At 39.9% G+C, this 71,929-nt stretch overlaps 3 protein-coding genes across 5 annotated transcripts; 1 reads left to right on the top strand and 2 right to left on the bottom strand.

Annotated features, from left to right (window-relative positions):
• Positions 1–16,780: 16,780 nt before the first annotated feature.
• On the bottom strand, positions 16,781–51,044 carry MTRR (5-methyltetrahydrofolate-homocysteine methyltransferase reductase). 2 transcript variants are annotated; one of them, XM_075744781.1, is made up of 17 exons: positions 50,812–51,044; positions 49,748–49,883; positions 48,472–48,568; positions 46,880–47,058; positions 39,364–39,517; positions 37,219–37,336; positions 35,801–36,167; positions 32,088–32,210; positions 30,309–30,462; positions 26,494–26,582; positions 24,663–24,843; positions 23,306–23,348; positions 22,667–22,853; positions 20,242–20,360; positions 18,551–18,643; positions 18,283–18,462; positions 16,781–17,329 (listed from the first exon to the last, which is right to left on the bottom strand). In XM_075744781.1, exons 4-17 carry the CDS (start codon positions 47,021–47,023, stop codon positions 17,185–17,187), a joined length of 2,097 nt encoding a protein of 698 aa, XP_075600896.1. In that variant the 5' UTR covers positions 47,024–47,058; positions 48,472–48,568; positions 49,748–49,883; positions 50,812–51,044; the 3' UTR covers positions 16,781–17,184. The 2 variants fall into 2 exon arrangements, with proteins under 2 accessions (XP_075600896.1, XP_075600897.1); XM_075744782.1 differs by lacking the exon at positions 48,472–48,568.
• FASTKD3 (FAST kinase domains 3) lies at positions 51,020–60,858 on the top strand. 2 transcript variants are annotated; one of them, XM_075744783.1, is made up of 7 exons: positions 51,020–51,058; positions 51,744–53,207; positions 56,429–56,514; positions 57,099–57,261; positions 58,284–58,353; positions 59,669–59,783; positions 60,573–60,858. In XM_075744783.1, exons 2-7 carry the CDS (start codon positions 51,773–51,775, stop codon positions 60,669–60,671), a joined length of 1,968 nt encoding a protein of 655 aa, XP_075600898.1. In that variant the 5' UTR covers positions 51,020–51,058; positions 51,744–51,772; the 3' UTR covers positions 60,672–60,858. The 2 variants fall into 2 exon arrangements, with proteins under 2 accessions (XP_075600898.1, XP_075600899.1); XM_075744784.1 differs by having other exon boundaries at positions 51,042–51,171.
• A 3,073-nt stretch (positions 60,859–63,931) lies between these two features.
• Positions 63,932–71,711, bottom strand: CFAP90 (cilia and flagella associated protein 90). Its single transcript, XM_075747117.1, has 3 exons — positions 71,511–71,711; positions 67,845–67,961; positions 63,932–64,231 (listed from the first exon to the last, which is right to left on the bottom strand). Exons 1-3 carry the CDS (start codon positions 71,709–71,711, stop codon positions 64,052–64,054), a joined length of 498 nt encoding a protein of 165 aa, XP_075603232.1. The 3' UTR covers positions 63,932–64,051.
• Between the last annotated feature and the right edge of the window lie 218 nt (positions 71,712–71,929).

The following is a 71,929-nucleotide window of genomic DNA, read 5'->3' as shown; positions in this document are numbered from 1 at the left end:
CCCAACCAGATAAGGAATTCCCATCATCAGGAAACCTGTCTAGTTCAGTTTTTCTCTCAACAGAAGAAAAAAGATGAGGTCAAATAAAATACAGAATGTCTTGTATCTCACTGTTGGTATTTTCCTGTTTCCCTAGTGAAATGGTTCAAATTCTCAAGTTCAAGGGTAGTAATAAAATCTACAGGTTTTTCGCTTTTGGAGATAAAGATGTCCCCAAGGGAGAATCTGAGGACACTTTACTTCAAAACCAAGATGAATATTCAGGTTGTCATTTCATTGTCACACCTGTGACGTGGAGACCTGACCCCATGTGATGACCAGCCTTGCCTGCATCACTGACTATTGCAATGGCAGCACCCCAGAGCTATTTGCCTTCACACAAACATAAATAGAAGGTCAGGAAAGAATCACAAAGTATTAGTCATTTATTCAATTTCCTACCTTTTTTTTTCCTTAGATTTCTGTTTCCCAAAAATTAAAACAAAAAGATCAAAAAATCACGCAAGTGGACTTCTTCATTTAAAGAAAGTTACATTATAGTACTTTAACAATTTACTAGATAGTTTTTACCTAACCTGCTATGCATCCTTACTGACTGGATTCAAAAAATCAAAGCAACACAAACACACATACAAAATCCCTTTTATTGTCTCTCACAAAAAAAAAGAAAAAGCAATAAATGTAGAGAAATAGACTTAAGGCTGAATGTTCAATTGCTTTTGTGTAGTGGGTACACATGTTTTATTTATACTAACAACTGGTATCGTGCCTGGTTGTTTCGCTTCCATGCAATCCTGCAAAAATACATCAAATATGATACAGATGATAGTCTGTAGCCATCTAATGGCACTCAGGAGGTATCCGAAAATTGTATCAAAGCTGTTTAGTCCTGCTATTTGGAAATCCCTATGTATGGTATTCTGGGAAGAAACAATGCTTGGCTTAGCTCGTAGCACATCCACACTCTTCAACAAACTGTTTTCTGCACAATGAAAGAAAAATCTTATCTAATTCCATCCCATTAATATCCTGATAGGGATCCAAAGTAACCTCCATCATGCTGTATTTTTCTCACATTACATTTCATTACCAACTATCACTAGAGGCATATTTATTAATGCATCCCAACTCATACATCGTCATAGGAAACAGGCATACACATACATGCACATATATTATGATAAAACAATTCTCTCCTATTTAAAGATAGCATCAACTTTCTAAATGCATCCAAAACAATTAGAAGTGTAAAAAATCAAGCCCACTTGAAAAATCCTGCCAAGTTCTGATCTGCGTCTATCTTTGGGAGAGCAGAAGCGCCAATGTTTCCCTAACTAAAGCCCAGCCAGGCCCAGAATTCCAGCTCCCCAACTCTCTCACTACCTGACTTCTTAGTCGCTGCAGTTGCCTAAAACTTAAACACTACAGTTAAGCCATACTTAAGAAGCATAAATCCAAGCTTGGAACAAAATCACCAGTTTTGAAAAACAAGTTGCTGCTTTAAAAACATTTTCCAAACTCATTGGTGGGGTTTTTTTGGTTTTTTTTTAGTCTTATTAACAGCAGTTTCACTACAAAAGATCATATCTCTTAAAAAGAAAATTAAACAGGGCATCAAGACTTATGAATCTTTTGTAAGATGTCACTTTGTGGCCACACTAGGAATTTGCTTTACCTTCTGTTGGACATCAATCCTCCCATAGGTCAATACAAAAGATTTCTGCTACAAGGGTTTTAAGAGGCTATTTCAGGCCTCAGCCAACATATATCATAAATCAAGAAGTCTATCTGTCATTGCTTTTGAAATGAAGCTAATTCTACCAGCCAAAAATGATAAATAGAAGTGCTTGAGGTTAAATTTGTTAAACAGTCTCTAGACTTTGCAATCATTTTCAGCTCTTCTAAAATTGTTCAGAACTTAAATCAATGGACAGCCTCATTGTGCTTTCTCTCCTACTGTTTTCTTTTAAAGTTATGTCCTATTTTCTTCTGAACATTGTTATGATGCTTTCAACTCTCCTGACGAAGGTCATCACAACGGATACCTCTTTATGTTTGTTCTCTGTGGTTGTATGATACTGATGCTACTAAGGCATGTCCACCTGAGCAGGAATACTACAGATACAGCCACAAAAAAATGAAAAGAGTAAAACTAGCTATAGCTCTTGTATTCTTTCTCTGATCCAATAGGTAATAATTAAAACTGCAGGAAGAGAGTAGAGGAATATATAGGTAATGGCAGGTAAGTGCAACAGACTGAACGTAAAAATTTGCAAAGATGGGATGTCAGGCATTAGCTAGATTAGAACAAAAACAACAGATGACAATGGATCATAGCAATAATCATTCATTGTGACAAAATGAGGATGGGACACTACAAATAATATGTTTGATCATCTGAAATAAAGACAAAATGGATTTCTTTTATGCTTCACCTTTAACATTATGATGTTTTCACTGATGATTTCACGAAGGACTTGGGTTAGAAAGGTTGTGTCATCCACCCACAATCTCTAATTTATGATGTCAGAACTCCATACTAATGCCCAAGAACAGATTTCTGCTGATTGACAGTATTATTTGCTCAGAAGTTCCATTCCTGTTCAATTCTGATATAACGCCGTATTTCGCCTTCTTTTAATCAGAGCAACAATTTCCTCTAAAGCAGTTCAACCTTTTTTTCCTAGTAAATCTGTGCTATCCTTAGTCTTTTCTTTCTACAACATAATGTCAGACAGCTTCTTTTAACATTACCCAGACATTTCCAAAAGCATTTTGCCCTTTTCATCCTTTCTCACCTTAAGAAAGAGAGGTACTATAAACGCCATCAAAATGCACTCTCTGGCACTGCAGCTGCCCAAGGCCCTGGCAAGGAGCGATCAGTGATGAAGGTTTCATGTAATAGGGCAAGGGTGTTTGAGGAGCACAGGACGCTACCATCGATGTGCTCAGTAGCATGCAACATGGGAACACACTGTGGGGGACACGCACTCTCCTGGAGAGGCCGAAGAATTCACTGAAGGCAGATGCACACGCCGCTCTCCAACAAAACACTAGCTCACCGGGAACATAAATTGGCCAGCAAGCACTCATCCTCCAAAGCAGGTGATTGACTGTGTTAGTTCAGCACATTTCCCATATTGCTGACTTTGGTGGAATTTTTTATCTAACTTCAACTGCAAATTGAAGCTGACTGCAAGACAGCAGAGTCTGCAGCAGCTGACAGCAGCACAAGCATCCCCCGCCTCCTCAGGAAGCAAGTCCACCCATGGCAGAACTGCCTTTATTCTATTCCTCTACTACAGTTTGCTAGATGAGATACACTGGGCAGTCTGTCTCAGGAAAGCCGCTGTGTTTACTCTGAGTGATGCAAGCAACGAATCACAGGTGCCCTGTCAAGAAATCTCTCAATGCCAGCACACAGCAAGGAGACAAAAATCTGAGAATGAAACCCAAGTATACTGAAAAGTAATGCTCCTGACTCTGCAGGTACATTTTTCTCCTTTTCCTTCTTTCTTAAAAAAAAGCTCTGGCATACGTCATGGGGAGATTTACAGCAACAGAAATCTCCGTATGCTATATTGATCATTGATTGCTTATCTGCTGGTTTGCCAGGGGCTGATTTCACACACACACATAGACACACATGAACACACACATGCACGCACACACAGACCACCTGAGTGATGCTGAGAGCAGGAAAAAGAGGATGCACACTCTTTTTCGGTCATCTTACAAATGGACAGTGTTGGAGGTATGTACATTGTGCGTGTATAATTTTTGTTTCCCTTGAGAGGAGTTGTTTTAACCTGGAATTAAATAAACACACCAGGAGCTCACCAGTATCAGTGACAGAGAAAACAATAATTTTTCCAACTCTTTCTCTATTTTGAATGGTCTGTCAGAGAAAAAGAAGGGCATATCCTCTGCAGAAGACGAGCCAGAATCTGTGGAAATTCCCTGGTATGAGTTCAGAGACATAGATTCAATTCATTAATAGACAAATAAAGCACTGTCCTATAAAAAGGGGGGATTTTTATGTCAATCATTTCTGAAATACACAGCAAGAGGTAGGAAAAAGTTCTTCCATTGCCGACTCCTGGCCTTAAGCCATTTCTATATGCTTCTTTACACTTTATTGCAACAGAAGTCCCAGATCTCTACAAGAAAAAAGGAATTCCAGCCTAGATGCTGCCATTGGAACTACTGCTATGAAACACAAAAATGCACGGAAAACATGAGATTCCTTCAGGAGGGCAGAATCACCTTTGGCAGTAGATATGTTCAAATGCAAATATACAAACTGCCAGCAGGATATCTTCTAGCCTGAGAAACACAGCCACAAGTATGTGCAGGGGAGAGAGGAGAGGTCAGAGGAATACGTGTCTCTGCAAAAGAAGATATGACAGAAGTGTATACGTGAAGGTTCAAGGACAATGAAGCAAGAGAGAAAATAAGAAAGAGAAATTAGCTAAACCTTTTCAAAGATTCCACATGGCTACATTATAGAAAAAGACCTCTTTAATCCAGCTTTTCCATGCAATTAACAGTGGGAGGGGATGCTAATGTATTGTACAAGAATTAAGAGGCAAGGAGATGGTTTGTGCAATCTGGCGATGGAGGATTGCACCACATGAGATAAATTGTTAAATTAAAATGTGCATAATACGATAAGACATTTGAAACACCTTGATTTACAAGGTTCACATTTATACTCAGAGTTGCACAGAATCTGAAAACTGGTTATTTAACAACAATTATGTATTTTTTGATATTTTATGGATTTTAATGAGAAAATTATTTAAAGCAACTCTGTTGCCACATGTAACCATAAGTCATCAGTGAGGGGAGTAAGAATTTCACATGGATCTTTGGCACAATGAACCAGAAGTCCTAGCAGTAATTTATTTTCTATGTTATCACATATGATAAAACATGGATTGGTGTGCTGCACATACAAGGTGATGACAAATAACCTGTGAAACAGTTCACTTTACTATTCAGCCATCACCAGGTCATAAATACAAGAATTTACAGAGTCCTTCATTGACAGGAGAATGCATTCAAAATCTGGGAATCCCTTATTTCAGAGCATTGTAGGTTATCCCTTGTAGGCTTAGGGACCTATTAACATGCATTTTCTACTTGAAACCTTCAGAGATGTTGTCTGCCTTGCACATCAACATTACAAGTAAGCATTCACCATCCCCTTCAAATACATTAGAAATTTAATTATAAGAGATCATCTGAAATTCACAGTTACCTGGATCTCTCTAGATCAAAGCTAGATCAGTGCTGCAGAGCCTGAAAACATGACTCAAAAAATAGCAACATAATCATTCTATGCACAAGCCCAAGAGCAAAAATAGAAAACAAAATTTGCTTTATTAGGCTAGCTGGCATGTATACTTTGTCTTTCTGAAGCCTGTATGCACCCTTTTTTGTAGCCTGACTCACAGTTAGTCAACCAGTTTGGTTTTAATTTAGCTCTGTTGAGGATGAACTTGCCCAGATGTACTCAGTTGCAGAAGTTCATACCGTGTCTTGCCTATTTTCTTTTAAGAGATTAATCTGGCTTTGGCCCAAAACAAAGCAGGAACACAAAACAAATGTAGTCACGTACCAGCACTCAAGCTGCTGCTGGAAATCTTATAACAGAAAAATACTGTTAAACGTCAACATAAAGTTTTATTAGGAAACAAAATGTGATCATTTCTGATGCAAACATCAGGCAAAGGGAAATGTCTCTACCAGACAGACTGCAGCAGTGGTCCATGAAATCCCTCCCCCTGCCCACCCCTTCCAAATATGTGTAATATTGAACATTTCAGAAAGCATCAAGTGTCAGGTCAACAAAATGTAGACCACAGACCACCACACGGTGCTGGAGAGGAATCAAAGAACACGTCAAACCCCCTGTTGTACAAGCTTTGAGTAACCTCTACAGGACTCCCTCCTCATCTGCAGGTTTCCTCAGGGAATATCTTTTCATTGTCTGGAGCTCAAGTCAGAAGCTTTTCTATCTGGAGGAAACTACACTCCATATAAGAGAGCTGTCAGCACTCAAGCTGAAGACGAGCACTTACAAAAGTCACCTGCAAGTGAGATTCCCGTTGGCTCTGTGCTCCAGCCTGTCAGGGTCCCTCTGAAAGGCAGCACATCCACCTTGTCTATCAGCCACTACTGCATCACTCCACGTTCTGCATCATCTGCCAGCTTGCTGAGTATGCACTCTGCCCCATCATCCAGGTCATTAATGAAGGTGTTAAACAGGACTGGATCCAGTATTGTCTCCCTGGGGCACACCACTAGTCACTGGCAACTGGCTGAGCTAATCACAACCACTGGGGACCAGTAGTTCGGCCAGTTTTCAATCCACCTCACTGTTCACTTCTTTAGTCCATATTTCATCAGTTGGTGTTGAAAGCCTCGCTACAATTGAGATCAAACACCATTCACTGCTCTTCCCTCATCCAGAAAGCCAGTCGTCTTATTTTAGAAGGCTCCCACATTGGCCAGCCCTCTCTGTCCACGGTGACTAATCCCAGTCACCATTTTGCCTTTAGAAATGGTATCCGGGAGGATTTGTTCCATCATCTTCCCAGGAATCAAAGTGAAGCTGACCAGCCTGTAGTTATCCGTATCTTCCGTCTTGTCCATCTTGAAGATAGAAGTGACATTTGCTTTCCTCCAGCCCCCAGGAACCTCTCCTAGTAATCATGACCTTTCAAAGATAATCTAGAGTGGACTCGCAATCTACACGTCGAATACATAAATAGAAATATTGTATAATAACCTATTTACAAAATACACAGATTCTCGCATCTTCCTATATTTTGACAGCAATGACAGTTGGTAATACGCAACTCTACAAAAGCCTTCACAGGTAGTGAGATTAATATGGACTAGATCAGCTGTGTTTCTTCACGGTTGAAAGCCCCTAGCATGCTGAAGGCACCATAAGAAACAATGAATGAGGGAAGTAAATTTTTTCTACCACATCTGTACAGAAGTTTACAGATTTATGCCCTCCTTGTTATTTACCATTTATGCATTCATAAGGTTCTTTCTCTCTGCAGAATGAAAAAGTAGGGAAAATCCTATATTTTTCCAATAGTACTCAATGAATAGAGGGAACTACCTAGCTGCTATTTTTTTCTTGGAAATGTTTATTTGACACTTTCTGAATAGAGGTCTACACATATTTTAATGGTAAAGTACAGGTGCGTAAACTGAAGGACACAGTTATCCAGACAGATATTTCAAAATATGTTTAACCTGTAAAGTAAGGACAAAAACTAAATTGAGGTCTTGCTAATACATATATATATATGTGCATATGTATGAAGAAAACAAAGATGTTTTACATAGCCCATTAAAAAAGAAAAAGTGAAACAACTGCAAACTGCTGAAAGAATTATTATCCCCATTTCCTATGAGTTCTGAATTGACTTTTGCAGGAAGTTTTTCCAACATGAAAAATGGTTCCATTTACCTTAAAACGCAAAACTCTTCTTGTGCAAAGCTGTAAAAGCCTTAACAAACTTGCCCATTGGTAAAGAAATATAACCATTTCTACTTAGGTATTAGCTTTTTGTTTGTGAATTTTATAAAAATAACTTAAAAATATCAGTGGGTTCTGCTTCTCATAGCAACAGATGTTTTAAACACCAACTTGCGTGAAATTTTTGGACATCTAATCATCTATTTAAAAAATGTTACAGGATCCCTTTCTCCCCCTCCTATCCGTGTTTGTTTCAGCTGTTCTTAGGCAAGGAAAACCTAAACATTTACTACCATCATGCTCTGCCTCTGAGGCTTCCGCTGGCATCAATGCCACCCCCTCCCAACATGTTTAGGAACTGCAAAAAGAAAAAGGGAACGAGATTCTGCCTTGAAAACAGTGTCTTCCAGGAGCCACAAGCTGTCCATCTGACCGCAGTTTCAGTAGCTCATATACTGCTCCTTTCTCATCTTTACAGAAAAAAAAAAAAAGTCCTGGTGACATAAAAAGTGGTTTATTCTATAGGAATCTGTTCCCACCAAAAGAAAAAGAGTGCAGGATTATCTTAGTCTCAAGTAGTAGCGGTCTGTAAGAATCACAAGCAGGGAACTGGTGTTTAATTGGAAGATGGAGCAATTTATAGAAACACAGGGAAAGAGATACGTGCACCCCCAAGTGCCTATTTCAACATCTGGCGCTGCCCACAAATGCAGAGCCGTAATAGCCCCATAATTCTGCTTCGGTTGGTGATGTTCATAAATTGAGGGCAACTGACAAAGTTTTCTCACACCACCTGAAAAACAATTTAAAAATGTCATTGTACTGGAAGCAGCCCTGCTGATCTTCTAGCAAGTTACAATAAAATGTATTTTTTAAAAAAAAAGTTAAAACCAATCGATCATCTAAGCAATGGAGTTAAAAGCAGAGTAGAAATTAATATGCCTGACTGATGGAGCCTTACAAAACTGTTGTTTTCAAACCAACTCTAGAACCTTCTTTTTAATAAGTACAATTGGCTTTGAGTGCTTTGTAAACCTGACAAACCTTTTCCACCAGAAGTGGAGCATTTATTCAAATGCTAATGAAAGTGAATGTAATTTGTAATGGTGCTGAATCAACTTTTCAGGACTGCAATTTGCATTTGAATACAACTACAATTTTTTCAATATGAAACATATTTGAATAGGGTTCTGAGACTAAACAAATTGATATATTGCTTTTGCCATCAACTTAAAAATATTTTGATTTCTTTATGATAGGCAACTCTAATAATACTGAGCAGATTTTTACACTTTTTCTTCAACTGGAAAGCAGACTCTCAAGATTCATTAAAATAGTCTATACCTCTTATATTAAACTGTTGTATCAGCTAGCTCAGTTTTCAGACCCAAATCGATTGCTCGTACCGTTCTGCCAATGTAGATTCATCTCTCAATTCACCATAACTGACCAGGGCTCGTAGACTGTAATTTTTAGTGGTCATATTCTTCCTATAATCACCAGAAGCCATGCAGTGATTCTCCCATTTTCATTCCTCCACAATGCCTCAAAACCCAGAACAGACTAGAAAATAATACTGAAAATATTCTGGTTTTATTTATTATATAATCACTGTCTGAAATTGGACAACTGGATACAGTTTTGGTCTTCTCAATTCAGATAATGAATAACTGGAGTGAAATGGATCCAGAGATGGAGGCATAAAGTTTCCACTTGAAGAGCAGGAAAAAATCTGAAGCTGTCAGGTTGAGATACAGGAAGACAGAGCTACTCAAAAAAAAAAAAAAAAAAAAAAAGTCCCTTTTATATTAGAGAGACATCAAGTGAAACTGAGACACTAATAAATTGCTTGTGCAAGGCCATCAACATACCAAACTGCTAAATACATAAAGACAGAATCATAGAATGGTTTGGGTTGGAAGGGACCTCAAAGATCATCTAGTTCCAATCCCCCTGCCATGGGCAGGGACACCCTCCACTAGACCACGTTGCCCAAAGCCCCATCCAACCTGGCCTTGAACACTGCCAGGGAGGGGGCAGCCACAGCTTCTCTGGGCAACCTGTTCCAGTGCCTTACCACACTCACGGTGAAGAATTTCTTCCTAATATCTAATCTAAATCTGCTTTCCTTCAGCTTAAACCCATTACCCCTTGTCCTGTCACTCCATGCCCTTGTAAACAGTCCCTCTCCAGCTTTATTTTAGGCCCTTTCAGGTACTCGAAGGCTGCTAGAAGGTCTCCCTGGAGTCTTCTCTTCTCCAGACTGAACAACCCCAACTCTCTCAGCCTGTCCTCATAGGAGAGGTGCTCCAGATCTCTGATCATCTTTGTGGCCCTCCTCTGGACTTGCTCCAACATGTCCATGTCCTTCTTATGTTGGAGGTCCCAGAGATGGATGCCGTACTCCAGGTGGGGTCTCACAAGAGCAGAGTAGAGGGGCAGGATCACCTCCCTCCACCTGCTGGTCACACTTCTTTTGATGCAGCCCAGGACACGGTTGGCTTTCTGGGCTGCAAGTGCACATTGCTAGCTCATGTTGAGCTTCTTGTCCACCAACACCCCAACTTCTTCTCCTCAGGGCTGCTTTCAATCCATTCCTCGCCCAGCCTGCAGTTGTGCTTGGGATTGCGCCGACCCACGTGCAGGACCTTGCACTTGGCCTTGTTGAACTTCATGCGGTTTGCACGGGCCCACCTCTCCAGCCTGTCAAGGTCCCTCTGGATGGCATCCCTTCCCTCCAGCATGCCAACTGCACCACACAGCTTGGTGTTGTCAGCAATCTTGCTCAGAGTGCACTTGATCCCTCTGTCCATGTTGCTGTCAAAGATGCCAAACAGTGCCGGTCCCAATACCGACCTCTGAGGAACGCCACTCGTCACCGTTCTCCACTTGGATACTGAGCCATTGACCACAACTCTTTGAGTGCGACCATCCAGACAATTCCTTATCCACCGAGTGGTCCATCCATCAAATCCATGTCTCTCCAATTTAGAGATGTCATGCAGGACAGAGTCAAATGCTTTGCACAAGTCCAGGCAGATGACATCAGTTGCTCCTCCCTTATCCATTAATGCTGCAACTACATTGTATGCAATGAGAATATCTCTATTTATATTATAGAAAATTACAAGCATACAACTTCATGGAAGAGTCCACATGAAACATGCACAGATGCTAGTATCTTGGGTATTCCATGCATCTCCCGCTCCATGCAACAATATGAATGACCACAAAGAACACGCAGGAAATTGGCTACATCTAACAAGCAGAAATGGAATATTTTTTTCATTGAATATATTGGAATAGTAACACTTTCACTGTCTTGATTGTATCTAACCAGCTGAATAAAAACTGAACAATACAACCTGCCTGGTAAATGCTCTTAAAAGCCTTTAACAGAAATTAATTATCACTGCTGGGCTCTATTAAAAAAAATAATCTGAAAGCATATGAAAAATAAATTAAAATCATTACACAAGAATGAAGGGTCAAATGAGGAAGACACTTCAACCAGAAGAAATATCCTGCTGCACAGATATTTCTGTTGGGCAAGGAAAAGAAAAATCCTTCTGTCCCGTAAGTCTTCCCAAGAGCAGGACATATCTGAAGCTAACATGTAACAGTGGATACAGCCAACGGGAACAATACAAAATACCCCTTTCAAAAAACCAAGCAAACAAACAAACAAACAAAACCCCATGATGTTCCTGAGTACAAGCTAAGCTGTACCTGGGTTTCAGCGACCCCCAGTCTGGAATCTGCACAAGGGTACAAGAGGTACTGCCATGTCTGACACTGGCCACCGAGATACCTGGCGTGACGGGCAGAGGGGGAAAGAAAAAAAAAAAAAAGGGCATTTGAACTAACTACTCCATAGTAGCTTGAGGAGATGGTGGCAGCACCTAATGTGTTAATAACCAGCCACACAGCTACGCTGAGCGTAGCTGGAGAGCACAAAGGATGTCATGGGAGTAAGAAATGGCTCATGACTTCACTGAACTTCTGCTTAGCCCTATACAGATGTATAGTCACTTGTGAAACTGGGGTGGGTGGGGGGGAGATAGGCACAAGACCTCTGCTACAAAATCTGTGTGTGGCTTCACATGTAGAAAAATATACGTGTTCCCACCTGTGACTTTATCTTCAGTTATGCTGGATGCACTAAATATCAGGTGATTAAAAAAAAAAAAGAAAAGAAAAAAACACCCAAAGAAAACCCAAACCACTAAGTTTTGGCAAATACAGACTTGGGGTTTTATTTAAAAATACATTTAAAAGTGCATTCTTTCAGGGATGAAATTTGAGAGCAAGAACATTCCCTGGGATACACCTATACACAAGTCTGTATCAGGCCCTGATCTGAACTGGGAGTGATCCCAGGTCCAACCAGCAGTTGTCCCTCTCTCTAGCTGACCAGACTAAAGGTCATTAGTGGGAAATTTATATGTACACATACCTACAAAGTGGATCCCACCAACACTGACAAACACATACACTGTGGATCCCATCAGTAGCTGGGCTTAGACACACAATCCACAGTAGCTGGCCCTGAACCCCTGCTCTCCCCAGTTACCTCATGCACAGCGACAGGCACACAAGCAAACAGACCTCAGGTGACCTCCAGACCCCACGGTCTCTCCAGCAGTTGGCCTGAACCTCTTGGTTGCTCCAGCAGCCAACTCCTCCAGCTGTCTCACAGGAGACAGACACACACATACCTGTCTCAGAAGACGCGTACCCTACTTGCTGGCTACTCTGGCTCGATGCTCACCGACAATCCCACGCCGACACACGTACCCTCACGCACCATTGCTGGCACCTCTGACACATCGCTCCCGAGACAGAGTTTGTGTAGAACGCAGCAGAACCTGTCCCTTCCCACAAAGTCTAATGCTTAGATTTTCCATCCCACTGTACAAAAGTTACTCAAACTTATTATTAAAAAATACCTCTGTATTTTTGGAAAGTAACTAAATTTTCTGTGATAGTGCAATTATCAAGGAGATGCATGAGAAAGATGGATCTATGAGCTGATCAGTAGCATGGCACTTGGAGAAACACCAGCTCAAGTCTCTGTTCATTTCCTTCTTTACTTTGGGCAATTCAGTAGCCTTTCCTTGCCTGGATTTCCCTTTGTATAAAAGCAAGGTAAGTTTATCTAAGAGCACCGCAGAGCAATAGCTGACAGGATTGTGCATGTAGCTGACACGTGCTCAGCTAGAATAACAGAAGCAGCAAAGACAGAAAGAGAGTTACGAGTATGAATCCTAATTACATTACTGGTAAGACTGACCAAACTCACTTTCTCTTAAGCTAATATTCTTTGCCCCATTTCTAGTTCCAAAGTAAAAGTGGTACGCAGTTAAGCCAAAAACTGTGGCCTTGGGGCTTAACTTCCAAAGGAAAAAAGCAGACAGCAAGACATTACACATTCCCCAGGAGCGATCAAAAACAGGTTAAGACTTAGGTGTGAAACAGGTTCCACAAGCACAACTTGACATTGCCCTGTTCCTTTGAAGTAAAAAGTAAAGTTAATCAGAACAAAAGGTTTTGTGTTTTCTTTTTGTTTGTTTGTTTTAAAGTCTTTTCCTATCCTACTCACAAAGTTGGGCAGAACAAAAGTATTTACAGCAGCCACGTCAATTTTACCAAATAAACCAATGCTTGGAGTGATCAGTGATCTAAGTTTCTTTAGAACAAAACATTTCATTTTAGGCAAAACACTGATGGATTCATCTCCAAATCATGGCTGCTGATAACTTGGAATGGTGAAAGAGGGAAAAAGCTTTTGCGTATTTTCAAATTGCCTACAAACTCCTTATTCGCACAGGCTTATTTTATTTTGAGACTTAACTAACTTGGACATCAACTTCCAATAACCTCCCCCTCCACCGTCCCTGTGCCATTCAACACCTAAGGTGCCATTCAGTACCTAAGTTCGATCCTTAAATGGACACACTAGTCATGTTCTGCGATTTTGCCGTTTCTCTCATCTGGCCACGTTATTTTTTGGAAGAAACTTCTCAAGATGCTCGGTATCTTGACAGAATGCTAAAAAGGTGTATTTATCCTATTTCTGACAATATTCTGGATTTCCTGAAAGGGGAGAGAAGGAGGAAGGAAAGGGAGAGGAAATTGAGGTGCAAGAAACATGGAAATGTAAAGTCAGATTGAATTTAGAAGCAGCAAGCTGAAAAAAATTGGCAGGAGTTTAGTAATTTGAAGAGTAAACCCTCTTTTGAAACTGTAGGTTAAAAGAGAAATTGTAACATCAACCCTATTTCACAAAGTCAGAATAACGTTCAAAAACTGATGAGAAAACAGGCCATAAAGAATGCTTCACCATTAATGCTTCTCTGGAACAACACAGCTTTAGCTGTTTAACCAGTTCTCGTTACCAGCATAAAGACAGACTGTAAGCCTCTCAAATACAAGAAACAGCATGCAAGGTTCACTATTTCTTTTAAACAGCAAAGGAATTCTGTAACCAACTCTGGAATTATGAGGAAAAGCACATATGTGGTATTTCTCTAATGAAAGAAAACAACAAAAAAAAAGTTAAAAAAATCCCCTGCTCAGCTTCAGATGTAGTAAAATCCACCCCTGTATACTTTTCTAAGAGAGAAACTGAGGAGGAATCATAAATCAGCACTATCTGATTTTACAGAGACACAATTTAATTAAGAAAAACATACAGTTCTTATTGCAAGGCTTCTCCACCTTGATTCCTGTATCTCAGAAGTCCTTTCCTCCCTGTCTTTCCTGCTCATTCAATGTCACTGAATGTGACCGCAAAAATACTTCCTTCAGGAAGTGGTGGTGTCCATTTGGGTTATTTTAGTTTGTTTGAACTTTAGGCTTTGCACCATGCAGTTATAAATTTAAGAGTAAGCTGCAACTACTTTCTGTTGTTCTACGAGATCATAATAAAGCTCACATGCTTCACTACCATCTTACCACTACATTACTAAATAATACAAGTGTTTTACTTTTGTCGAAAATTGGTAACAGGAGAGAGGAAATGCATGGATACCTGCATTGTACATCGGATCCTGCCAAATGCAATAAACACAATCAGAAAATGACACTTAGCTGTTAATATCCCAAAAGGTGCTATTACCTGCACGATTTCTAAAATGGTCATCGCAACTTCTGTATTGTGATACAAAACCCCTCCCTGGCAGTGTTCAAGGCCAGGTTGGATGGGGCTTTGGGCAACCTGGTCTAGTGGAGGGGGTCCTTGCCCATGGCAGGGGGGTTGGAACTAGATGGTCTTTGAGGTGCCTTCCAACCCAAACCATTCTGTGATTCTATGGTATGTAAGCAACACAAAACTGAATACCTATAAGGGATCTGGGAAAAGCTGTGACTTGCAGTCAGAAAAAGTTTTCTCTGTAATCTCCAAGAGCTTCCAAGTGGCACTGAAAATCATAAATCCTACTTGAGAACACATATGATATAATAAGTGCTATTTCCAAACAAACTGCAGTTAACAGAAGGGAGTTAATGATTTATCTTTACTATTGCAATACCGGTAGCTTTTTTTTAATTAATTTTTAAAAACATGTAAAGATGATTGGCTGATGCGAAATGTTGATGTTTGTATTACCTTAGTCATTGCCATTAAAGTTTAAAATTGGAGCACTTTTCAAAAAGAAGCACTTCTTTCCTTCTTATGTGCCAAAGATCAAAAAATGCACTGTTTGCAATTACTGTAAGCCATCTCTTCCTATGGAGGGTTTTGGGTTTTTTGGTAGAGATTACTTGACAGTGATTAATATAACCATTCTTCTTAAGAATTTCTGCACAAATTGTACTTGATGTCTTCCAAGGACATTTAAATAATCATTACACAGGGTTATATCAAAACCTTCATTCCAGGCACTTCAGTAGCATGTTTCTTCTTTAAACACATGATTTTATTCTAACTGATCATCATATTTTTTCTTTATTTACCTACCAATTAACTAATAATCACTAGACTTAGAATAAGAGATGTGGTTCTGATTATGTGTAAGGCAAAGCAAAACAAGAATTCTCCCCAGGAAATAAAACAACGATTTGTTTAAATATTCTCTCATACTCTGTGTTTATCTTTAAAGACCTAAGTATGACAAGGAACCAAGACGACAATATGGATGTTTAGAAGTTAGAAAAAGCAGAGGGAAGAGAGGAGGGATCTGAAGAGAAGCATGAGTGACTTACACCTTTACTCTTGCACTTATTTGCACTCCAAATGGCCCTTGTTAGAAAGGAGACTACATACTTCAACAATTTGCTTTTAACAACTTGATTTTTGCAGTGGATTGTCATATGTAAGGGCAACTGCTTTAGAAATACCATATTTTACTATGTCTTTTACTAATTTTTTTTAAGTAAAAGATATAGCAAAATCTGAGAAAATATTTACTAAGCAATATTTCTCCAGCAACCAAATTCAACTCAACTAGTCAGTTTGCTTGTAAATAAAACTACAAGCCTTTTAGAGACAGGAATGAACTCACCTCAAGTACTGCGTGCAGTTTTAGGCTCCACAGTACAAAAAGGACATAAAACTATTGGAGACTGTCCAAAGGAGGGCAACAGAGACGGTGATGGGTCTAGAGGGGAAGACGTATGAGGAGAGGCTGGAGTCCCTTGGTCTGCTCAGCCTAGAGAAGAGGAGACTGAGGGGAGACCTCATCACGGCCTACAGCTTCCTCACGAGGGGGAGCGAAGGGGCAGGCGCTGGTCTCCTCCCTCTGGTGACCAGTGACAGAACCCGAGGGAACGGCAGGAAGCTGCGATGGGGGAGGTTTAGGTTGGATATCAGGAAAAGGTTCTTCACTGAGAGGGTGGTTGGGCACTGGAACAGGCTCCCCAGGGAAGTGGTCACAGCACCGAGCTTGACTGAGTTCAAGAAGCGGCTGGACAACGCTCTCAGTCATATGCTCTGATTCGGCTGGTCCTGTGTAGGGCCAGCGGTTGGACTCGATGATCCTTATAGGTCCCTTCCAACTCAGGATATCCTATGATTCTATGGATCTATATTTTTCAAAAGAATTATGCAGGAAAATCTAATAAGGATTAGCATGGAGTGTGGCAAAACTTTGAGATATGATGTAATGATGGAATGAAAAAGCTAAGTATTTAAAGAAAACTTGAGAGTTGAAATTCTGCAGTAAGCTTTCTGTGCAACATTCTGAATATTCATTCCTTTTGGCAGTTATTGTCATTGTGCAAGCTGAAAAAATACAAATAGTCTCAGGAAGTATCTAGGAAGTGTTCAAATAAGTCTTGGCAAGTCAGTAATATATTTCATGATGCACAGATCAGTGTGTAGCTACTCTGTAGCTTCTTTATGCATACATTATAGGAAAAAATACATGATGCAATGTAAACATACAATTATACTCGTAGAAGTGAAGTTGTTTTTACTTTCTACATTAAACCAATCTTAAAATGAGAGAATCAAGGCACTGAGACAGTCCATTATGTAATATTGTTAAAAAACCATACACTTCAAAAGGCAGCCTGGTTTGTTGACATTTAAAAGGTTTCATATTCTTGCTTGAAAGGTCAATAGAGAAAGTTAAGATTTGAGTGACTACAGACAGCACTTTTGACAATAACTTTTAGTCAAAAGCATGTGTGTGAAATGACATCTTTTGTGTTACAAAGGCACAGGAAAAGCTAAATATTTAGCTCCAAACATCCTGCAAATATCGTTTTGCTTCTCGAAGCATGGCCAGGATTTTCATTGCTTCCAATTTGTCAACTTCCATTTCCATGCTTAAAATGTCCACTATAGCATCACTTACACCATCAGCCATATGCTTCTTATCTCTGGAAAAAAAAAAAAAAAAAAGAAAAGAAAGAGGAGGAAAATGCATAAGAGTGTATTTTTCCTTTTAGCAATAGCTTCAGAGGTAGGATAATATTGGAGAAGAGGCATTAAAAAAACCTCTCAAACAAAAACATAGCTTGTATATTGTATGGCAGGATTCTCACTGAGATTTCATGTAGCTGAGCATTGACAGTAACAAGGGTTTCTCTCAATCAAACACTAAAAAGTTTTCAGCATGCTGTCATTTATAAGAAAAAAACCCTTGGAATCCTTGCGCTCTCACAGAATAATTGTTTTCTTTTAGGAAGAACTGGACCTGCTGAAGTAATTTTTATCATTATATCACCATATGTTTCCAATTTAAAAAAAAAAACAAAAAAACCCAAAACCAAACCAACCCCTCAATAATGCTATTTTTAATACAAATAGCTGACATTTATTGACATTGGACTCTATATTTGGTCTGTCCATTTACCAACAAAATTCCTAAAAATCTCAAACCTCAAGGTAAGTTACACAGCCACAAAGAAAACTTCCCACCGTAAAATATATTACTATTACAGAGCTTTAGCATTCTGGCCCACTCAAGCCTGGAACACAGCAGAAGACTGCTGCTATCTCGCAGCTGTGCAGTTTATCATCACATGTATTTAAATGTGTCGTTTTCTCAAGAAAGAAATCTATTAGCTTGAAACCTCCTATAGCTTAATTCAATACTAAAAAGGAAAAAGAAATAATAAGTGACTAAAGCAACCAGTGGAACGGTGTGGTTACAAGCTATACTTTCAAGACTATATTGGAAAAAACTGACATAGTGATGAAATTCTAGCATTCCAGGAAGGCTCTTTCACGACCATGTTGGTCCTCTTTCAGACAGCTCTAAGCCTTTCTAAAGCCTCAAACTTCTGCTAACTCTGTTCTTTCTAAGACAGTCCATCTCCATTCTACTCACCCACATACATAGAAGTAACCTCTCTCTTTCAGCAGGACTCTGGCAACTTCCTTAGCATAAAGCCTAATGACATCTTGCACATATTTAGGCGGGGCTACTTCTGCAGTTGAAGAGTCTCTTGAGAAACAAACCTTAAGATAAGTTAACGTGCCATTTTCAAGAAAACATTTGAGCTCATCTCTGAAAGGCAATAAAAACTGTTTAGTAATGGCTCAGAGGATAAACATTCCCTCATTAATACAAAATGAATGTTAAATAGTGAACTTGCTTGAACAAATAGTCTCGATCCTGATGCCGACAACCAAAAAACAGCCATGTCTCTCCAAATTCCCAGTCTGTATGTTCTTCTCTGAGCTTCTGCCTAAACAGACAAAAAAAAAAAATAAAAAAAAAAAAATTCCAATCCTGTTTTATCAAGTGCAAAATCTAAAATGTCTATAACCTAATTCTCATTTGAAGCAGTGCTTTAATAAACCTCTGGATTGGCAGAAATGTGAAATGACTTAAGGTAAATCACAGTCAAACCCTCCTCCTTTGATTTTCTTGACTAGTCACTTTTGGCCCAGCTCAATATCAATCAACTTCAAAGGGGTTTTTTTTTGCCACAGTTTCATATTGGAATAGTCAAGACTGACATTTCCAAACATCTCACAAAACAATCCTGACTGCTAAACAAGGAGATCACTACCCTTTATCCTTCATTGGAAGCCTTCATTGTAAAAACACCCGGGACAACTCAGCACAAAGCAGTTTTAGCATGCTGTAGAAACTTGCTAGACTTTATGAATAACAATCCATTTACTACCACATCATCAGAAGAGTTATTACATTTTCTTGAAATAATGCTGACGGTATTACTTTAGAGGGGTTTTAGCTGCAACTTTCAGTTACATTTTGAGACAGAGATTTCATTTATCACTGATCAAATGCTTATGAAATGCTATGAATCCTTTAAAATAAAATGCAAAATACGTCTGAGAGATAAAGCTATATTTGGGAGTTAAAAGTAAGGAGTAAGGATTGTACAGAATGATTTGGTTCAAGCAGAAGCATGGAGACAGAAACATCATGTCAAAATTTCACTTTTCTCTCAAATAAAATGGTTTAAAAATAATTGTTACAGGATGCAAAAAACTTCATTATCTTGCTGGAACTGATGAGTCACGTAGGAATGATATGTGTTGGTTACCTATAAAAATTGCAACCACTCCCACCCAAATATTCCACTCTTCCCATTCTTCATTTCCTCCAAATGATCATGTTTTTATATATTCTTGGTGATGTGGTATCTGTCACATTTTGAACAAGCATCTCTTTGCCTTGAAAAATTACCCTGCTGGAGTTGGGGGGGGAAAAAAAAAAAGAAAAAAAAAGTAAAAAAAAAAAAAGTATCTGCCTCCCCTCAAATACAAACCCATGAAATCTAAGACTACTGCCCAGGTGAGGGTTCCAAGCTCCTCATCTTAAAACATCAAAATGTGTAAACACACAGAAGTAAGTGAATGTGGGAGAAAACTTGATAATCATCATGCCAAGGTTTTTAATATAGATGCCACTTCTGAAGGAAAAGGATTTTGAATACCAAACTTAAGCCAATCAACACTGTTTCTAAAAACTACCAACCTCGTACAGGACTTCCACTAGCAACACACAGATAAAAGGATTTAATTTCTGACTACCATTTCTGCAATTCACCCAATTCCTCATGTATCCACTCTGGATATTAAATACAGTCAGATGAAAGTGCAAGTTGTACTCAGTTGAAAAACAAATAAATACACAAGCACTGCTCATTTAAAATCAGTAAGACTCTTTCTAATCAGCATACCACAATTACAAAAAGTAAAAAGAAGAATAAAAAATAAAATAAAAAGATTAACTGCATTTTTACTCAAAACCTGAGGCTGTATTTTCTTCAACATAAAAAGGCTGCTTTCCAGGGAACAACTTGGTACATACCTATGTTGTAGGAAACCAATAAATGGTGAAATTCCTGTTCCTGGACCAACCATCATGAACGGGACAGATGGGTCTGCAGGTAAGTGGAAAGTATTGTTTGGACGAGCAAAAATAGATATCTAAAATGAAATTAGATAGAATACAATTGAAGAATATTTTTAAGCATTGAAAATACAATGAAATTTTTAGCAACTTCAGGGATATTTAAATAACGTATGTGTCCACACACCCTTCCAAATCCTGAGCTTCAGAGTTTATTTTTAATACCACACACATTTAGAATAAAATTTCAAATGAGTTTCTGAAAAAAACCCAAACCAAACAACATTGTATTTACAAACCTATTAATCCATCTGGAGAAAAATTAGGGAAAACCATACAAATGTGAGTTTCTGAATATGAAAGCTGACTGCACCACAAATTTGGGGAATACTGTTACAGAATTCATAGAAAGTTTGGTGGTGGTACTTGAAAGGACGTAAAGTTAGTTCATTGCTATTATAGGCAACTCAACTTTTTTTTTTTTTAACATTGTGGACATCTAAGAATATTCCTGTGGAGGTGAGGATTTGTTTATAATGAATTGAAGACTACTGATACTGAGCTTGCTTTCTTAATTTTCATAAAAGTTTTACATGATCTCCAAAAACACGTATAGGTGAGGGGAGGCAGATAACTGCTCAAAGATCTTGGAAAGTGGCTTATATCATTCCACCGATAAACTCTAATTCCGATCTTCAGATCTGTGTCTGAAAGAAAGTCTAAATATAATTCTCATAGGAGCTCCACAACTGTTCTCTGAGGCATGGCTAACATAATGTATAGAAAGCAAGAGATGACTATTTTCAGTTCTTTAAAAGATTACTCAAGACTCAGCAGCAGCCATAGCAGAGCTTCATCCATTACAGTCATAAGCAAACATCCTATGTATTTTGCATATTAATTATGAAAGGATTTGAATTTACTTTCAAGTTTAAGGAAGGAGTGAAGCACTAGACCAAGTTATTTAAACTTTGTTCTGTAAATCCGAGTGGTTTAGCATGACTCATTTCTTATCATTTAATTCACTACAGAGACTACGACGTTAACACAGGATTATTTTTCTGTTTTCATGATGATAAAAAAAATAGTATAATTCTTGCTGTTGGGGGGCAATATTTGTATTTCTACTATACTTACTACTTCAAACCACATTTGAGTTAGGAGGCTATTTTCCCTATTAACGATTCCAAACTGGTCATTCCATTAAAAAATACTGCAGATGGTAAACACATTTATACTGTAAAGTGTCTTCAATTAGTCTAAGGTATTTTTGCATAAGATCACACTCATCTATTTTCTATTGGTATTCCACATATTTCTGCAATCTACATGTATTGCTGCACATTTATCTATGCTGAATTCTAGCTTGCACAGCAGATGCAAATAGTTCTGAACTTTATTCAGACTCATTTTGTAATAATCCTTTTTTTTAACTCCACCTCCTTTTCATGTTTGATTTTTAATATACTGCAAACCAACTATACTCGAAATAAAGAGCAGATGTGAATACTGGAATAAGATATATGGTGCACATATTAATCAGTTTGCCTTTGAATGTTAAAAACTGAAGATAACTTGTTATGGGTTTTCCTTCCATTTTGCCAGATAAACACCTTGAATTATTGGCACAGTTTTCTTGTAATCAAATTCAATGCTTGCTTCCATTTTTCTTAATCAAATAGAGATTAGACTGGCAGTAGTTCTTTTATCATATTAATTATACAGTAGAATTCCAAATTTTTAATAATTGGCTTACACCTAATAACTTTGAGACCGATTAATTACATACATTCTCTGCCGTGAAGGAAAAGAGGCCAAAAAAAAAAGTACCTTCTAGTAATACCCACCATGCAAAACATTTTTGATGCACATCAGAAATACCACAGACAACTGTCCCCTGTGTCATCTTCAATAACTTGGCCTGTGTAAACTGCGAGACCCGACAAGAATTGAGTTTTACTATTTCACCCCTATTATCTGCGACCCGTGACCAAGTGCCTCTCTTCTACAAGTGTGGAAGTGAAAAAGTGCCTCTCTTCTACAACACTAACAGTTATAACTATTTAATTGCACAGTGGTATTTTAGTCCATGAAAACATCCTCCAAGACTTGCTTAGAACTACAGTGAGGACAGAAAACAACTCTGGCCTTTCAGCAGTGGGAAGTTTCACAACTCACATATCCATAGATAAAGTAAAATTTCAGTTTAGCAACTTAGCAATGAAGTTCTAGACATGTTACAGAGGGAAGGGCAAACTTATACATAAGGTAGAACTGCAAAATGAAGGTGTATACTGCCAAAACACCCGCATTACATCAGAGCACTGAACAAAGAAACACGCATAAATTTAATGGTTAAGGAGTTTAGATCTAATACTCATACCTTTTCAGTTGAAGAGCATCCTCCTTTTGTATCCAGAGTATTTTTATTGGGGTGCAGTAGAGGTGCAACTAACTCAGCAAGCCATCCTGTACATACTCCTTTCCGTGAGACTGGTCTAGCGGGACAGGCAGGGAACTCCACAATGTTAAATACAAACCACAATTTTCCTGGCTGATATAAGTTTGAACTGCAAAGACAAAAGTATAAAACAAACTCCAAAACCTGAGAGCTGTACAGTCTTACAGCAGGTCCATTTGCAGCCCAAACCACCTCAATTTAATCAAGATTCTCAGTGTTCAGCCAGCTAACTGTGTGGTATTTATATATAGTCAGAAAACATCTTAAGGTTGGACTCGGAGACCAGTGCCTCCAGAAGGGAATCGACATTCCTACCAGATTCACAGGTGTGTGAGCTTGTTCTTGAGAATTCTACCAAAGTCCTGCCAGACACTCAACACAATGGTGTCTGAAACAGTCAAACCCTGTGGTTTTTTGCAAGAGGGACACAATCACCTTTTCCTCAGGTTTTATTCTTCATTCCTCTCCTTCTTCTTCAGATTATAATGTACACACACACATACATTTGAGAAAAAAGCATATCTAAATTACCAAGGAGATATAATTTTACTATTACATTACCTTGATGCTGAATAGGATCTGGCTTGTAATTTAGGAAGATGTTCTGAAAAATTAAAAAAAGAAAACATCACTTATTATTTGATTCACCCCAATGAAAATATCATATAATGATGTGTTTACACTAAAACAGATTACAAGCTACATATGTATGTATGTATACAGAAAAGGTCAAACTCACTGGTGCCTTCAAAGGAATGAATTGCGTGCAGACTGCACATTTGGCTGAGGAGAAAGGCATATTAAAAGGAGACAGACTTATTGCTAAGTGAACAATATGGTGGGGAATGGTGACAATAAACGAGCAATACCAAAAAAAACGGGCATAGCAAATGCCAGAAAACATACAGTGGAGTAACAGGGTAACATACAGTTTTACTGCTTTTTAGTTGTTTTACCACATGCACCACTCTTTTGCAGATGTTCCAACAACTACATGGACACCCTGACATATTTTGAAGATGCTCTGCTACATAAGATAGTTGCAAGTCAGAGTTACAAAAAGCTAGTTTAGTGAAATTACTTAAAGATGACACTAAGTCCATTCAGCACATTACTTCCCTGGGGGAACACATTTAAAAGACTTTCAAAACTTCCTTTTATTCAATTCAGTTGCTCAAGCATGTTCCATACCACCTTTGGAAAGATAAGTGGCTTTGTTTTCACTGTGAAAACTCATGTATTTGTATAAAGTGGAGCAGAGCTTGTATTTATTTTTTTAAATCCCCACACTGGAGAGATTTGGGGTAGGCATGGAGAAGATGCTTGCAAAAACTTTTTTTTTTTTTTTTTTTTTGTGAAACATATTAAGAAATTCTGGGTTTTAATCTGGAAAATAACTACCAGTATTTTCAGATGTATTTTAGATGGTTATAGTTGGAGTCTCATTCCTTCAGCTTTTTATGTAAGTAACACAGTGAGTGTGATGGACATTACATAAATACAAATAGACTGGGAAAAGCTTTCAATTTTGACAGGTAAAATTGCAAGAAAAGAACATATAGGCAGGGAAATCAGGAGTTGTAAAAACATGTCTTTTCTAATGGTAAGCAGCTGATTAACTGTTTCTTAAAGACCCCTAATCCTGCAAACAATTTATGCTTATTTCTTGATGCACAGGAGCAATCCAGAGCCAACTGAAGCGTAAGTATGTACCTAAGTGTTTGCAGAATGAAGGCCAAAGACTACAAGCTGGAGAACAGAGCTTTGTTCCCCAACAATAGTTTTAGGTTGATAACTATGGATACTACATTTCTAAAGCAGTTAACTGAACAGTTATTCCCCTTTCTTGGGAAACTGAACATTTAGTCTGATGCATTTTCAGAAACCAAATCTAATTAAATCCAAATCAGTCACTTACCAATTAACAGGTTAAGTGAAGGCTTGCAGCTTGGAAAAGCATGAAGTAAATCCAGCAAGCAAACATTAGAATCTCTAATAAAGCATGTGTAATCAGAGGCTCCTTGTCTGCTGCAAAGCTCTTGAAGTCTCCGTTTTTCTACTGCATCACTGGTACATTCTACAAGAGCTCGCAAAAATGCCTGCAGGGAACAAAATAAGAGTGAAGGGTAAAAAGACTTGTCCATTTGGGAAAATGGTCAGAAATTTGGGAAAAACTTGGGATGCTTGAAGGTAGGAAGAAGTCACCTGATAGGTTAATGGATAATACAATTATTTCCCAATGCACACTTTCACCAGCTATGAAAAAATTACTTTTCTTTTTTTTTTTTTTTTTTTTTTTTGTGGCTGCTCCTCTAATATCTGGGACAAGCTAGCAGGTCAGAAAATCCTACTTAGCCTGAATGGGGGAGAGACAAATAAAAAGGAGCAACCCATTCCCTGAAAAATCCAGAATTTATGAAAAGCTTCCTTATTTATGTATTTGCACTTTAGTTAAGTAAACAGATCCATAACACAAATTAATTCAAGACAAAACACCATTTGCTAAGTTACAGAAGCTGGGAAAGGAATAATAAAAAGTCTTAGAAGAGGTATTTACTGTAAATAAAGTATGGTATTTAATGAGTCATGTAAATGTCGCAGTGGTGTTTTATTCCATACTTTATGCCTACATAATGGTACTGCAAGCTTTTCTTATGGGAAAATTAAATTGAGCATTCTAAGATAAAGTAAAAATCAGATGTAAACAGTTACAAGGTTTTTTCCCAAAAGCAAGGTGGAAATAGTGCATAAAAGAAAAGTGATCCGAAACACCAAGTGCAATCGGATGACATATTCTAAACAAAATAATACTTGGAAAGTAATTTGAGTGTGCTCAAACACTGAGTTTCTGACAATAGTTCTGAGTATGGAGTTACATAAAGCACATTCTACACTGAAGAGATAATAAAGCAGATAGGTTATAAAACCTGCCTTGTGCGGTATTCCCTAGCCAGCGCACTCTGCCTACTCTTATTGTTGAGACAAATTCTCAAAATTGTTAAATGCAGTTTTGAAAAGATTGAAACAATTGGAAGACTCTCTTCCCTTCTGCTGAGTGAAAATGTCCTTCCAAAACCTGGTTTCTCTCAGAGGCCCAATCAACAGAACTGTTTAGCTTCATCCTGCATGCAAAGTTATCTTTAAAATGTGTTTTGACAATACCAGAAATACACGTGCGTTTCCAGTTGCAAGCTTCCATTTTTTTGCAGGCACAGAATGAAAGGAAAATAATATTCACATGTTGTGAGAACAAATACTACACAGGCAAAAATCTTTCTTTGAATTCTGCCAGGTTACTGAAACGCTAAAGAAAAGCTTTAAAATACTTTAAAAGACATTATGGTATGTTTGCATTGAGCAACATGCGTATTTTCAGTCACAACATTTAACAGTAATGGCTCCCACTGATTAGAAAGAATGATTTCTCTAAAATGCCTATGGGGCCAGGTTCAGTCAGCCTTCCAGTTATCTGGCACCAAATATCTAGTATTTTTCTATTTACTCACAGACTAGCTATGAATCAAGGCACTACAGAATGGGAATAGAGATTTCAGTATCTCATAGTTTGCCGGATTAAGAACCAGAAGTGAAATTTCTCAGAATAAAGTACAAATAGCAGCATACAAACTGACAATCCTTATTCACCAAGACACATGGTAACTACACACAAAGCAAGGATAGGTCTGTAAGAGCCCATACAGCATAGAATTACTAAGGATTTCTCTTTAAAAGAACAAACACATAAACACCTTTTTGGGAATTGCTCTTATTTCCAGACACCAGGTTAGAATGAATTTCAGAGTGCTTCTTTCAGGGATGTGTTGTGGATGAGCTGCTCCTAGTTCAGTGGGAGAAAAAAAACAAAACAAAATGTGCATCTATTAACATCCAAAAATGGCATCACAGAGTGCTTGTTCCTTCAAGAAATACGAGAGAGCTAAACTGCATCCAATTCTGTGTGTTTGAACCCCAGTGGAAATTATAAACTAAACAGCAAGACAGTTTTCCAAGGAAGTGTCAATGACTATTTTGCAATGACAAGTTAAAACTTATTAAGAAATCAGGAAACTAAAAAAGAGGTATAATACATGAGTGTTCAAATAAATTTCATTGCTAAACCAATTCGAGGCTTTGTTGCCACTTTCCACCTTAAAGAAATTCAGAGGAAAGTTTACCAGGAAAAGGAACATCCGCATTTTTTCCCCTCCATCAATACGCACTCCTGAAAATAGGAACACACTGCAGTTTTCTAATAATCTAACCAAAGGTGTATGCAGCCAGCGCCAAGCTGGAGCTTCTGAGGCCCAGCAGATCCAAGGGGTTTCTGTACAAGCAAATAATCTCTCTTGTACTCTCTACAGGTTCCATTTCTGGGAAGGAGGTACACTGACATCCCATCTATCCCTTCATGGAGTCAGCTAGGGTGCAGCCAGGCTTATCAGCCTCATGCTAAAGCAGCTATTCTAAGTTAACCCCAAAAGCAATATAAGAGCATTTATGTGACAAAACACCCTTAATTTATAAGCTCTGCAGGTCCCAAATTGCTTCCTTACAGACCTAACTTGCATGTTGAGATTTCTCTTCACAAAATTTCTTGGCTTTGACATCTAGCTACTGATTCTTACTATGCTTTTTTCCACGCTCAAGAGCCCTTTAATAGTACAGGATTTTTGCTCCAAGAATATACCTATACAACTTGCTAAATTAACTCTTCATATCAGCATTGCTTGACTCAATCCTTGCTACAAAGAACAAAATTTACTTTTAGAAGATAAGAGGATTGGCATAAATATAACGCAGGAAAGAAGCATCCATTTTCACATTTATATAAACTTCCTTTTCTTGAACATGCTGACAGCATGTTACAAGCAGTACTTAAACCTCTTCCTAGGATGCTCGTACATACAATATAAAACAATTACAAAAATCCAGTATTCGAACAACAGACTTTGTACTAGACTGCAAATAATTTCTGTTTTGTCCTCTCCATTGATCTCATCTACTTCATCAAAGAATTCATAGACTGAACAAAAAGAGGTTGTGAACAAAATTCAGTGGAATTCCTAGTAAATCTTGAAGATGCAGCAAAGGCACAGCCTGCTGTTCATGCTCTTCTCTCAGGTTTTTCAGCTCTCTTCATTCACTAAATCCACAATCATAACAGTTTGTAGTAACTATTACAAATTCCTCTGAAATGTGAATGCAGTTGAGAGAGAACCGTCCCAAAAGGAAAGCAATTCTGGAACATTGCTAGGAATTGCAAAGCTGCATTATAGAGCTGAATTCTTTGGTACAGATTGGCAAAAACAAGTTATTAAGTTACAGTAAGTTAATGAGTCTCTGCTCACCAGCACAGCTCCAAAGAAATTAATTTGGATTTAATCCTAAACCACTTAACTTCCTAACTGCAGTGGATGGAAGTCAGTGTACAAGCCATGATTGGAGTTCAGTGGATCAGCAGCAACTTGCTAGGTCCTGGCCATGTAACCAAGGCAAATGTAAAAAGTCAGCGTGATTTGCTCTGGATCACTCACAAGACTCAAGAGCAGACCCGAGAACTTTAATTCTCTGTGCTATGATCTACCTTTCCATTATCATTCATTACGATTCACAAACAGGCACGCCATTTTACATACAAGATATGGCAAAATGTTGCATAAATAATGCATAATTTCAACTTTTTTCCCCCCATTAGTGCTACATTAGGCAGCCAGAAATGCAATAACCTGTATTATTTACACATCGGATGAGAGCACTGATACTCTGAGTTTCACTCAATTACTTTACCAACTTTGCCTTGGAAGGACAGGTTTTTTGGTATACAAGAACAATCAAGGGGCTAAGTTATGTTCACTTGGCTACACAGGCTCTGTTCTACACGGAAAGTGCTCTGACACTGATGAACTCAAAGTGCTCTGTTAGGACAGCTTTACATCCTTCCTGCAACATCAGTACAGGAGAAGAAAGGGAACTACTGTAGGTAGGAAGGAGACAATATCTCTCTGTACCTATTCAAACAGACCTTCACTTTGAACATGCTGTTGACACTGTCTTTAACTTAGAGAGATTCAAATTTTATGCAGTCAGGTAGCAGGGCTCCGATTTACACAGAAAAACCTACTAGCCTTCAGGAGGAACAAAATTTGAAGCCCAGCTTCCTATGAAAGTCTGATGCTTTTGGCCCTCCATTACTTCCCCCTCTGCTACACCCTTCCCTTTTAATTGCTTCCTTTATAGATGTGCTTGATTCTGTAAAATCTGTAAATAGCGTAAACAGTAGATGTAGCATATCTGTGAAATCCCCCCATCACCCAATCTCTTGCTGCTTGCCTGTGTACAGCTGTTGGGCCTTGGATGGGGTGACGTTGCCTTGAGTTTGAGGGTGCTCAGCACTAGCCCTGATCCAAAGGGAGATTGCTACAAAGCTGGGACTCTCCTGGGATGTCTTTTTTTTCTTTTTCCTTTTTTTTTTTTTTTTTTTTTTTTGGGGGGGGGGGTGTGCTATGGGGGGGCTTGGGGGAAGAAGCAGGTGTGTTTGGACGGGTCTGTCGCAGAGGAACAAGGACAATGGAGGTTCCCCAAGAAAGGGGGTACAAGGGGAGGGGGTACAGCACAGTGGTGCTGGATAACAGGCAGACCACCTCTGCAGATGCAGGGCTCATCCCCAGTGCAGGGACCAGGCTGTAACTGACACTGGTTCTGCACCAAATCTACCAGTGACCCCTCCGAGCAGAGGTTAGTTACTGGAGTGGGGGTCAAGGATGGGGTTCACCTGGGCCTGGACATCACATATAATACATTACAACATGGCCTGTCATGTAAACTCACCTTGCTAACAAGTGAGTTACTCACCAATTCCAAGAACAGAGGTCCATTTATACATCATAATTAAGGGACAACTTGTGTTGCCCTTGATGCAGGGAACCTCACCATGGGAACAACAAAGAACCCTACCCCATCCTGCAGAACTAAAAGCACAACTCAGCAGCACCGTTAAAACGCCAATTGCAAGGCAAGAGAAGAATAATTCTCACAGGTCAAGCTGGCAGTACACGGGCATACCTTGAACCTGCAGATACCCTTTCTGAGGTGTGGGATCATAAGACTTAGCAGAACACATCTACATAGACCTACAAGCCCCTAAAAGGCACCTTGCAGCAGCACTAAGTCTTCTGCTTCAGGAGTGCAGCCCTCTTAGGATGTAAAACAGACTGATGTGAAGTGCTGTGCAAGGAGAGATTTTACTTTCAAGTGGAGGACTGTTAGGTTATGTGATTAAAGACTCATCTCCATAAACATGAAGGAGCACAGAGGAAGAATGAGATCAATGAACACTAATGCCAGGCTCAAGTTCCCAGTCAGGAGCTAACTCATCTATAGTAAAACCAGTAGCAGCATTCTATGCGTCCTCTCTTTTTTAACACATCTCTGTGACTTCCAACATGCCTCCATGAAATGACAGCTGTGTCCCAATACTAAAGATAAAAACATTAAAAACTATGCATACCAACGACTACCAACACAGAAAGGGGTATTTGTTCATGATCAGCGCATCACACTATACCTTTCTTTTTCGTGCCCTGCTTAACCTTTACACAAACGAAGTACTCTCCTTTTTCAGAAAGTCCCAATATGTGAAGAAGTTCTTCCACCTCATTGACATTGTTGGGACATAGGACACAAAAGGCATCTCCAGGTTGGTAGTCAAAGACTGTATCCTGTTTTAAAATATGAGATAATTTCTATTAAATTGTATCATAAGCCAAGGCCAACAGCATCCCCATTCCTAACAACAATCTTCCTACTATCACAGCCACAGGAAGTTCTTTTACTCTCTACTAGCACTTCACTATTTGGAGCACATCAGAAACTAAATATTCATGTTTTGTTTTCTGGTTTAACCTTACTAATTAGAAAAATCTTTCCTTATCTGGTTTAAATATTTGGACACTCTTTAATAAGAACTGCTGAGCAGCCTAAACAGAAGGAAAATAAATATGTATTAAGAGGATGTGTTATATAATCAGCCCAGATCATTAATTACTGGTGTACTCTGTTTTCTGGTTCAAGAAGAGCAGAGAAATGAAGTCCTCATAATTAATGTAACTTTGTATAGAGGTACATTACCACTAAAAGAAAAATTTGCTGGTTAAACTACTTGATGAACTGTGACTGAAATGACCCCAACTGTTTTTATCTTCTGGAGGAAAAAAAATAAAATAGCAAGAGAAGAGCACAGTGAAAATTAAAACGTATCTCAGATCTTAAGACCTAGATTCTACTTAGTTGGCTGAGGTTCTTGTGCATAACTGAAACCCTGAAACTCAAGCTTCTGCCTGTTATAGAAGCATACAGAATTATACTTGCATCATCATGTTTCCCTTACGCATCAGGTGAGGTGACCTGTATACACGGACTGTTGAGAATGTCAGGAAGAGAAAGGAAAAAAATGTTCAAATTTTCAGTGGGTGCTGATGACAGGATACACATATACATATAAATATATGCAAAAATCCATGTCATCTCAGAGACTCAGTAGCTCAAAACTTAATAGACTCCATTTATAACTGAGATTTAAAGATGTCCTGTGGATATTTACACAGATTAGGCTAATAGAGTCCAATAAAAGTTACTGCCAAAATCACAATATCCCAATGGCAATATTCTACAAATTTGGAAAGCTGCTCAAAAGCAATACATTTTCCTTTTAAAGATTTCTTGTAAAGTAATATCGAGCACTCTCTGCCTTTCATCTTCAAACCAGTATACAAAATATGATCTTCCCTGAAATAAACTAAACCAGTTTTTACACCTAGGGTAACATTGAGGAGTATGTTAACAAGTCAGAGCAAATGAATGCCAGAGGCAGAAACAGTGCTTAAGAGCTAACGACTCTTATCACTTGATCATACTAGTCAAATTATCACTTGTGTAGATTACCTACCACAAGGAGTAGTCACAATTTACTATACAGTTTCTGAATATTCCCCAAGTTGTATACTTACAAACTGAAGTATTATTCATTTTCAATATTCCCTGCCTGTCCTTCTCCATTGCAAATTCCATTCAAAAAGGTGTTTCAGTCAATACAATATTCATGGAACAACAGAGAAATTAATTTGATGCTTTATTTCTGTTTTGACTTCCATGGAGTTGTATCTTTCAGTGAACAAATCAAGCTTTGCATTTACAAAATGGATCAGCCTACGCTGACATCCTATTGTATAGGGAATTATTTTTTCTTTTTATACAGTCATATAATTTCCCCCCTCCAGTTATTATACATAGCACATATGCTTTTCATCTTTTATTTTAACCCACTAAAGAAAAAGCCATCACTTACTGCAATATCAAGTTCTAAGAGCAATGTGGTTTTTATCGCATCTTCTCTAGTGAGCTGAACTGCTTTTGTAACTGGCACTTCAAAGGCTTGTCCCTCTGAAATCAGTGAGGACAGATGTGGATTCTGAAAAAGAAGACACGAAAACTTACACCAAAAATGCAAATCAGCTGAATGACAGCTTACTATGACATACAGGAATTAGCGTTGGTACAATTTTTTTGGAACAATCTTAGAAAACAATTCAAAACAATGAGGAAAAACATGAATCTCCTATATACAGAGAGCGTTTTGCTCTACATTTTTAAAAATCACAACCAAGCAGCAACATGCATATGTTCAACTATAAAAAGTCAGTAGGCTTGAACAGTCTAATGGGCCTAAACTACTATGAAATGCAGCTAGCTGTTTTCTTTTTCAAGAGCTGCCTTGAAAATAGCCAATTAGAGAACGGCATTTATGTTAAAACCCAGAAAACTCCCACCTAATTAAAGGATTACTACGTGTACAGAACAGACAGAAGAAGTAAGAACAGAAGCTATTTAAAAACATCATTGCAGATTTACAGATTAAGACTTTGGAGTGCATATGGGGCTATTACAGGCAATTTATAAGAGGAATTTTAAAAACTACAGTTAAATTTAGAGCTAATCAGCAAATTTCACACTAAGAAACAGCATCATGTTATTCCACAACATTTTTACACAGGTAAAAATGTACCCCAAGAATTGTAAATGAGCATCAAGAATAATTCCAGACCACCTCTGTCAAAGGCTGTCACTTGAAGATCACATTGCAGCCCTCATTTCTCCATCACTATTGTCAGCAAGCTCCATCTGAGATGTATCTGAGATCGATACAGACAAAAATGAGGACATTACATAATGTCCATAACAATACTCTGCCAAATGGAAAGGAATTATTCTACCACTAAGAAAATATTGGTTAATGTATTGGGTCTGGCTGAGATGGAGTTAATTCCCCCCATAGCAGCTCTCATAGTGCTGTGCTGTGTATCGGTAGCTAGTAAGGTGCTGGTAACACACCAGTGTTTTGGCTACTACTGAGCAGTGCCGGCACACATCAAGGCTGTCTCTCCAACATTTCTTCCTCCGCCTCAGCAGTTGGCTGGGGGTGGGCAAGATCTTGGGAGGGGAAACAGCCAGGACAGCTGACCCAAACTGACTAAAGGGATATTCCATACCATAGGATGTCATGCTCAGCAATAAGAAGCTGAGAGATAGGGGGAGGAACGGGGCAGGGGTATTCGAGTTTTTTTACAATGTTTGTCTTCTGGAGTAGCCAGTATGTGTACTGAAGCCCTGCTTCCCAGGAAGTGGCTGGACATCGCCTGCTGATGGGAAGTAGAGAATAATCTTCTGCTTTTTTGCTTTGCTTCCACGTGCGGCCTTTTGCTTTTGCTGTATTAAACTGCCTTTATCTTGACCCACGACTTTGGGGTTGTTTTTTCCATCTTATTTTTCTCCCCTCCCTGCCTTGCTGAGGAGGGGAGTGATAGAGCAGCTTGGTGGACACCTGGCATCCAGCCGAGGTTAAACCACCACATTTAAAAAAATCTGAAGATTTCCTATTTAAAAAAAGGAGAAAGGAGAATCACTTGAGGCCAGTAGTTGCAAGTTTTATTATTCTCTTAAAATTTTGACATGGTGATTAGTGGCTTGGGCCATATCAAGTTGTTATGCATCAGCTGGACTGTGATAATTGTCTACATTCACATTCCCTCCAAGTTAAGTTCAAGGCATAGCAAGATCAAGATTTAAGCTAAATTGTATTATCTTACACTTGCCACAAAGGCTTAAGATGCAGACTGTTACTGCTCTGCCACTAATAAGCAGCAGCTTGTTAATTCAACCCTGAGACGCAACAGCGCAGGACATAGATCATAAAAGTAACTATAGAGTCTGTGTACCCAGCCTTCTTCAAACAGCATGGAGTCTCTTTCTGGAGATATCCAACCCGAAGTTGATGGATTCAAAGCAAGCCAACTTCAGCTGTGCTTGGCAAAAAAATACCCATGGTTCTTGTAATGTTAGATACCGGAAAAGGACACGAAGTGTGTCATACATGTAAAACCAAACATGACCCTACATGGGACCTACTTTTGACAAGGTCTAGCAAGTATGCCAAAAATAGTGCCAAAGGGAAAAAAAAACCAAACCTGGATTTGATTCTTTCCAAGGCTCAAGACAACCATCCAGCTTTATACCTGAAATCTGGACTAAAATCTTTAATCTGTCACTGAATTCCAGATTAGCAAATTCACCTTTTTCCATTTGCTGTTGTTTTTCCTATTTACAGAAAAGTTAAGCCATCAATATTCAAACCTGATCAATTGTTTCAGAGATCAGCTTGAATATATGCTATGACTTTAGAATAAGAAAATGGGCTCTTTCAACTACTGTAGCACCACTTTCAACCCTAGTATTAGTCTTTAATCAGTGTACCTCTAAATCATTAATCTTTGTTTCAGTAATTTGGATTATTTAATTCAACGACCTGAGCAAAACCAACCACAATATGAGGTTTAAAAGTGTTTAAATTCATACACTCTTACGTTATTATATTAGCTAGACTAAGTGATTGTCTCAGCATTACCATGGCCACTCTTAACAGAGAGAGTGTCAGGGCCCTGATGATACTAATGGGCTTTCACGGTCCTGAGTAGCTTCACCAGAGGCCTCCAACACTACCTCTGCTCATGGGCCCAGGAGCCCCATCTCAGCTCAGCTGAGGTCTTCAGTCCATGCCTAAGCTACATCAGGAATACTGGTTAGCATCTCAGCCACAACCATGCCCATGGCTGGCCACCAATGCTATTGATCCAGGCCTGGATCTGCAGACTGACTTCCCAGCTTGGCCCCAGACCTGCCTCACTCCCACAAACTTGTCTGATGATCTGCACTCTTGGCTGATCCCGGCTGCCATCTCCTGGTTTGCATTGCTTGGGTATCAGAAAACATGGCTGGCTGTGTTACCACACTCGGCTCCTGACTCCCTGTCCCTTAAAGAGCAGCCAGCGCTCCCTGCTCCCTCACACAGATAACCAAAATGTCTGCCCTCTGGCAGGCAACCAGAAAAGTTTGAGTCACACTTTCCAGTTCATTTTGAACACTACATATGCCAACTGGAGATGATTACCAGCTCATACTAAATCTTCTCTTTGTACAGCAGGTCTGTTCAACACGGCTTCATAGGAAAAGCATACTGGCTTTCAATCTGCAGTTCATCTTGTTTCCAATAGTAAAATTATGATCATGCTTTTACAATGATAAGTTTCTCTGTTATTAAATATGCTGCAAGATTTTGAGCAATTTTACACACTCTTAAGGCATTCAGCAAGTACTAAAAATTTGAACAGAAATTGTACTGTAGTCCTTTCTACAGGAAGATGTTTTCACCATCTTAAGTCACTGAGGATTTTAATTCTTCCATGCCTGGCACTGCAATGACATTCCTTTATAAAATTATTATTTAGCTAAATCATACTCTTACATCAGTGTGCATAACTCATATGGTGGTACCTAAATTTTCACAATATAAATGGATCTTTCACTTACAATTCAAAACCCTCCTGCGTTCAGGGATGTTATCTCCTTTATCTAAGTAACCTGTTGCTCTTTCAGCTGTACATAGGAGCATACACTCATGCTCCTACCAGAACTGGAGGCTTTCGTCATTCAGAGTGACATCCTTACCTCACCATGGGTGTCCTGAAACTGCACCTCTATGTATTCTGGTGGCAAGGCAGGAATATTAAGAGCAGACTGAGAGACAGGAGGGACAGAATGAACAAGTGAAGGTTCGGTGTCTCCAGCTGAAGCCACAAGATGGATGTCAATCAGTTTCTGTGTCAGAACATCAGAACTCCTCACTCTTCCATCTTCTAGCTTCAAGTTCTGTACTTCTGAGCTTAAGTTTAGTTCATATCCAACACGTGGGGCTGCAGAGAGAGAGCTAGAAACAGCATCGCTGCTCATGCCCTCTTTTTCTTTCTGCAATAGAAATGCTTCCTTGAGGGCAAGCCAAAGTCCATCAATCCAAGGATCAACCACTAGTTCCAGACTGGGGAGGGAGGAATTAGAAGAGAAAGGAATGGTTGACTTATTGTGACTTACTGGACTGTTAATTTACAAATAATGAAAAGACCATAAAAGCTAAAAACACTATTCATTTTCCATTTTTAATATATATATCTGCCGCTATTACCAAGACAGCTTTTTTTTTTACAAAAATATTTTCATTTAGTTATTATCACTATGTAAATTTACAGAGTATAAAGTGTATAACAGCCTCGTTCTTCCAGTTTCTCATTTTTATTTTCTTACGCTGAATTTTATGACAGGAAGTTGAAGGGATGGTAGCAAAATATGAAACTTTTCACTGTGCAACAGTAACATAAATAGCTTACACTAATGTTCCATTTTTATTATTTTAGAACACAGCATATAAGCTTTATGGTTATGGCTATGTTTGTGTTCAATTGTCTCATAACATCACGCACAGAACAGATATAATCTGCAGTTCAAAATAAATAAGCCAAGACTGCAGCCTACTGGTGAGAAAGAGCAACAGAACAGGAAGGGAGTTTGTTTTCTTACATAATTCCTCTACAGTGGTTATAAAAAATAAAAATTTAAAAAATGCATGGTTTAGGGAAAAGAGAAGAAAATTTAAAAAAACATTGTAGGGTTTGCCTAAAGCAGCTATACTGCAAGATGTGAGTTTAGAGAAAAGTCTGATGTGTATGTAGAAAGAGATCCTATTACCCAGTACCGCATGTACTGGGAACTAGATTTATTTTTATTTGCTTCAGTAAACAAGCTACATTTTTAAACCCCTCCACTTATTCCAAATTACTTAATTTCTAAAACTTCTAAATACTCTCAATTTTCCCAGGCATTACAGATGTTTACTCACATTTTGAAAATGGAGTTTTATTTAATGGCAATTGAGATTGAAAAGGCATACTGTGTTCAGACAGGATTCATTCCTGTGAGGTGAGGTGCTGAGTATTCAGGTTCAACTGATTTCAAAGAGTTCAGAATGTTCAGCCAAATTCACATGTAGTTATTGCATCTTGAAGAAATAAAATCCCAACTCATTCAGCTCTTACCCTACACAATCATCTGCTAATCCTGTGTCATAGAAGTGCTGGGCACCAAGTTCTTGAAGTCTTCGGTCTACTGTCTTTCCACCGTTACAAAAGAATGTGTACTCTGAATCACCCAGACCTAGCAAATTCAAGGAAAAAGGAATCATGTCAGTCAGTCACCCAGGCTATATAGACAAAAATCTGCAAAGATAACACAGGATTTTCTTGCAGGCAAACAGAAGAAACTGATATAGCAAAGTACATATTACCAGGACACTTTTATGACCTTAAAAAAAAAAAAAAAAAGTGTTTTTATCAAAGTAGAGCTGAAAAAGTGGTTCTTCCTTCACAAATGTAAGACACAATTTCTCTGAAAACAATTTGCCTTCAATATTTCACATTTCAGAAGAATGCTGTTTTAGTTTGAGACTTAAAAAATACAAAACTACTCTTAAAGGAAAAATGCAAGGAACTGAAATAATTAGAGAGTGAAACTGATATGTGAATTACCAAAAGAAATTATCTCACCTTCAGGTTAAAATTGTTAATATATGTCAACAAAATAAGGGAGAGAGTATTAGAAGTAATTAAAAAATATTTGAACCTTGAAAAAAAAATAAAAATCAAGCACAGGAGTGATTTTAAACAATCTGAAATGAGAAATGTAGGAAAAGGTGCAAGAGGGAATCTGGTCCAAGATCCTCCTCCCTGGGAATCGGAGATTTCTTTGTAGATCTCATTGTCACTGCACTGGGTTTTCTGGCCTTTAAGAGTTGTGAAGATGTTCTGTTAGAAGAAGATGCACTTTGTTATCAGTTACACAGTCAGTGGACTCAGGAGGTATGTTCATGGAGGACCTGAGATTTTAAGAGATCAACTAAATCAGTGATCTGCCCTAAAAGAGATCAACCACACATACCTTATCCTTAACAGGTGCTTATCTAACAATCCCAAAGACCACTGGTTAGGTAATGTTCACAAACTCTGTAAGTAATCCATACAACTGTTTCACTATCCTACTTATCACAATTTTTCACAGCCTGACCCTTTCTTGCATGCAATTTCAAACCACTAGATCCTTATCACCCTCACCTAACAATGGACTATTCCTGTCTCCTTTATAACAGTTTTATTTTTCTTTAAAAAAAAAATAAAAATAATTCTGCTCCCTCTCAAGTACAGTACTTAGAGCGAACACTTCACTGGACAAGCTGAAATGGATACCATTTTAAAACTGATAACTTTTTAGACTAGAATCACAAAACATGTTATAACTTAGATACTATAATAATATCTGTTACAACAAAAATCAGTATTTATACAATGCTTATCTTCATATATGCATATAAGCATTCAGTCAGCTATGAAAGACCTAACCATTTCACAAACTGTAATGTATAACTAGGCAATAGCATAACATCTCAAAATGTTACATAATTAGGATGCATATATTTCAGACTTTGACATTATATAGCCACTAGAAATTTTGTTCTAGTCCTTCTTCACTAGAAATCTAAGTTTCCTCACTCCTATCTATCAACTTAAAGTTGTCAGGCAAAAATAATCTAGGTTCAACTAGAAGTTTCTGGAGTTTGTTAAAACACAATCTGAAAACTCAGCAAACTGACTTTACCATCAGCTCAAGATACGTTAGATGCATTTTGCCAAATCAATCTTTAACCTGGTTACACTCCTTCTACTGACAAGTATGACATTCACAATTTAAAAAAAAAAATAAAAATGCAAATTTCAAAGTATAGGATGACCTTAAAACCTTATTTTTAAGAACATTTTATACTGCCTTTCCCTCTGTATAGAAAAATGCCCAATTACTTGCAAAGTCAAGTAAATTCATCTAGTCCATAGAGACTTGACATGAAATTAAAACTTCAACAATTATAGATAGCTTATATAATATTTTGTTTATGCAAAGAAAATTAAACTATAAAAAAATTAAATTGGTAGCTTACATTCAGATCGTTTCTGTGACACTTTTCCTTTATTGCTTATAGAGGACATTACACAAAAAAGCTGTTCATGTTATAAAAATAAATGTTTTACAAGCACTTAAAAAAACCCAACCAACCAACTTATTCACAAGTAAAAATTATAAAAATTATTCACTGGCAGACAAGTGCTGCAATAACATAGAAAATACTAAATTACCTAGCAATCCATACTGGAGATGTGCGAAATGATGAGGTGGCAAGGTTGTGTCTTGAATTTTCTTTACAAACTTGCGGGCAGTGTCTGGTGGGTCTCCAGTACCGGTAGTGGAAATAACAATAACTACAGGATCCTTTTCTGTTTCCAGGTTATACTACAAGTAATAGAACAAGTAAGTTAGAAGGTGCCATTCGATACCTATTTGTGGCTTTAGATATTCTTTTTCACTCTTCCTTTTCCCAAAGGTACACAGAAAAATGTTTGATCTCATCTTACCTGTATTAAACCACAGAAACTCTTTCAAGTAATTACAAGTCATTTTGGGGATGCAACTTATGATCTTGGTTGGAATTTTCAAGACCAGACTGGATAAAGCTCTGAGGAACCTGCTCAGATCTCAGCTAACCCTGCTGTGAGATGACCTCATGAAGTCTCTTCCAACCTGAATTATCCTATGATCCCATACACAAATGCAGAAGGGCAGCACTTTGAGAAGGCTGGTACACATGCGAAGAATACTTCGCAACTGTACTCAGACAGCTTAAATACACAACTTCTGCAGTATTTGTTTTGTCAAATGGAAAAAGCATTTTTGTATATACGATCGCAATCACACAGTTGGCCATAATCCTGATAACTTCAAACAGATTACTGGGGTGTGGCCATACAAACTGTGGGGATCATTTCTAAATTCCATCAGGGATCATTTAGTTCTGATAACTTCCATGTTACATCTGTCTTTGCCACAAAAAAACAAAAAAAACAACCCTGTGCTTTGGGGGGGACCTAAAGTAGCTCTGAACAGAGATAATCAGTCACTGTGCTCTACAGTTTGATTCATTCTGGCCTCTTCACCCTGCCCCCAATTCATTTCTCGCCCCTTTGCTAATACCAATCTTTCACATTTCCCATAGTTTTATAGGGGCTACTCCCATTATACCAGGTCAAAAAGAACTGCCTATATTGGGGAATGTGCATCAGTTCCATAAATTCAGGTCTCATGCAGACATTTATTACTTCTGAAGTAAGAAGTGCTCTGTTTCTTTGATGATTCCAGCTTTCCACTGATAGTGGGCTATAGCACTGTGCTAGTCCGCTGTCTGTCAGGTCACACGCACGACGTGCTCTTTCACAGCACCCCTATGGGTTTTGAATCACACGGACAGCTAGCGACGTATGTGAAACAGCTCCACAGAATCAGACACACCTTGTTTGGAGTGACCTCTGGAGGCCACCTAGTCCCACCCCATGCTCCAGGTGGGACTAACTGCCTATGCTGCATTAGGTCAGATATGACCCTGGCTGAATTTTGAAAACTTCTAAGGGTAGAGATTCCACTTTTCTGGGCAGCCTCTTCCATCCAGAACATCTCCACTAGTGTCACATCTGAGTTTATCAGGCTGCAGACTCAGTGGATTTTGCCTCCAGTTGTATGGTCTTCTGCTACCAAGAAGAGTTTGGCTCAAGTAGGCTGCTATGAGGTCACTTCTTAGTCTCCTTTTTGCCATAATAAGCAACCCAAGCTGCTGTTACTGCTCCCTGCAGGTTTCAGTTTAAACTCTTCCAGCATTCCAAGTTTAATAAAATAGTAGGGTTATGAGAAAATATAAATAAAGATTGCAAGAGATGCCATGTTTCATTTCCAGCAGTTTCAGGACTGCAATTCAAAACTTCAGAGATTGAGGAGTTGCATTCTAAACACTTCACTCCATAAATCACTCAAATCTTATCCCCTCCTCAAGCCATGTAAAAAGTTACCCCTTACACCTACAATCCAAAAAGGTTAGGAACATAAAGAAACAGAATATCAAGGGGTTTTGCTGTTGTCATTTTTTCCAAAACCTTCCTGAAGAATTTAAGAGCAGCTGCATGGAACAACTTAAATTACCATGTAGAACAGTGTCCTGCCTCTGACAGTGGCCAATAGCAGGTGCCTAGAGAAGTATAAGAGAGTAAGCACGCACAGATATTCTTCAAGTACTTTGCCAGATGTCAGTGAGTTGTGGTCCAGGGATGTTACAAACAGAGGCTTTGTCTTTTACAAGTTCAAGCAAACTGCAAATACTCACAAATTCCAGAGACTTTCAAAATTGAACTATAAGTTGTGCAAAAAAAGGCCTTACGCATCCTGTTGCAGCAACCCAGATTTTCAAAACTTCCACAGCTGATTTGATAAGTACAAATACAAAAGCTTCTGCAGTACATTGTCACAGGTGACTACTGCATTTATAAACAAAAGCAAAGTCTTCAAGTAAAAAATGCAACAGTCTTTTCCATTACAAAAAAAAAAAAAAAGAAGAAAAAATATACAAACTCAGAAAGTAAAAAGTGGTGTATTAGAACAGAGGTATGGTTAGTTCACTAAATTCTTGCTTGCTCCACTGCACATTCTCCTGTGCAAACTTAAAGACCTTTTGGAAGCCAAACACTTGGCAACAGAGGTCCTGCATTAATTTGTGTCAATTACTGGCAGGTCTGATATATCACTAGACCAACAAGAACCTTACAAAATTACCTATTTTTTTATTCTACCTTCCACTTCTTCCTATACCTTTAATGTTACATCTTAGTACCATTCTTTCTCTTTCCTTCAAACGTACACCTCTGCTGAGGACAGCAATGCCACACAACAGCAGGGAGCAGTGTGCTCAAGCTGTGAATGACAGCTGAAGGAAGACAATGGGATCAGACACCCAGATATGTCTTATCCAGAATAACACGTATCATGGCAAACGTGGTTATTCAGATAACTCATCCAAGGCTGACTACATGCACTGTGATCCAAGATGATCTTCATTTAGCCTCCTACTTTACTGCTCCTACCTCACTTCCACTTCATTTTAGTCTTTCATCAAGCATAAAAAGCAATCACAGTTACCAACCAAAGATTTATGACCTTTTCTCACTTAGTGTAGAGTGTAGGTGAGAGACACTACTTGGAAATAGCCAGTGTTTCCAAGACGTGAACAGTATCTGACCATTTATTTTTCTATGGCAACAGGATCACATTATGACTATTGAACTCTGTAGCCACCTATTTCATCCACAGACCTTCACAGAATTCCCATTAACTGATGACTAAAGTAGCCATGGTAGGGGAACCTCAATCCATCCCACTCCTACCAGTTTGATGCCACTGCCAGCTACAGATGCCCAGAGCTGGGAGAATGATCACAGGTCAGCAGGAGAGTGCCTGAAGTGCAGCACAAAGGAATTCCAGCCAGTCAGTTAGCTTCAGGGGGGCCCAACTTCAATGCCTCTGTCTAAATGCACATAGCATGGGGAATAAACAAGAGGAATTGAAGACATGCACATGCCTGCAGGGCTAGGATCTTACTGGCATCATGGAGACATGGTGGGATGGCTCCTATGACTGGAGTGTTGCAATGGAAGGGTACAGGCTCTTTAGGAAGGACAGGCAGGGCAGATGAGGAGGGGATGTTGCTCTCTAGGTCAGTGACCAGCTGGAGTGCATTGAGCTCCACCTGGGGATGGATGAGGAGCCAACTGAGAGCTTGTGGGTCAGGATTAAAGGGAGGGCAGGGACAGGGGACACTATAAAGGGGGTCTGCTACAGGCCACCACCAGGACAACCGAGTGGATGAGGCCATCTATAGACAAATTGGAGCAGCCTCATGGTCACAAGCCCTGGTCCTCATGGGGGACTTCACCCACCCTGATATCTGTTGGAGGGACAACACAGCAAGGCATAAGCAGTCCAGGAGGTTCCTGGAATGCGTTGATGATAACTTCCTTCTCCAAGTGACAGAGGAGCCAACGAGATGAGGTGTCGTGCTGGACCTTGTTCTCACCAACAAGGAGGGGCTGGTGGGGAATGTGAAGCTGAAGAGCAGCCTTGGCTGCAGTGTCCATGAAATGGTGGAGTTCAAGATCCTTCGGGCAGCAAGGAGGGCGCACAGCAAACTCACCGCCCTGGACATCAGGAGAGCAGACTTGGGCCTCTTCAGAGATCTGCTTGGTAGAGTCCCATGGGACAAAGCCCTGGAGGGAAGAGCGGCCCAAGACAGCTGGTTAGTATTCAAGGATCACCTCCTCCAAGCTCAGGAGTGATGCATCCCAACAAAGAAAAAGTCAGGCAAAAACACCAGGAGGTCTGCATGGATGAACAAGGAGCTCCTGAGCAAGCTCAAACACAAAAAGGAAGCCTACAGAAGATGGAAGCAAGGGCAGGTAGCCTGAGAGGAATACAGAGAAATTGAGGCAGCCAGGGGTCAGGTTAGGAAAGCTAAAGTCCTGATGGAATTGAATCTGTCCAGGAACACCAAGAGCAACAAGAAAAGCTTCTATAGGTACGTCAGCAATAAAAGGAAGACTAGAGAAAATGTGGGCCCTCTCCGGAAGGAAACAGGAGACCTCAGTGGATTTTGCCTCCAGTTGTACAGTCTTCTGCTGCCACAAAGAGTTTGGCTCAAGTAGGTTGCTATGAGGTCACTCCTTAGCCTCCTTTTCGCCATAATAAGCAACCCAAGCTCCTGGGATATGGAGAAGGCTGAGGTACTCAATGACTGTTTTTACCCCAGTATTCCCTGGCAAGTGCTCTAGCCACAACAGCCAAGTTGCAGAAGGCAAAGACAGGGACTGAGAGAATGAAGAACCAGCCACTGTAGAAGATCAGGTTCGAGACCATCTAAGAAGCCTGAAGGTGCACAAGTCCATGGGACCTGATGAGATGCATCCACATGTCCTGAAGGAACTGGCAGATGAAGTTGCTAAGCCACCATCCATCCTGTTTGAGAAGTCGTGGCAGGTGAAGCTCCCACTGACTGGAAAAGGGGAAACATAACCCCCATTTTTAAAAAGGGAAAAAGGAAGACCTGGGGAACTGCAGGCCACTCAGTCTCATCTCTGTGCCCAGCAAGATCATGGAGCAGATCCTCCTGAAAACTATGCTCAGGCACATGGAAAATAAGGAGGTGATTGGTGACAGCCAACATGGCTTCACTAAGGGAAAATCATGCCTGATAAACTTGGGGGCATTCTATGATGGGGTTACAGCGTTGGTGCATAAGGGAAGCGTGACTGACATCATCTACCTGGACTTGTGCAAAGCATTTGACACTGTCCCACACGACATCCTTGTGTCTAAATTGCAGAGACATGGATTCGATGGATGGACCACTTGGTGGATAAGGAATTGGCTGGATGGATGCACTCAGAGAGTTGCGGTCAGCAGCTCAATGTCCAGGTGGAGATCAGTGATGAGTGGTGTTCCTCAGGGGTCAGTACTGTTGGGACCGGCACTGTTTGACATCTTTGGCAGCAACATGGACAGAGGGATCAAATACACTCTGAGCAAGATTGCTGACAACACCAAGCTGTGTGGTGCAGTTGGCATGCTGGAGGGAAGGGATGCCATCCAGAGGGACCTTGACAGGCTGGAGAGGTGGGCCCGTGTGAACCCCATGAAGTTCAACAAGACCAAGTGCAAGGTCCTGCACGTGGGTTGGGGCAATCCCAAGCACAACTGCAGGCTGGGCGAGGAATGGATTGAAAGCAGCCCTGAGGAGAAGGACTTGGGGGTGTGGTAGACAAGAAGCTCAACATGACCCAGCAACGTGCGCTTGCAGCCCAGAAAGCCAACCGTATCCTGGGCTGCATCAAAAGAGGTGTGACCAGCAGGTCGAGGGAGGTGATTCTCTCCCTCTACTCCTCTCTTGTGAAACCCTCCCGGATTACTGTGTTCAGCCCTGGCGTCCCCAGTACAAGAGAGACACGGAAATATTGGAGCAAGTCCAGAGGAGGGCCACAAAGATGATCAGAGGGCCTCTCCTACGAAGACAAGCTGAGAGAGTTGGGGTTGTTCAGCCTGGAGAAGAGAAGGCTCCAGGGAGACCTAATTGCAGCCTTCCAGTACCTGAAGGGAGCCTACAAGAAATCTGGAGAGGGACTGTTTACAAGGGTATGGAGTGACAGGACAAGGGGTAATGGGTTTAAGCTGAAAGAAAGCAGATTTACATTAGATATTAAGAAGAAATTCTTCACTATGAGGGTGGTGAGACACTGGAACAGGTTGCCCAGAGTGGTTGTGGAGATCCCTCCCTGGAAGTGTTTAAGGCCAGGCTGGATGGGGCTTTGGGCAACCTGATCTAGTGGAGGGTGTCCCTGCCCATGGCAGGGGGCTTGGAACTAGGTGATCTTTGAGGTCCCTTCCAACCCAACCCATTCTGTGATTCTATGACAAGGTCTGAAAAATACCCAACAGCTACATAAAGATAGGCCTTCTAACTGACAAATATGGACAAAAAAGAAACCTTTTACTGCCTCGCCTAAAGCATACACACCTCTCTAAACTGTGCATATTGTGGAATAAACTCTCAGATCTAACATGCCCAGAGGACTTCACAAGAGACCCCAGAAAATTCAAGTAAGCTCTTGCTCCAGTATGTTATGCCATCCTGCTTTCCCCTCCCCACTTACACTTAAGCTTCTACAAGTTCTCTTTATTTACAGTAAAGGATAAGGAAGAGCTTAAGTGATGAAATCTACAAAGCTGCAGAAATTACTTTTTTCCTCAGTGCCCAATTCTCAGATTCTCAATTCAGTACATCTTTCTACCTCATCAATAACTCACAGCTCTGAGCTGTCTTGTCAAATTTGACAAAATAGATTTATTCAAGTGGCAGACCAATAACAGGGCTAGAAATATCCTGTCTACTGCCTTCCTGAAACTAATCTCCAAACCTGTCAAATGCAGAAGAAATTAAATGGAAGAATATAAGGAGAATCTTCACATTCCCTGCTGGCTGCATAAAAGTGTCTTATGCTCTGCTACATACACAGGGAACATTCATTCAAAAGCAGATGTCCAGCTACCCAACATGCAGTCATCCCCAAGAAAGCAACTTGCTAAAAGGGAACTAAATTATTTTTATAAACTTCTCACATTTTCAAGTGCATGAAAAAAAACCTCTTTTAGGTGTTATTTTCTGCTCATCTCCTATGAAATACCAGGCTATCAAGTATTGTTTGGTTGGTTTTTTTTTTTAAATGTTTTTGGTTTAGGACATTGACGTGGTGCATACGCTAAGTAACTCAAGAAGACCCCACAAAAGCTCAGGGTCATGCTGGACCCCACCGTTAACAGAACGCAGGACCTCACTGCAACATAAAAACAACAGAAAAAAACAAAAAAAGTGTAATTTCTAACGACAGGGGAGCTGACCAGTAAATACAGAATTTATTCACTACTGCATACATAAACAGCTTTCAAGAAGTCACTGCACTGTTCCTAGAAGAGAGATCAAAGATATATTCATTTACTGTTCTAATAAAAAAATCAAATAGAAGATGTACCGTTGGCAGGAGTCTATTAAGCATCTACGAGTATTGGTCCAAATTACTGATTCCTAAGAAACGAAAATGTAAAACTAGATGGTATATTTTAGGTGGGTGCATGTGCTCAGCCTTCACGATTATTAACAGCCACTGCTCAAGCACATGAAGAAAAATGCAGCTCTTAAATATCTACTTTTCCAAGCAGTATTGAGTATCTCACCTTGTCCATTTCACTTATACAGTGCATATCAGCTTCAAGTCCATGGGCACCTGCTTGCTGCCATATTTCCTCAGCTATGGCTTTTGCCTGCCCCTTTTGTGTTGCATAGAGGAGCAAAAACCTCCTTTTTAAATCACAGCACATTTCCCAAAACAGAGCACTTTTTTTTTTTAAAGACACTGCAGGGGAAAAAAAAAAGAAGGAAAAAAAAGTGAATTTATTGCATGCAGAACCACAAGATTTTGCTGTGCTTATTAAAGAGATACTTTAAAGCATAGTAGTATTGGTGTTTAACTTGGAAATGAGGCATCTACTCTGAAGAAAAGCCATTTCTCACAACCAAGTTCTGTAGGCCAGGTTGCAAAGGACTTGTGGTATTGGTCATATGTGCTGTACTGCCTTGATGTTGCAGTAATACTGCAATATCCCCAGTATCAAGAATCTAATTTGTAAAGAATATAATAGAGCAACTAGTTTCATGAAAATATATGCTATTTTTGTTACGTAAATTATATTTTCCACTTTAAGTCAGTGACTGCTTTGGTCAGTTTTCTGATATGTATTTGAAAATCAAACCAAAACAAAACGTAGACCTGGTGAAGTCAAACTACCATGCCTGAGTTAAAAAAAAAATAAAAAATCTCAGTTTCTTCTTTTCTGAAATCAGTATTTCTTGCCTGAATGCCTTTATGCTTTACTGTCCACTATGTCTGTATTTTAGAACACATTGTTTTTCATTTCATATTTCAAAAAGGAGATTCTTATAAAAGTGCAACTACAGAATTGACTGGGTTTCTTTCTTCTAAAAATAAGAAACCATCTTAGAGAAATCTGCTGTAGTGTAAAATGCCACTCCCTCACAAAGTCTGGAAAGCAGTAGGATGAATGAGATGCATATCCTTATTCATTCACCTGTCCCATGTAAGTTTGAATGTGAGAAGTTTTCTTTCATGATTTCAACACAGAACACAACAGATGTAAGGATAACTTCAAGAAGCAGTGAATAAAAGAGACAAGTAGAATGTCTCTCATGCGTATATTACAAATTCATCTTCTGTCAATATTCTGTCGCTGCTAGGGAGCTGCACTAGAACTCAAATGCCTAGAATTACAACTGAGTAATTTTCAGTTCCCAGCTTGAGATTTTTTTCTGGCCTGAGCCCAGTTTGCTGTACTTCACCTATTGCTCCCACACAGATTCAACTACCAAAAGCATTCAGTGTCCTAGCCACACACATTTATTTATGGCTAAGTAGTTTGAGGCATATCTTTTTCCTGTTACTCTCAAGGGAAAATAAACACAGCTCAACTGCATAAGAAGAATACTGCACTCTATTGATATTTTTCCCCATGGTATTGTGGAAAGTTTCTCTTATTAGAATTTTTTTTAAAGCATACTTGTAAATCAAAAGTGTTAAAACTAAGTGATAGCTTCTTAAGAGTACAGTGTCTGTACCATACATTAATTCCATGAAAAATGTAATTACTAAAAAGTTTTAAGGCTTTCATTGTATTTTGTTCTACTACATTTTCTATTATAGTTTTCACTTTAAATTGATTACATTATATTACCTAAAAATATTAATAATTACCTTAATAGTGGCTTTAAATAAATTCATTTAATAATTGGCTTCATGTGCACAGAAGATGCATACGCTGAAACAATCCACAAAATGATTTTTCCTTCTCCTTTTCAAAAAAAAATACAAAGAAATTTGATGACACACAAATTATGACAATTCATATGAAACAGTTTAAATACCCTCAGATCCCTGTAGTAATACAGATTCATCCTAGTCACGTGCTATGTTTTCACCCTAATTGTTCTTGTCAGCAGGTGGCAACACACAACTATAAATGGAGAAAAACAATAAAGATGAAGTGGCATTTCATTACTACATTCTTTCTCATACCTCAGAAAGGGAGAAAGATAAACAGTTTTCCAGTGGGAGCACACTATAGTACAGAACCTTCTATATACAAAAAGTTGAGGAGTGAGCTGCCAACATTATAACCAGGGGGTTACCAACAGACTTCAAACAAAAGAGTCAGCTTGGGAAAATGTGTAAGAGAAGCATGAAAATTTGCAATAGCAGGGGGAGAGGAGAGGGCAACAGAAAGAACAACAGTCATGACAAGGTTTGACGTGCCCAGATGTTGTCCTCACAGCACCATGACCTCTGCCTAGGCCAGGCAGAGCAGCCTCCCCATAAGACACTGTGACCTGTTTCCACTCCAGCTAGTACAGTAACAACAAAGGGTGCAAAAAGTAGCTGCCCACATCTTGGGTGCATGGATGTGAACTCGCAGGGAGCTTTCTCACTGGTGTGTGGACTAGCAGATTGCATAGAGACAAAAAAGTTAGAGCAACCACACTTCCCACAGAAGGTGTGTGTGAACAAGAGAACCCACATGGCCAGAAGAGAGGATCGTGCTTGAGATACATACCTCCTGAGAGAGGGGGCTCTGTGTGTGCATGTAACAGTGCGAACGTCTCCTTATGGGAAGTGTGGGGGGCAGCCCACAATTACACAATTCCTTGGAATTAGATATAGATGGCTGTTTAAATATTTGTAGGCATTTATTAACATTTTGTAAGTACCTAGTATTGTATCTGTTGTGCTGTTGCTATTAATCTTGAATATATAGTTCAATTAACTGATTAAACAGTAGTTCAGTTAACTGCCTGACAGTTAATTATGTCATTAATAGATCAGTAAACTCCTTTCATCCTGATTCGATCTAAACTACACAAGTTGAGGAGTTTCTCCCTGTGACAGCACCTTCTCTCTTATCAACCAGAAGAGCTTCATGCACAAACTGATCAAGTGATGCCTGCTAAAAGTAAGGAAAAATAGTCATGCTTACCAGCAGATGAACACAATCACAAATCAGGAACACACTTGCACTCAGATGAACATACTGCCTTTATTGGTCTTGCTTTGCTGCACTATACACTCTTCAAAGACGATATGTCACTTCCACTTATGTGATATCAGTTCAACTGAAACAAAGAGGAGGGGGAAAATGGTAATTCTTGACTATCGAGCTTTCTAGAGAATCCCTCTAACTTTAGTAGTATTACCACACCAGCAGCCCTTAACATGTTGATGTGTTGGTAGTCGCACGTCAAAAAAAACAAAACAATGTTTAAGCTGGGAAAACAACCCAGGATTTGCTAGCTCAAACCAGGGCTTCACATGAAACTAAGGATGAAATTCCCAATTCAGCTCTTCTGATCCAGTCAGAAAACTAACACAGTCCACAAAAGACTAACAGGGACTCCATCAGCTCCATCAGTCAACACACTATTGGTGCAAACAAGCCACCTATGAATGGCACCCACACTCTTTCACTGAACCAGATGTGCTGGTCCCTGTAATGACAAAGCTGTACTGTAAGGCCAGACCACCTACTTCATGTAGCTGGTCTGTCAAACATAGCAAAATGCATGGCCACGGACAGGACAAAAACAGAATAAACTTCTGCAGTAGCTTTACGCGCTTACGTGTGGCTTTAAATTGGGTTGTGGGACCATGCCTTCAGAGCCACAAAGCCATTCCCATATCATTTTTTCAACAGTTAGTGACTTGCTCACCATCACATTCACTCTATGACCAAGACAAATATAAAAAACATAAAACTTTCAATGAAGCCCACTTGTGAAACTTTCCAGGGCCCAGAACTGACCTTACATCCAGAAAAATTTGGTTGGACCAACCGACATCCCACCGGGAAGCAGGAGAGCTGTCCCAGCTGAAGGACGGTGACTTTAGGGAGCCAAAGCCAGGTCCACACCGGAGGCTTGAACGCCGCTGCAGCAACAGAAGCCTCCCAGAGAGCCGGCACCGCCGGACTAGGCCTGGCCGGGCCACCCCTCACCTGCCGCCCGGCCCCCCAGGTGTCTCTCAGAGCGCCAACCCGCCGCTCACCTGTGGGGAACGGGATTACTTTCGCTGAAAGACGCGCTTTTGACCAGGGACAAATCCGGCTTCCGAGGCACCGTCGCGCCACTCCAGGCCTCCAGAGGCAGCGAGGAGGAGGTGGCCGGGGTGGAGCGTACTGGGGTGAGCCAGACCCTGCCAGGGGAAGGCGGCGAGTGCCGGCGCCCGGAGGAACCTGCCGGAAGAGCGCCGGAAGCTCCCGGCAGCCCCCGCGCTGCCCGTCATGGCGGCGGAGGTGAGGCTCCCCGCGCTCCCGCAGCTCGCCCCCCGGTACCGCCAGGTGCCCCCAGCGGCGGAGGGAGGAAGAGGATGGAGGGGGAGCGCCGCCCTAGCCCGTGGCAGACGGCAGTAGGCGCTGGGGTGGGAGGGAGGCACCTCTGCCCGCGGCGGCGCTCCGGGCCCTGCCCGTCCCTCTCCGCTCTCAGCGGAGAGAGGCGTCGGGCCTGTGAGGCGGAGGGGGCGGAGAGGCCCCGCCGGTGCCGCCTAGCGCAATGTCACGTTCACCCATCGCCCCCCGGGTTCGCGGCAGCGAGCCCCGCTTGGCCCGCCCCAGCCGCGGGTAACGGCGGTGTGCCCGACTGCTGCCCAGCGCCCTCGGCCCGGGAGGGCAAAGAGAAGCGCCGTCGTGCAGTTCCTGCTTGGGGAAACGTGTGTGTCCGTGTCCGTGTGTGTCCGTGTCCGTGTGTCCGTGTCCGTCCCGTAGTGTCCTGAGGGAGACACGGGCAGAGAGGCGGTTCAATCTGTCACACAGGTCTCGCTGCTCCCGGTCGTTTCTTCTCTTTGCGTTGCCTTGCGCTGGTGGTCGTGGGAGAGGGATCGTCCCGGTCACGTCCAGCTGCTAAAAAGGTTTTTTACTGCATTTTAATGACACTTATGCTGTTTTCCAAACTATATATTTACATGTATTTTTCTTCCTCTAGGTATTTTTTGAGAAGCCACTTGATCCAATATGGCTTTGATTAGACAAAAAAGTTTCCAGTTTTATTCATCCAGCACAGCAACAAGCAGGTCCATTTTGATGACCCTAAGCAAAAGGTTTAGCTTTATCAGTGGGCAGCAAAAGCCCCAAAACTGTAGCTCCATAGCCATGAGGATGCTATGTTTCAAAGATAAATCTCCATACATGTTTTGTAGAAAAAAACACATACAACTGCAGATACAGTCTCTTTCTCCCAATGAAACTGTGCATCTTTGTGGAGATACTGGGAGCAGTCCTAAATCTGATAATGGGTGGATGGATGAACAACTGTTTTTCAGGAAGTTGAACAGACTTTGTACATCGAAAGAGATTTTTGACTTTCTTAGCTCTCTGGAAATCATGTCTGATACTATGGCATCAGGAGCCCTGCAGAGGATTTCTGAAGTTGAGGTAGATGACAATGGTCTGAAAAACCCTGGAGGAGTGTTAGAAAATGCAGTTTTCAGGGCATTATGCTTCCAGTTTGAATTTGAATCCTCAAAACTGTCAAACACCGGGCTGCTGAATGCATTGCAAGCTTTGATAAAACTACGTATAGATCCCCAGAGTACACTGATGGCAAACTTGCTTTCAGAGGGTGAGGAACGGCTTGGTAAAGGACAGTTGACTGTTACAAATCTGTGCACTTTTGGAGAGAGTTTGCTTCAGTTGGAAGGCCCAAGTTGTGTGACACTGGAACAAATTGTGAACCACATACAAAAAAAAGACATTGAGAAGTGGAGTTCTAGGGAAATGGTGATGGTTTATAAGATGCTGCAGGTGACTGTCAGGGAAAAGGAACAATACCAAGACTTGCTAAACAGAATGAACAGTGTCACTTTGACCATAGTTTCCCAGCTGAGCCCAAAGTTCACAAGCATAATACTGAATTCACTGGTTGCTCTTCATCAGACTCAGGCATTTCCATTAGTGACAGCACTGTGTAAGCATTCTGTGAAGCATATTCCATATTTCACAGGTGATGAACTGGTGAATGTACTGGAAGCCTTCCTATACTTTGAACATCGTGAACAAATTTTTACAGAGGCACTGGAAACCTATGTTCCCGAGTCCATCTTCACCATGCATCCTCAGACAGTCAGCAAAGTCATGCAGTATTGCTGCCGAAAGACGATCCTCTCTAAGCCCATCTTTGATGCAGTGGCAGAAGGTTTCATTTCCAATGCTGACAGATTGACCACTGACCAGATTGCTGAGTATATTATACCATTTGGGACTCTCAACTATCTCCCTCCAAGTGCTTCTTCCCTGTTTAGGAAGCTTGAAACCGTACTGCATACTCGCTTTAGTCAATTTCAGCCTCACACCTTGCTGAACCTGCTGCACTCGTGTGTCCTTATTCGACGTTATCCAGTAAATTTTCTGCCAAAAATATTTAGTCCTTATTTTCTGCAACAGCTTCAAGGTAAGGAGCAGTGTTTCTCTTGCCACATTCTGCATTTCTTTCTATTATGTGGTGTGTCTCTTGTCAAGGACCCAGTTGTTATCAACTACACCTGTCAAATCAACAATGACCTGATTAAGATGACTGCAGAATAGTGGTCAGGACGCCAAAGATTGTTGCTTCCTTGTCACAGTTGCAGTTGTCTTTCAGTTTATATCATTTAGGGAGTTTGAAAATTGCCCTGTACAATCTTAGGGATTTGAAATCCCTTAAAAATTTTATTTTAGTTAATTCTGCTTTTCTAAAAAACTACTGACCCTCTGTTTTTCCCTGTGTTTGTCCTTTGTCTCATACAGGTTTTAGATGCTAAGTTATTCTGTGTGGGAAATGTGTTACTTTTAACTTTGGCTGTTTAAACTTCTTTGCCTATGCAGTGACCGATGTGAATACTCACACTGAAGTGAGAATATGTTACTATGAGACTGGTTAACACTAGGAAGGCTAGTGAGACTAATTATTATGGAACTAATAAGGCTGAGACCAAAAGTGGCAGATTTTTTAATGACAATGATACTTGGAATGATGCATGAGTGATGTAAAATATAGTTTAGTGATTCTCGGTTAATTTTTCTCAAAATTCTTGCATTTTAATGACCGCTACATGAGGGATGTGGCATAAAGGTAGAACACTGGATAATGAGACTTTTATTCTGACTGTAGCCCCCCCATTTGCTTTGCGGATTTGGGACATCACTTTTCTCTATCTTTTTCTTCCACTACAATTGTTTGCTTTGCTTACTTGGATCTCGTACTCCTTAGGGTTGGCACTGGCTCTTAGGCATTTTACTCAGAGGCTAGCCCAGGGGAGGACCTATTTCAAAAAACAACAGAAATACTAGTAGTACTGATTGTGAAGCTGAAATAAATAACTTCTGCTTGTGCACTGCTGGTTAGATTTAAGATTTTGCTGCCTGTATTTTTAGGGTTAAGTCCTCTGTGAATTTGCATAATCCTTATTTCTGGATATCTTTCTAAGCATCCAAACCACACTCTTTCTGAGGCTCTAAAGGCAAGGTGCACAATCACAGTTGTCAGAAAACCTGTTTGTAGCCTTTAAAATTGGGACCAAATTATAATATGCAAGAAAAGTTACAACAGTTACAATTGTGTTACTAGCGAGCTTACCTAGTACTAGAAAAATAATCATTATATTTAAAAAATAACCTAAAAATCCTTATAAACTTTGGTCAAGATTAGTACAAATTCAAGAGAGAAGTGTAGCATTGGGACAAAAAAACCTAAAATTACTATTATTGATAAATAGTGTTACGAATATATACACAGAATTTGTAAATCTTGGGCAGTACAAAACGTGTTTTTCAAATACTGTTTTTCCTTATGATTCAAATAAGGTCCATTGCATGTAAGTGATTCTAGCGCTTTATTCCTTACCTTCCGTCAGGCTGCGCTGTGTCCAGCTTTTCAGGTGGGGGTAAGGGAGAACCAGGTATGGACTTCTGCTGTCATCTCTTCTGTTCTTTCAGGATAAGGATTATTGTATTATATTCTTGCTTCCAACTTGGTTGTATTTCTCTTTCATATTGTATTATGATCAGCTTGTGAAAGCTGAAAAGGGTAAATGGATAAAGGTGAAAAAATTAATTTGCATTGTGCAGTTGTTGGCTTAATTAGAAGCGAAGCAAGATCTGAACCAGTAAAATGTAACAGCTTCATAAATGTGAGCAGTTAAGGATAGTCTGGTATGTGTTTTTTTTTTAATTACCTAGGCAAAAATGCAAATTGAATTCTAAGGCTCACATATGTTTTAACCAGGCATAAAGATTGGTGCTTCATCTTGGCTTCTAAAATTACTTTTAATTTAGAATCTGATGTAGTTACGTGAAGCTTCTTCCCGTTGACTACACTCCTCTGGTGGAGGCTTCCTGTGCCCATCTTTGTTCCATCCCCTGAGCTCCTCTCCTTTCCACCTATGAACAAGCATTACACTCCCATCCTTGGCCATATGCCTTACCATACTGAGGGAAACATTATGAAATTTAAAAATCTACCCCATGGTGTATCCCATCTTGCTTAGGAGATCTCAGAGTCTGCTCACCTGCTGCTTCCAAGACTGTCTTGTCTGCAAGGGCTGCCTTCACCTAATTGTTTGGGGTTCTTTTCCTAGTAAATTTCTAGAACGTCCCCCATGTGATAGCCTGTCCTTGGCTGTAACTATTACATAAACCAACGCTTTTGGATACAAACCTACTATGAACAACACAGTTGTAAGCTACAGATTTCAAATAATTCTGTGTTAGATAGTAAAGCATATTTAGCGGCATTATGTAAGCTACGCCAGAAAGATAAGTTGACTTCTCTAGATCTCACCTAAGATTGCTCTGTTAATAAAACTATATAGAAGGTCAAGTTTTCAAAGTGATTAGAAACTTTCATCACTCAATTTTTAGCTGTTCAAAATAAAATACATTAAGAGATTGATTTTTAGGAAGCAGCCATTCCTTATATCCTAAAATACTGAATGTCTTTTGAAGTTCTCAAGCTGATACTTCAAAAATGAGAAACCTCATAGTAACAGTTACTTTGAATACATTCTTTTAAATCAATATAAAGGTATTCCACTAGAGTAGTCAAAGTTCAGAACAAGAACTTGAGAAGATGACCTGTATGATTAGCATCTTATACTACATCAGGATTTTACCCTTCTGTAATAATACTTTGCATGTAACATGAAAGATTCTTCAAGTATACACTTGTAGACAAATCTCCAGAAATTATTCAATATTATCTGCTACTTTCAGATAAAAAAAATCTGAGTGAAACAATGGGATCCTGGGATTATAATTTGGGGAGAAGGGGTCATAGGAAGAAGGAAATGGGATATTTCTCCTAGACCTCAATTCAAACTTTATTCCTCCCTGTAGAACATCTTGCATCTTTCAGATCCTCATTTTTTTTGTGAAAGAGCATGACAGTCTTAACTACGATCTTGCTAGTTGTATTTTTTTTTATGTTGATATTTCTGTAAATCGTTTCCTCATTTTTCTAACTATATCATTTCACAACTGATCTTTCTGTGCATTCAAACAATGATCAAGGATGGTAATGATCAAGTAGCTTCTCTGTGCATTAAACTGAATAGCTTTTCCTAACTTCTGCACGAGGGTTTGTGTAAAGATACTTTGTTGAAGGTACACCTGAAAGCTTGAATATTTTTGTTTCAGCTCAGCCACCTGGTTTGGACAGAATTGTTACCTGCCAGCTAACCCAGCTTTTTCTGACTGTTACCCTGGAGTGCCCATTTTATGAGGTACAGTATGTATGAAACCAGAACTGATGTTAGCAAGAGGTGATAAGGTCATTAGGGCCCTGTTGATAATTAGCTGAAGACTCTTTCCCATAAAAACATTGGGGGAAATGTTGAAAAGTTTGGGGGTTTTTTTCTTGGTAAAAATATGAAGCATTTCTACCTGTTTGATTGACTTAATATATTTGTATGTTTGGTAGAACTAACTACCTCTGAGTTAAAGTGCTTTTTGAGTACTTCCAAGTACTTTTCCAACAACTAGTCCTTTTTTATGTTTGACTTGTGAAGTCTTGGAGAACAACAGATCAGGCACTTTGATGTTGGCCTGACTGCAGAGGAATGGAAACAGTTGTGCATTTCTCATGAGCGATGTGTTCAGTGTGATAGCATGGAATCTTGCTGAGGATCTTCTGGTGGTTGTTTTTTTGTTCTGTTTTGAAGTTTCTAGCAGACCATACCTCAGACTGTAAGTTTCTCAATAGACATGGTTTTGAAATGCACAGAATACATTTTGCTACATTAATATGAGGTAATGGCAAAAATGTGATCTCCTTTTTTATTTTATTTGGTTTTCTGTCATTATGTAGGGTCCCAAACTCCTTCCAAAGTATCAAGTAAAGGCCTTTCTCATGCCTCACAGTTCCCTGGATGTTCACCTCCTCAAAAGGGTGAAGACTGGATTACTTTATTTACTGAAAAAAAGAATATATTTTGCATCAGAGGTATCAACACCATATTTCTATACAGTTGGTAAGTATCATTTGTTTAGATTAATAATAAAATGTGTACTTATGCTGTCGAAACTTTAGGCACAGTTATTTTCCAGAAGTAAAAATGATTGATTTTATTACCTTTGTGTGCATTCTAAATTGTGCAAATATGGAAAAAGTAAACTGGAATACAAAACTCTGTAGAAGGTCTGAAATGAGGAAAGATTATGAGAATTTCAAGTAAATGCATTTTCAATGTGAGAAAGCACAGGGAGAGAAAAGAACTGCAATAGTACTTGAAGTTTACACAGCCAGTCTGCACTGAAAATAGCTGCTAACTCTTGTATTGTGTATTTTTACTATCAGCTCCCATTTTACTCATCCTATAAACAGTTTGTATAATGTAAAGGAAAATGAGGCAATGCTGCTTGCCTGATCTCTTTGCTTTGGTGGTGAGCAGAGAAAGGGAGAGCTGGAGGGTTGTCAGCCCTCTGCCCTGCTCGGCTGGGCTCCTCTCCCCTTAGCAAGAGCTGTTCAGTACATACAGGGGTTTGTGGACTGAGAGAGAGGAGTGGACAAAACAGTGTTTCATGTGCCAGGAAAAGAAATTGAGAGGAGGAAATGATGAGGAAAGATGTATGCCCAGGAGGGGTGTAGGATAAAGATGTGGAAGGAAGGGTCTCTTGGACCCCATGGACATTGTAGGGGTGAAAAAAAAAAATGGAGAGAGGGATGACTCCAGAATTACTCCCCAAAGCTCTCAAAATTCCAGAGGCCCTAGACAGCCCAAAAAAGTGCCATTTAACTACATTATGTTTTTTAGTGGACTTGGAATACTACTTTGCTGTTAGCATTATTAGCTGAAGTGTTACTAATTATCACTGATTTGTGTTAAATAGTCTATATGCATTTTTTGCAAGCCTCTGTGATTCAGAAAAAAGTAGTGCTATTTATATTTCAGTTATTTTATAAAACAATGAACTGTAAGAGGATGAGAATTACAGTAAACAGTTTGTTATATGAAATGAGTTTTAATGTAATTTCTCTTTTACTCTATACTAGATATTGAGATTAAATTAGATGAAGAAGGTTTTGTATTGCCTGCTGCCCAATGTGAAGAGGTACACAGACGGTAAGAGAATAAAAGAAACCACTGGTAAAATGTTAACATTGACAAAGAGCATCTGGGGTGAAACCCCAGCAAAATTTAAGCTAATTGGAGTTTTGCCATTGACCTCAACAAAGCTAACTAAAGTTTCACATTGAAACTACTGGGAAGAGGACCAAGTTGGCAAAATTAACGATCTGCACTTTTTCCTCATTATTTTGCCTCCTGACTATACAGTGTCAGACAATTAGTCTCTTTACCCAGTGACAGATCAAAGTGATCCTGATTTGGCTTATAGTAATGTATTTTGATCTTCTGTAATTCATTTTTAATTCAAATTCATTCAAATTCAAACCTAATTAATTCTAATTGAGCATGTCTGCATAGATTTCACACAGTTTAAGCCAGTTTGAGTTCACAAATTTACTTCTGTAAGGAATCTTGCGTAACAAGGCTATTAGCTACAGACACTGTTTTTACTGAAAAATGCATAGGTGTTTAAAAATATGTTAAACAAGAATTATTTTGAGAGACCTTGGATACAAAATTAAGCAACCTGTCTGTGTGGTATTTGCAACTGCACTTCGGTGGATAAAGCAAAAGTCTTGGAAAAGGTTATGTTTTCTCCAGCTTAACATTCACAAGACTCACAGACTAATAGTGGTTCTTTCAAAAATCACATACTTAAATGTTTAAGAATGGGCTTTGATTTTTTTTTTTAATTACAGCATTCATGTGTAAATAAGGTCACAATATACTTAACAAACTGAAAATTTAAGCAACTATTTTTACAGTGGATATATAAATTTTGGTTTAAGTTGATGTAATTTTTATCACCAAGGAGAAAAAATACAGTTACAAGCCATGATGCTGCCAACCATCTGTACAGGTTTAACTTAAACAGCTTAAACTTAACTTCAACTCTAAAAGGTTTAACAGGTACACTAATAGGTTGAATAAATTTAGCTGCTGAAATGTTTTCAAGCTGAGATGTTTTGTATGTTTTTCCTTCTAGAAGAATTCAAAACAGCTTACCAATGGTAGCATTAAAAATATCAAACTTTTACTAACTTGTATGGTAATTTTTGTTCAGGGTATATAAATAAGCTTTTCAGATGAGTTTTGCTAAGCTTCAGGCTTTCCCCCTCACATTCTTCAATGGAGTGATTTAAATGGTCCTGAACTAGGTAACTCCCATCCTACAACATCTAATTCTAGGTGGTGTTAGGGAATAAGAGCGGAGGTATTGTCTCATGCTTCTTAGGAACAGCAGTAGTTGTGGTGATTAAAATAACTGAATTTTTTTTTTTTTTAATACTACACTTGTGCTTGATTGTAGAATTGCCCTCTGTGTTGATGGTCAAAATAGATTTTGTGTTAATAGCCACAATCTGTTGGGAGAAGAAGCTATTAAACAGAGACATCTTCAGCTACTTGGTTATGAAGTTGTGCAGGTAAAGTCCAAAGACAATGGTTTGCTTTTGCTCTGGCTAACAAAACAAGTGAAAAAATGATTATTTTATAATGCTTAAAACTGTAGTTGCAATTACTTCCCAAGGCAGATGTAGTCTTGTCCTTTCGATGTTACGTTCTCTCTGCCTAGCTTTTGACTTTTTGAGGGTGTTACAGAAATTCCTTTTTCTTCCTTGGATCAATTAGTGTGCTCTGCCTGGGTTTTCTGCCAAATAGTGGCTGCTTGAAAAAAGTACTTCTCTCCAGTGATTAAGGCTCAAATATTGACTTAAAGGAAAATGTTGTCTAAGAGTTCAGTAGGATTGGGATTTTTAATTAAATACTTTTTAAAAAAGGTCTGAATTTGGAGTTCAAAAAGACAAGTTAAAAAAAAAAACAACTGCTTTGTATTGTAAATAATATTTTCACAGCAGATTATATCCTTTATTTTGCCTGTTGATTTAATAGGGTTATTTTTAGCTTTAAACATACTTTGGACCAAACCAGTTACTTTTAGATCTTTGAGATTTTCTTTTCCATTTATAAGCACTTATCACATAAGCCTAACTCCGTTATATTTAACTTAGTTTAAACTGATGAATATCACTCTTTGTTTTACAATAATCTCTATTCAGGTGATTTGCAGATCAATAATATGCTTAGGATTAAATGTTTAATTTTAAAACAGAGAAATCTTTGATGTGTAATTTTACATCTGCTTAATGAACATGAATCTTACCCAGTTGTTTATTAAAAGGTATTTCCAGCAATCATTTTTGTTTTGTTTCCAGATTCCATTTTTTGAGATAGAGAGTCTACAGAATTGCAGGAAAATGGCAGAATATCTACACAAAAAAATCTTTCCTCACACATATGGACTCAGCTGCTGACACTGGAGAATACTACTAAATCAGAGGTTGACCTCCTGTACTATAAAGTGCAAATATTGTGCATGGAAGAACAATTCTGTTTTCTAAATAACTCCACCTATGATAGTTTGAGCTTCTGAATGTGAGACCTTCCAATATTTGGAACAATTGACATGTAAAGAGTAATAAAGAGCAACATATTTTCTTATGCTTAGAGTAAATATTTATTCTAAGTTGAGAGATGTAGGTGCTAGACAGCCGGTGCTGTGTTTCCTTTATATTTTCACTGGTTCTAACTAACAACTGCAAATGGACAGATGTGGCTGTGCAAGGATACTGGCTGGTGCTGAATGTACAGAATGTGCCACGCTACCTATCAGTCAGGGCTTTTCTTGACAGTATAAAAAGAAATTGTGCAATTTACTCATGGCTGTTTGTGTGATTTCCCAAGTGTTTCATAAAACTAAAATTTGCAGTAGTTGCACAAGCAGTATTTGCTTATTGCTTATACTTAGAGATGTAGAGTGCTGTTCACTAAGTCGCAATGCCTTACAGAAAATTGGAGTATTTTTATTAAAAAGATTTGCTTTCCTTTGTAAAAGAACAGCTGGCAGGGGCAGTGGCCTTGCACAGCTCTCTGGGGGGGGCCACTCTGCGTTCTGGGTATGTACTATTGGTAGCTTTGTCTTCGGTGGCGGTTTTAGCTAAACGGGCTGAATGGGGCCATGTATGTGCTCCAGAGTTCCTTCAGTTTACAGCCTGCCATTCAAGCCTAAATGGCACCTCATTACACTCTGCAGCTCAGAACCACGCCCTGTGCGGTCCTTTCTTAGGTATAAATTGTGGCAGAAGGGTGGAATGGAGAACTAGAACCAGTAACCCCATCAGCTGGATGGAGCAAGTGTGCACTAACTTGGGTCAACATGTTGCTTTACGGATGGAAAAAGGGGAAAAATAACATAGCCTTAGTTCCAATCACGTAGCGTATACTTGATGAACTGCCATGTAAAACACATTTTCAGGTTAGCTTGTGCATCCTGTCCTGTGTGGAATTATTATTTATGAGCAGAAAAGCAGAATTCCCAGCATTACCTGGTTTGATTTTAACTACTTAACTTGATACAAAAAAAATGAAACTTTAACATCCTTGCAGGTTTATGTATTTCACACGCAGATACAGAACGTGGCCATTTTTTCCCTCCAAGGCTACTGTTAATAATTTGTGAGTTGCAGGTGTCCGAACAATCCCTGGAGATTTTTGGAAAGTATGATTTACATTGCATCATGCTGTGCATTCTGTTCATGTTAATTTGTTGCATGTATAAAACTCTTACAGTAGTATGTCAGCACTGATGCGTGAGGGAGCACCAAGAGGTAATGAGATACTTTCCAACAGTGTAATAGGAAGCTTACAGCACGTCGGTGATCTAACAATTGTCATCCTAGCAAAAGAGAAATTGAAGGAGAATGAATGAAATGTCTTTGCAGACATTTATAAGGAACTTCTCCCTAATACAGAAGAAATCGTCAAGGTATTCTTTTGACACTTAACTGAGCACTGAAGGGAGAAGTCAGCCGCTTGGAACCGAATGAGAAACAAGTAGTAGGAGGAACAACCTGTGAAAAGCCTTCAAAAGCGAGGACGGATGAGAAGGGACTGAAAGAGAAGAAGGTGACACAAGCAAAGAAATGAGAGAGGAAAACTGATACTGGGGTGGATGACTCATGCCTTTCTCGGTGGTGGAAGTGAGCTGGTGATGCTTATTTCTCACACAGGCCTGAAGGTGGTGGTGTTCTCAAACGTTTGATTTTCCGTAGTTTTGCAAACACACATGGTTTGTAATTATAGTGAGACTACTTAAAAAAAGTAATTTGTACTGACTGTCCCAAACTAAAAATAACCTGTCTAGAATATGGCCATATTCCACCTCATTCTTCACTAGTATATATTTGATACCAATTTTTGAAAAAGCATTCTGGTATTGTTAGAAAACATTTCCTTCTCGCTTTGTTCTTACTATGATACCTTTTATTTAATGCTGCTGGATTTGTTTAACGAAGTATTTACTGTCGAAAAGGAATGTAGCAGTTACTGCCTTCTTGTCCCTAGGAAGTTGCAGGTCATGAACAATGAAAGTAGTATACACCTCTTGGAATGGGCTGTTTTGTGTGCTCTGCTTCTCACATCATGCTGAACAAGTGCTATTAATTGCCTAATTTACTATTTATCCAGGCCCCAGATTAAGTAGTTCTTTGTTTTAATTATTTTTTACTAGGAGATTCACTGTGTTCACAAATGATACCAGTTTCCTATATGTAAGTACCTGACAGAACTCCAGTGTTAGTCAAAGCTGTGGACTTCCAGTCCTTGTTCTGGTATCCATCAGTCCAGCTGTTCCTTTCTGAAACAAAACTGCCCCAGTTTTAAACACCACCAGGATCAATGGCTCTCGAGAACCAAACTGATGAATACACACCCTGCAGGAGATATTCCTTCTGCTGAAATTACCTTAGAACTTTGTCACTGGACCCAGTGAGAATAGAAGGTACTAAATGTTTAAGCAGGTTTAGACATTTACTCTAAACATGCTTTTTAAATGACTATTGCTCTAATCCTTGTGTTTTTTCCATCCTATCTACCAAACTATTTAGTGCTTGTTCTCCTAGTATTACTTTTTTTTTCTTTTTTCAGCATTTGATACAGAACTAGAGATGATTTTTCTTGTGACAATCTTGAACAGATCAATCCCTCAGACACCATTGGTATAGTGAAAGTCAGCAAAATGGATGTCTGAAATCAGCAAAGCCCAGATTTTGTCTATTTAAATGCTGCGTACTCAGAAGTTCCTTTTAACTTGACTTCCACTTGAAGTCTACTGAAACTGCTAAGTCTTTCTCTAAGATCATTTCTTTACTTGCCCATAAATGGGTAAGCTCATCCATTTTGGAGAATCTGCTTTGAATCCCCATTTCAGCCATTGTGCAGATAAAATAACACCGAGCAATTTTGTAGCAACACTGTAAGGATTAAGAAGTCAGTGACCACTGATACCTTGAGGAGCACACTTGCTTAAATGTTAAGTCTGTGAATAGTTATGTAGAAGCACTGCCTAAAATAGGAGAGAGACAGCTGTTGACCCAACAGGTCTCACTTCCAGTGTTGCTGCCTAAAATGTTCAGCTCTTGCTGGTGCTCCTCATGAGATTTTTATGAGACCATATGAAGACATACATTCAAATTAGCATAAAGAAAAGTACAGCTGCTATTTCATCCTTTTTTTTAGATCCAAATCATTCTCATTAACTAAATTGCAGAGGAAAAGGCAAAAACACCACATTGCTTTTTGATGTGAGGTGAGTTTTTTCACATAAATGTTGCTGGCAATGACAGATAGAAGCGATTTAGTATGGATCCAGGCTTGGAGAAGGTTTTTCCAATAAGCAGGTGATGCCATTTTTCCTGTAGAATTCTGCCTGCATGTGATTAATCCTTGCATGATCTCTGATCGGCTGCTCTATGGGCTTATTTATGCGTCTCCCAAACTCTGAAGATGACAAAACAGCAACAGGTCTTGCCATTTCCTGTGAAAATATAAAAGTCTTCTTACAACAAAATCACAGAGCGAATACTTGGCAGTTATCTATTACTGCTGTGGCCAGGAACAAAATAACAGAACTGTGCAGCACCTGCTATATGAATGTATATTTATTTAACAGTGATCTGCATTCTTACTTTCCATCCCTGACCTGTTTTTTTATGTATATTAATAGACCATGAATGTATCACTAGATGACAAGATGGTAAGATATGGAGCTGTGCCATGAGCTACTGTGGACTGATAATTTTGTACACACACACACACGCGATTACCATGTGATTACTGGCAAACTAAATGCTATGTTACTGGAAAGTGGCACAGATTTCATTTTCATTCTTACTTTTCTTGTGCACTGACTTGCATGATTCATTTGACAAATAGGAGAGATTTGTGTCCCCTATTACAGGAACACCTACCATACTTGCACAATTCAGTGAAAGCGCTGCATGAAAAAAATCAAAGCCTAAAGAAAAACCCTAAGCAATCACTAGTCTATGCAAGCTTTCTCTCAAGGACATAAAGCATATACTACTGTATTTCTGCACAATTTTACTAACAATGCTTGTAGCTGTAAGATTACAGAAATAACTGCTCTGCAATGATGGGAAGTGGACTTGGTGAAAAATAACCTGACCAAGAAAAGATTATTTTAAGCTTGTTCTTAGTAAACTGCTCTTTAAGTGACTGTGCAATCACTATCTGCGATCTGCAGTTCCTTCCTGTGCTATAGCAAGGAGGAGCTCTGGAGTCAGAAGGGAAAGAGGATTTGTTTGTTTTCCTTTCCCTAGCCAAAGGTCTCAGGTTTATCAGGCTGCTTGTATGTTTGTGCACTGGCTGACACAGTAAGCCTTGGTCCCCAGTGTGTTTACCTAGTCTTATGATATTAATAGTATCTACAAGGAGAATCAAAATGTGGATGCTACACCACAGTTCAGGTGCAAACAAATTACTTCTTTGCTACAACAGACACAAATCTGAGATGTATCAGCACTCGTGATGAAGCAGGTGAGCCCCTTCATTTCCTGCAAGGATGTAGGCGGGAGCACAAATCCAAGGGGTCTCATAGCAGGGCAGTCAGATACGAGACATATCCAGACTTACGGACAAAAGTAGACCTGAGAATCTTCGGAAGATGCTGCAAACCCTTTTCTTCCAAAAAACAAAAGCCAACCCAGAAAAGCCCACTCCAAAACAATTCATCCCTCAACTCTCCCCCCACCCTTCCTACCTTGCTCCACCCCATTGAAAGCTATTCAGTACACCAACTTGTAACCTCACCAGGACAAAAATCAAGTCAAGAAGGGTGGCAGGCAAAAACCAAGACCATTTCCTCCCCCCACCCCAGTTATGGATAAATGTCAAAAATGGAGAAATGACAGAATCTTTGCATCATCAAGAAAGACTTTGCTAGTGATACAGGCTTTACAGTGCTAATGACGGGCAGCAGTATGTAATTCCGAGAGTTTGTGTTCCCTTTAAATAAATAAGATTCAGCTTTGAGGATCCTTGGTAGCACAGCGCTGACTGTGCACGATGGCATTTCATCCCTGCGGGTTCGGCATTGAGCAGATTTCAGATTTTCCAACAGTTGGCTGGGAAGCATCCTGCTACACGCCTTCGCAGCGTGTAATTCTAGCACTGTTAATGCTTGAAATCAGCAATGGCAGCCTTGTGCAAACACTCTGCTGCAGTCACTGGGCTACGTGTAGCTCAACCAAGTATCTGTGACTGCACGGTTGGATTCCCTGGGTGCTCTCTGCAGGAAATGAAGGGCTTACTTGCAGTGGTTTGGTTTTTTCCACTTCAAGGAAAGAAGTGTACTGTGGTGGATTCAGCCTGTCTCCTTTCAGTGTTTTACTAGAAAGATATTGATTGTGGCCTTTTTATTTATTATGTTTTATAAAACAGTTGTTATTATTATTTAAAGTCTGTGAGGGCTACTGAGGTAATGAAAAAGTAGGAGTTAAGTGTGTGACCTGCACTTAGTAAGTCCAGCATTGGGTGTCATCACATGCAGGAGGATCATGTTGTAACATTTAACAGCTGTGGGTTTGAGTGTCTCCCTGCTAATTAAAGGGCTGGATTAAGGGACACCTGTTCAGGCAGAGTCCCTTGCATGCAGTGCCCAGCAGAGCTGGTATGAATTCTGGCCCATACACATTTGCTTTAGGAAGCAAACTGGTAGGAAAGTGAGTTTTGTTCATACTGAAAGGACACAAGAGCTCAGTAAGAAACCTTAACTCTCTGCATTGATAAACTGTTTTTACACAAATTTCCCAGCTGAATGTTGGGCTTGGTATTTGTGGGAGGTGTGTGTGGCTTTGTTTTGTTTCAATAAAAAGGTTCATTTTTAACTGCAGCAGTCATTTACATGGCTTTTGGGCTCAAGCAGATCCGCAGTTGAGTTACTAGGCATGAGCAAGTGATGGTAATGGGCACTGCTGGGATTCCTTTGGGAGCACCCACTGCTCCCTACCCTGCCTGAAAGAATTGAAAGGCATTACAGCTATGCACTGAAATGTCTGGCATATACAGCTGCCAGTGAGAGGAATCACAGGCTGTGGCCTTTGTCCCAAAATCTCAACAGTTTTATTACACAGCAATTACAGTAATTTTAACTTTAGTCTCTCCCTTCCTTTTTCCATCTCTATCATATGTAATCAGCAATACAGGCAGCCATTCCTAGCCTACACATCTCTTTACATCCCAGGAACCCACTGGGATTTTGAGGCCGTTGACAGAGGTTGTACTTCAGTTGGTTTTGACAGCTTCTGCCTCTGTGTGCGTGTATGTAAGTATAAATATACACATTTGTGTATGTATGTGTATTATTCAGATGCTGCATGGAAAAATACTTATTTTTATATATATGTATATATATTACAGTATTTCTGTTTTCAAGGCAGCAGTTTAAAAACATGGCTGCATACCTCCTTAGCTATCAGCCTACACACCAAACTCAGATTCTGCTGGCCTCGAATGCTTTGCCCAGCATTTTCCAGGCATGTACGTGGCCTCCTGATTGACCCCTCCTCCTTTGCACTTGCTCCCTATGAATTTCCTTCCTGCAGAGCAATCCGGTGCACGTTTGCATAACAAAGTCACCAGCTGCAGAGACTTGGGCTCTCAGCAAAGGCTGGCGTAGGGAGGGTGGATGTCAGAGGGCAGTGGTTGAGTCGGGGCCCCTGAATCCACTCCTCTCAGGGAGAAGAGTTCTCAAGCATGACAGAAATAGCTGCAGGACCACCTGAACTGCAGCTCTCGAGAGACACAGACAAATCAGGAGACACTTCCAGTGACCCTAGAGCTCTGTTACAGAGGGTGTTCCTTGCTGTGCGTATCTCTTTCCCCACGCTTTAACTCGCATACAGCTCGTCACCTGGAAATCTACAGGATGCCAAAGAGCAGGAGCTAACTCCGGTGTCTTCACTGGCTAATGCTTTCTGCTAAACCCCCAGGACAATGATGTCCTCTGATTCCTTTGCTACTGTATAGGCTGCATGATATAAGGTAAAACAATGCCTATAGTCTCCAGCCATGTCAAAAAGTACAAAACACCTTTAACAAAGATAATTATCAATTTATCAAAGGGTTACCTCCTCATTAATGTTAAGACCACGACTCTTTGCATGTTCTCTGTCACATCGGTGAAGATATTTGTTGTAACTCTCTGGTCTTTTAAAAATGGCATCATAAGTGGAAACATCTCCTGTCTTGAGAAAAGGGGAAAAATGGCTAATTCACAGTATTGCCTAATTTTACAGGTTACAGAATATATGCAGTCAAATCAATACTTAAACAGTGCGCATATAGCATTAGATGATGACAACTGTAATATTCCTGAGCTACCATTAGCAAGTTTAGGTCACTCCTTTGGAATAGCCACATGATATGCCATATAACACGTGATCTCTTTTTTTAAATCTATTCAGCTCTGAAATTTCCCTTATGGCCTTTTACCTCATTTTTTCCCTGTAATCTGTTGTAACTTTTGGAAATTTATCTGCTTTGTTTGTTTTACTTTTCTGAACTTTCTATTTTCCTTCTGAAGTTCATAGATTTGACAAATGATCTGTCACTGTAATATAAAAGAAAAGCAGGCAGTTTCAAAATTCATTTGGAATGAAAAAGACAAAGGTATCCTGCAATGGTATCACCATTTAATTTCTGATTAAAGCAGAATTGAGAACAGTTCAGAAACATGCCACAGTGGTAATCCTGTGACCCAGCAGTTTGCATGTATCTGTCACATATGAAAATGCAACTCACCCCAAGCCATAATATTATTGTATTTATGATACCTGTTGACATAGTTGCATCCAAATAAGCAACATGAAAGAGCTCATCTGCTAAGAAATGCAATCATGAAATCCAGTCAAGAAGTTCTCATGAATGGAATCAAAGGAACTTCGAAACAAAAAAAAAGTTTTCAAGGAAAGAAAAGCAAAATCTCCTGTCGAAATATGCTGTCAGTTGATAATGAACTTTATTAAAAGGTCCACATCTGGTAAACATGTCAATTGATCACTGGTTTTGTGCATGGCTGACTACAAATTTGTAAACCTGTGCATTTTGTTGGGCTTTTTTTACCTCTAATTTTACAGTGTGCCCAATTTAGCCTTTGAAAAACTCTTGTATTTTGAGTCTTACAATTTACAATGCTATCCTCCAAAAATAGTAAATTCCAGTCAGGTCAAGAAGGCTATAATGGTTCCATTAAAAGGAAACCATAGGTAAGAGCGCTAGTGAGGCACTGCTGTAATCACCAGCTTCATTTGGAAGGGTATCTCCATTACTTAGTTCTGCCAAGAGGAGAGGTGGTTTGATATTTAACCTATACATCCCTTCAATTCTCAGAAACCATCAAGCCTTACAGAATTTCAGGCATGTTCAAGAGCATCCTGCATCTGATTTGTCACCTCCATTACTTCTGTGCTTCTTTCCTGTCCTTTCCTCCCCACACTACCTGTTTCATTCAGAATTTTAGTGGGCATCTAATTTGTACACACCACCAGGAATGTTATTTGCTCCTTTGTTTTTATTCACGTGCTGTTATTTGTCCATTATGTGTTACCTGTGTCAGAGCAGATAATTCGTTCTTTCTGGAACTCGCAGATAGGCAGCCAGCCTGTTATGTTAAAAACTACCCCTGTCTCAGATGATCTAAGATCTTGTGCCAGATGTGTAGAGACAATACTTCTGTGCTCAATATACTGGTAACTTCTTGCTGTTGTTTCTCTTTGTTGTTAAATGCTGAATTACTTGGCCAAGGTGATGGTGGTGGGCAGCTGTTTCTTAAACCCATCAGTGAATCATGCAGAGCAGGCAATAAATTTGCACTCAGCGTGGGCATCCTCTGTATACTGCTGCTAAAGCTAAGCACTTTGCAAACATTCATTAATATTCCAGACAAACATAAAATAGGTAATAGCTTTCTCCATGTCACAGAAGACGAAACACCATGCAAACTGGCTACAGTAAGTTATGTAAAGCAATCGAGGGAGCAACTGTCAGCCAAGAGATTAAAAGGCAGGAATTTCTGGCTTCTCGCCACGTGCTGAGCACACCTTCCTCTATTTGCTTCAGTCTCTGACACTCAGTTGTTTTTAGGTATTTAAGCTGCAAAAAGGAATGAAATTCCTGTAAAAATAAAACATTTCAAATGGTCTAATCCCTTAATTGTGCAGAAGAATGGGTCAAATCTGCTTCCTCCCCTGTGGCTGAGGCCTGTGCTGTGAAGAAACCTATTAAACAGCTGTTACCACTTTTTGTTTCCATGCCACTGGAGCAGCACTTTCCACAAAACAGGTCATCTGGAGTGTGAAAGCAGACTTTATAATGTAAGCAAAAGCTCTACCATATGGTTGCTAATTCCATGCCAACTGGATAGACTGCGTGCTGCATCAGCCCCAAGCCCTCTGACCTGCCCCAGCCTGACTCTTCTTGCACTTTCCCTACCATGTTTTGTTAAACACGGCACCAACCGTGCCCGCTCACCTTTGGCTCAGAGCACCTTCCCAAGGTTAACGCTGAGATCTATGTGAGGGAGCCTGAAATGACAAATCTACCCCTCTTTTAGCAGGGCCACCCAGTCAATGCTGGAAATCTGTTTTGCTGTTCCTTTACTGCCCAGCGCTGTGCCGTGGTCTGCACCCTGCCCAGATCCCAGGGCCATGCCACTGCCAACTCGCACAGTCGCCAGTCATCGCTGCCCAGGGCTCTCCTTAGTCAGCAGCCTGTCACTTGGGTGGGGAGGGGATTCATGGGGTGTATTTATTGTTGTAACTAAATATATGTTCCATAATACTGCTACATTACACTGCTATAGTAGACATTTCAGAACTTTTTGATGGTAATTTTGAGGGGGGGAGAAAGCTGTTAAGTTCAATGTCTCATATGACTCTTTTCAGAGAGAGAAAGGTTTGCTACCCAGGCAATACGGCCTGGCTGAGGCTGAAGGTGCAAGACTGTTTTCATTTCTGATTTTAAATATGAGGGCTGAGAGAATGAGGGGAAAAGGTGATACAGTGCTGCACAAAGTACAGGGGTAAGGCTCCCAGCTAGGCTTCCCGTGGCTATTCGTGCTAATCCAGCTTGAGTTAATACACATTAAGTGTCAATGTAACACCTTCGGAAGCATTCAGTTATCAGGGCATAGATTGATGTTATTGTTTTGAACAGCTGTATCGATTTTATTAAAGCTGTGCATACGGAAAATTTGTGTGATGTACATTGAAAACATTTTCCTTAGACTAAAAATGGAGCGGTTTCTTATTAAAGGGTCTCTGAGAGCGTGTGTTACCAGATAAAACACAGGCCAGGCACCCAAGCCTCATGACAGACGATGCCTTTCCTACTGCTCCCCCTAAAGCCGTCTTGCCTTTCAGCGATACCATGGGACCTGCTGGTCCTCGATCCTTGGCAAACCACATACGTCTCTGCCTTCTCTTCCCATCCGCCGGAAAGATGTTATCCTAATTTTCCATCCACATGTAGCAAACACCCACTACACTTTGCAAAGGCCTCTGAAGATAAAACCTGCTGCTATTTAGGCATTAGATAGTCTAGCTCTGCCGGCCTTTGAAACATTGATGGGATTTTTTTTAGGCATCCTGACCAGGTCCCTCACCTGGGGCCGTGCCCTTGCACAGGGATCGAGCACAGTGTCGTTAGACGCGCAGAAACGCTCGGGGAACGCTCGTCCCTCCGGCCCCGCCGGGCCCGGCGAGCTCTGCCCTGCCTCGCTCCCTTCCCTACCTCACCTTGGCCTCCCGGTGGAAATAGCTGAGCTCCGCGGGCCCTTCCCGTCTGGCCGGGACGCGGCTGAAGGCGGAGAGCGTGGAAAGGGGAGGCCGCCGCCTCCTTCCCGCCGCGCTACCGAGTTCCTCCTCTGCCCCTCCCGACCCTCCTGCGCTCGGAGGCCCCGGGGCGACCGAGGGCGCCGGCGGGGCGGGGGCGGCCATGCTGCCGGCGGCCGCCGTTACCCGGCAACGCTCTGCCCGGCGGCCCGCGGCGAAGGGAGGGCCCGGGCGGCCCGTAGCGCCGCGAAACGGGCTGCCGACGCGGGGAGCTGGGGAAGAAGGTTGGAGCAAAGCCCGGCCGACTCTTTTCCCGTGGCTGTTTGCGCTAATCCAGAAATCCCCTTTTAAGTGGAGAGGTTGGCTACAAACACACCGCGGCA

The sequence above is a fragment of the Balearica regulorum genome, chromosome 2 (assembly GCF_011004875.1).
Source record: "Balearica regulorum gibbericeps isolate bBalReg1 chromosome 2, bBalReg1.pri, whole genome shotgun sequence".
NCBI classification, from domain to species: Eukaryota; Metazoa; Chordata; class Aves; order Gruiformes; family Gruidae; genus Balearica; species Balearica regulorum.
The sequence above is the reverse complement of the archived record's forward strand: the minus strand, read 5'-3'. Positions and strand labels throughout refer to the sequence as shown.

Coding starts and splice junctions, on each gene's coding strand:
- MTRR (XM_075744781.1), bottom strand. CDS start 47,023: ATGTGCTGTGATTTAAAAAGGAGGTTTTTGCTCCTCTATGCAACACAA. Junction 30,463..32,087: donor TCTTAGAACTTGATATTGCA/GTAAGTGATGGC, acceptor ATTTTAAAACAG/GATACAGTCTTTGACTACCA. Junction 18,463..18,550: donor GATCGAGACTATTTGTTCAA/GCAAGTTCACTA, acceptor ATTGCCTTTCAG/AGATGAGCTCAAATGTTTTC.
- FASTKD3 (XM_075744783.1), top strand. CDS start 51,773: ATGGCTTTGATTAGACAAAAAAGTTTCCAGTTTTATTCATCCAGCACA. Junction 53,208..56,428: donor TTTTCTGCAACAGCTTCAAG/GTAAGGAGCAGT, acceptor TTTTTGTTTCAG/CTCAGCCACCTGGTTTGGAC. Junction 58,354..59,668: donor TGTGAAGAGGTACACAGACG/GTAAGAGAATAA, acceptor GCTTGATTGTAG/AATTGCCCTCTGTGTTGATG.
- CFAP90 (XM_075747117.1), bottom strand. CDS start 71,711: ATGGCCGCCCCCGCCCCGCCGGCGCCCTCGGTCGCCCCGGGGCCTCCG. Junction 67,962..71,510: donor ATTTCCACCGGGAGGCCAAG/GTGAGGTAGGGA, acceptor CCTTTTCTCAAG/ACAGGAGATGTTTCCACTTA. Junction 64,232..67,844: donor GTCTTAACATTAATGAGGAG/GTAACCCTTTGA, acceptor ATATTTTCACAG/GAAATGGCAAGACCTGTTGC.